General features: G+C 37.4%; 4 protein-coding genes, 1 long non-coding RNA gene and 1 other non-coding gene across 11 annotated transcripts; 3 read left to right on the top strand and 3 right to left on the bottom strand.

The window, feature by feature from the left end:
* The first annotated feature begins 39,997 nt into the window (after window positions 1-39,997).
* LOC137727674 (transcription factor bHLH63-like) lies at window positions 39,998-42,911 on the top strand. 2 transcript variants are annotated; one of them, XM_068466497.1, is made up of 7 exons: window positions 39,998-40,628; window positions 40,866-41,093; window positions 41,203-41,337; window positions 41,435-41,506; window positions 41,730-41,939; window positions 42,024-42,123; window positions 42,726-42,911. In XM_068466497.1, the coding sequence occupies exons 1-7, from the start codon at window positions 40,131-40,133 to the stop codon at window positions 42,761-42,763; spliced, it is 1,281 nt and encodes a 426-aa protein (XP_068322598.1). In that variant the 5' UTR covers window positions 39,998-40,130; the 3' UTR covers window positions 42,764-42,911. The 2 variants fall into 2 exon arrangements, with proteins under 2 accessions (XP_068322598.1, XP_068322597.1); XM_068466496.1 differs by having other exon boundaries at window positions 41,727-41,939.
* On the bottom strand, window positions 41,835-49,357 carry LOC137727675 (universal stress protein PHOS32-like). 3 transcript variants are annotated; one of them, XM_068466500.1, is made up of 6 exons: window positions 49,002-49,357; window positions 48,642-48,721; window positions 47,971-48,089; window positions 47,826-47,902; window positions 47,689-47,729; window positions 41,835-41,946 (listed from the first exon to the last, which is right to left on the bottom strand). In XM_068466500.1, exons 1-5 carry the CDS (start codon window positions 49,222-49,224, stop codon window positions 47,704-47,706), a joined length of 525 nt encoding a protein of 174 aa, XP_068322601.1. In that variant the 5' UTR covers window positions 49,225-49,357; the 3' UTR covers window positions 41,835-41,946; window positions 47,689-47,703. The 3 variants fall into 3 exon arrangements, with proteins under 3 accessions (XP_068322601.1, XP_068322600.1, XP_068322599.1); XM_068466499.1 differs by lacking the exon at window positions 41,835-41,946 and adding an exon at window positions 47,439-47,554; XM_068466498.1 differs by lacking the exon at window positions 41,835-41,946 and having other exon boundaries at window positions 47,533-47,729.
* Window positions 49,358-50,701: 1,344 nt separating this feature from the next.
* On the bottom strand, window positions 50,702-50,787 carry LOC137730398 (small nucleolar RNA U30). The gene has a single exon (XR_011068157.1). It is a non-coding gene; the product is annotated as a small nucleolar RNA U30 (small nucleolar RNA).
* Window positions 50,788-52,798: 2,011 nt separating this feature from the next.
* LOC137730081 (laccase-11-like) lies at window positions 52,799-55,080 on the bottom strand. Of its 2 annotated transcripts, none has more exons than XM_068469148.1 (6): window positions 54,937-55,080; window positions 54,700-54,844; window positions 54,363-54,607; window positions 54,105-54,233; window positions 53,091-54,014; window positions 52,799-52,969 (listed from the first exon to the last, which is right to left on the bottom strand). In XM_068469148.1, exons 1-6 carry the CDS (start codon window positions 55,046-55,048, stop codon window positions 52,839-52,841), a joined length of 1,686 nt encoding a protein of 561 aa, XP_068325249.1. In that variant the 5' UTR covers window positions 55,049-55,080; the 3' UTR covers window positions 52,799-52,838. The 2 variants fall into 2 exon arrangements, with proteins under 2 accessions (XP_068325249.1, XP_068325248.1); XM_068469147.1 differs by having other exon boundaries at window positions 54,700-54,851; window positions 54,941-55,080.
* Window positions 55,081-58,586: 3,506 nt separating this feature from the next.
* LOC137729718 (probable pinoresinol-lariciresinol reductase 3) lies at window positions 58,587-62,055 on the top strand. The gene is made up of 5 exons (XM_068468726.1): window positions 58,587-58,903; window positions 59,000-59,134; window positions 59,642-59,879; window positions 59,976-60,179; window positions 61,700-62,055. The coding sequence occupies exons 1-5, from the start codon at window positions 58,718-58,720 to the stop codon at window positions 61,864-61,866; spliced, it is 930 nt and encodes a 309-aa protein (XP_068324827.1). The 5' UTR covers window positions 58,587-58,717; the 3' UTR covers window positions 61,867-62,055.
* A 2,275-nt stretch (window positions 62,056-64,330) lies between these two features.
* Window positions 64,331-67,249, top strand: LOC137729149 (uncharacterized). 2 transcript variants are annotated; one of them, XR_011067971.1, is made up of 6 exons: window positions 64,331-64,575; window positions 65,079-65,145; window positions 65,484-65,536; window positions 66,282-66,342; window positions 66,448-66,522; window positions 67,083-67,249. It is a non-coding gene; the product is annotated as an uncharacterized lncRNA (long non-coding RNA). The 2 variants fall into 2 exon arrangements; XR_011067970.1 differs by having other exon boundaries at window positions 64,452-64,568.
* The last annotated feature ends 4,042 nt before the right edge of the window (window positions 67,250-71,291 follow it).

Genomic DNA, 71,291 nt, shown 5'->3' with positions numbered 1-71,291 from the left:
TTTAATTTGTCTATGATTTTATGTCATACACATACGTAACTGCTTGTAAACATACTTATATACTACTAATTAGAAGCATACACAAATACCTAGCAAAAATTCAGAAAAAAAAAAAATATTAAATGGTAGACGGATAAAAATTTTAAAATTCAAAATCTTGCAAAATGCTGGAAATCTCAATTATGTTCTGGAAAATTCAATAAGTTCTAATAATTTGGAACAAAAAATTGATTCCAAAACTTGGCATTGGAATGCTTGTTTCCGATCCGACCAAAAATCATCATTACATGTACTCCTATTGGTATTGGAATGCTTGTTTCTGTCATTTTACGTTTCATACACCATATTTTTTCGATCTAGCGATTCTAATAAGATGCTGAAAACTGATGTGCACTTTAATATATAATTGTTAATTTTGTATGTTCATTCACTTTCTTGTTTTTGTTTAATTGAGAATTTGCCCTTCGGCCAGTTCGAGATTTTTAGTTTTTTTTTTTTTTTTTTTTTTTTTTTTTCTGTCTCTCCAAGACGCAAAGAACCAAAAGAAAACGTATCTAAAAATAGTATTAGTGAGTCTGAAATATGGTTTCTAGTGAGTTATGGCAACCTGACGAGAACAATTTTATTTTTTCAAAATCCAGGTCTCGTTGATTCGCTGACATGCATACTATTAATATCAAAATCACTAATTTAGGGTAAGAACCAGAAAATTAATTAGAAATCTATTCTACTGGTGGATCATTAACTTTAGTGGTAGTTGGGTGGACATGATGGGGAAGCAAAATCCGACATGGAACTTGTCTGTACTGCTGTCTTATAGATGCCGCAGCAGCTGGCATAAATTTTGTCTTTGACCATGATTTTATGCTTTGACTCATCCCAACACTTAATGCATGCATCCATGCAAATACATATCATACGCCCTTTTACTAAAAGCAAAAGCCATTATGCTTCATCTGATCTTTGTCTTCTTATCGCCATGATCATTGTATAATACTGATTCTTTTCAACTCTACGTTCGTTTTATATGCCACTGTTCATTGTTTTTTTTCTCTATAAATTAAAGGTAAACGAGTTGAGCTTTACAACTGGATCGGCCCTCTCCCTCTCCCTTTAAATTGGACATGATCTGATGTGCAGCTTCCAGAAGGTCTTGCTAATTTTTTTCCAATGGTTGGAAGCCTTAAGAACTTCAAATGAAAACTTTGGAAGAAACTCTACCAACCTTATTGCACTTATTGTTGTAATAAAAGAAAACAACACTGTAACGGCTGGGGGCATTATATATTGTTCTTTCTGTACTCTTTGGGAATTTCTTGATATACATTATTCTCTCCGGGAGCTATTTTTAAGTAGATATGAAAATCGAATTCCAGTGTTGGGCACAAATGCTCCTTAAAGTGAGCTGTCAGAATTTCGTTAGGGTTTCTTTCTCTCAACTGAACCTCAATTTAATTTGAATATACTAAAATCTGTTACCTTAAGGTGTAGAAAACTGGCCATAAATTTAAACAACCCATTGGCGAAAGGGTCATCATCAACGTTTTCATACTCATCGTAAGGAGAGGAAAGAAAAGATAGAAGGTCGGCAACCATCACGAAGGGATCTGCCTGGGAAGGAGATAGTTATTATTATAAAGGGAAGGGGAGAGAAGAAAGAGGGTTTGAAATTATTATATAATTTAAGAAAAGATGAATCTCGAACTCGGAATATATGGATAAAATCCCAACATTTTATCTACTAAGATATTGGACCAACATATATAATAAGAACATGAAATCGGAAGGAGATAGTCGATAGTGCATTTGCTCTCTTTTCGAGTTTATTTATTCTTATTTTGAACAATAAAATAAGCTTTAAAATCTGACTGTATAAAAAATAAATCCTGTGACAAATTTTGGATAGCAGTATCACGGATAACGTGGTGATACCATACTATGCTATAATTGTAGAATTATCAGAGAGACGGGTCAAGGATCCACTTCCAACAACACCGATATTATCTCCAACTTCGTAATTACTACTTGCATAATTTGTCAAGTGTGGGGCTTTATCACAAAAGACCTTGGTATTAGTTGGAGTGGGGTTAGAATAGTTAAACTATTTTTTCTCAGAGATATGGTCGACGTGAGATATTTCAACACGCCTCTCATGAGGGACTCAATTAGCGGATCACACATAGGAAATCCACACATTGACAACCACGTGAAGCCAAGGAGACTCATCCTACACGCGGGGCCAAGGGGATCCACCCATCATGTGGCAGTATGGGCCCACTCCCTAGCTCTGATACCAAGTTGAAAATAAAGGGTTTAAGATAAATTAGAATTCTCTACAATCTCACAATTCTCAAAATACTACTTCAATACTTTGTTCTTCTCCATAAGGAGGTATTTATAAGATTACAAAGGAGCAATACTAGGAAATAAATCAAATAATCCTTTGTCTACAAGACAAGGAATCCTAGATCAAATCAAATAATATCAAAATCCTCATTAAATTATATAAAACCACTAATTAAATCATATCCCTAAAATACTTTCCATTTTATTTTCCAACACCCCCCTCCTCTCAAACTCATGATGTGAAATAATGAGTTTGCCAAGAAGGAAATCTGCATTGATATGTTGTAACTAACCCCAACCTTTTCGAAAGCTTAGCAAATCACAATCCGTTAGGACAAACACCTCTTTTTGAATGCCCAATTGGAACTAGTGCCAATCTTTTCTAAAGCCGAAGTAGAACAAACTTCTCTTTTCGAAAGCCTGACGAACAAATCATAATCCTCGGAATTAACGCTATTTTTTTTTTTTTGGAAAGTCTAGTTGGAACAAACGCTAGCCTTTTCGAAAGCCCAACTGAAACTAACACCTCTTTACGTAAGCCCCAACCACAAAATTTTTTTTTCTTTCAATTTTTTGTTTCCTTGTTTTTTTCTTGCTCGAACACATAATCAAACTAAATTAAAATAAAAAATAAAACACAACCCAAAAGACTTCATGATAGGAAACATATCCTACCTTGACAAAGCATTTTTTTTTTCTTCTTTTTCTCCAATGCAACCCTACTACAACTTTTTCTTTCTTTCTTTTTTTTCCTCTTCATGGTAGCAGAAGCCATTCTTCTTCATGGCAGCAAAAATTTATCTTCTTCTAACAATCATAGACAAAATCTTCACCCTCATTTCATGGCTTGTTGGTGCACGAAGAAAATTAGCTTTGTACACCCACAGGGAAGTGCTCGCAGCAAAGTTCAACCAAGAATCAAACTCTAGTCTGATACTATGTAGAATTATCAGAGGGACAAGCTAAGGGCCTACTTCTAACAACACCGATATTGTCCCCCACTTGCTAATTACCACCTACACTAGGGCTGGACATGGGCTAGGTCGAGCCCAAATTTTGAAGGACCCGACCAAACATGTTTTAAGAGAAAACAAGTTGGATCGGCCCGGGTATAACAAATCTGATTAATGGAACCAGACTTAACCCGACCTGTTTGAAACGGGCTAGTTTAGGTCTAGTCTATGGGTCCAATTACTTTTTTTTCTTCAAAAAACATATATATATATATATATATATATATTTTCAATCAAAATTCAAAATCAGCAACACAGAAGCTAAAACCCAGAACTCGTAAGTATTAATCTTCAATTCCTGTATTCTAGAACCTAGAACAAAATCTACGAGAAACTCACAGCAATCCTAATTTAAAACTCTAAATCCCTATATTAGAAATTCACATAAACCAAAAAAATAAATAAATAAATAAATAACCCTAATTAACAAAGTACATAACTTTTACCAGGGTGATGGCAGTATCCTCGATGATGGTGATGGGTGGTGGTGGTTACGACGGTGGTGATGGGTGACGATGGTGAATCGGTGAAGGTCTAGGACCTGAGTTCTTTGATGTCGTTGAGTAGGTGATTTAGGAGTGGGAAAGATTGAGAGAATTGTGGCATGGAGTTGGTCATGACAACGGTAGTGGGTGACAATAACAAACATCGTGCATAGACCGACGAAGAAGAAAAAATTATGACGATGACAAATGGTGGTGGTTAGAGTTTAAAGGAGAAGATGGTGGTGGTCGGAGTTGGAAGAAAGAGACCTGCTAAATTTGGGAATTTGAGAGAATGAAGAGTCTCGACTTGGGAATTCAAGAGTGGAGAGACAGAGAAAGTAGATATGTTTAGAAATGAACGGTGGAGATCTATATGATGGAGAATGGAAACGGTCCGGGTTGAAGGCCTTTTTTTTTCAAAGATAGAAGACCTGTCTCGCCCAGCCAATTATATGGATCTGACCCATCCCGCTCCGTTTTGAGTTTACAAACTTTGTACCCACCTTGAAGTGGCTGGACTCACCCTGCGGGTACAGACTCCTTTGCCCACCCCTGACCTACACAATCCGTTAGGTGTGGGGTTTTACCACAAAAGGTCTGGTTATTAGTTGAAGTGGGGTTAGGATATTTAAACTATTATTTTCTTAGTGATATGATCGATGTAGGATATTTCAACAAGAATTTTTCATATTTGTGTTGTGTCATGTGAAATCGTTCTAAAAGTACACCAACGTAGTATGGTACAACCTGTCCTTGATTTTATCTTATTTCAATCCCCTAGAGGCAAGAATGTTGAATTTGACCATTATGTTGTGGCATGTATAACTTATTCCCTTAGTATATCTCCTAGTACTTGTTGATACTAACATGTGACCACAAGAGGAATATAATTTGCAGTTCAAACGAAGTTTCTGGATGATTTTAAAGATCAAAGGTGTTTTAAGAATTTTATGATGTTCCAGATAGTTCTATGTTTTTCTTGTTGGGTTTTGGGTTCTGAACCTAAGGTGTAATATCATTCTTCTGTTAGTTCTAGGTTTCTTTTTAGAGTTATACCACCTCGACATCATAGAAGTGCAATAAAGGGCAACTTGCCCTATATTGAGCACTTTACTATTGCTACAATTCAATTAGGGTGCCAGTGGAGGAGGTTGTACTAAGATAGTGACAAACTGAAACTTAGGAGTTCATAATCTAGACGATACTTGTGACGATCGTTTTTTCCTTAAGGGCAATGCACGAGTTGTTTAAGACTTCAGAGAAGCAAATCATGCCTAAAAGCACATTGATTACTCGAATTGTTTTTAGGGAAAAGTTCCATACGAAGTAATTCACCTTTTAGTACAAGCCGGACAAAAAAAAGGACGAATCTTTACATCTTGAGTAGAGAAACATGAGTTTGGCATAATATAAAAGTATAACATTAGAGTTGCATAGTGAAAGTGTGGTAGGTGTCATTAACAAATATTTTGAGTTTTAAGAAGGAGACTCATAATGAGGTGCACATCTTAGCTTACGTTATTCACCTTGATAGCATGAAGATGTACCATAGGATTTGTCTTTCTACCACAGGCCAAGAATATAAAAAGGGAGATTGCCGAGTATGTGAGCGGATGCCTGATTTGTTAACAAGTCATGGCTAAGACATAAACTATTAGGGTTGTCTCAACCATTTCATATACCAGTCTGGAAGTGGAAGAACATCACCATGGATTTCTTGTACAAGTTACTTTACACTCTTGGAGACTACAATGACATTTAGGTGGTTGTTGGCCAACTCAATTATACTCTTAACTATTTGGCAGAACTCTTCATGAGATAATCGTTTGACTACATGGAGTGCCTACCACTATCATTTCCAATCGCTACTTAAGACTTACCTCAAACTTTGGAAGAACATTCCAAAAGCGCTGGATTCAACATTACTATGCAACATAGTTTATCATCCTAAAATGAACTGACAGTCTGATAGAACCATCTAGACGCTTGAGGATACACTAAAGTTTTCAATCCAGAGACAGACGACATGCATACCTTACATTAACGAAGTTCTCCCATAATAACAACTATGATTACAAGAACATCCAGCCTGTCATTTTTTAAGGTGTTGTGTGCAAATATTGAGAGTTACCAACGCTTGATAGATTGTGCAATTCCAGAAATCATGGGTGCAGCATGGCTGCACAGCACCTTCTGTTTTTCTAGACAAATTATGTGTAAATATTTTCTTAGTCTTGTAGTTGGTTTCCTCCAATTAAGGAGTATGGCTGATATCTAGTGTTTGGTGTAATCTCCTTTACTTAAGGACCATAACTGGTCTCTAGGGTTTAGTCTAAGGACCATTGGATGTAACCGGTCCTTCTTTTCTTTTATATATGTGTATCCTTGTACATTCATATCATTTTTAAGAAATACAAGTAAACTTAAAACAAAAATGCAATATGGTATCAGAGCAGTGTCATCTTCAAGCTCCAATTATGGCTAAAGAAAGCTCAGTAAACCTTGAGAGAGAAAACTCACAAAGTTCTCCATCTTTTGTTCTAGATACTGAGATAAATACGAATCAGTGTTTATGCTTAATTTTGTGGAATGAATTCAACTATCTCACATGGTCTAGAGCAATGTCTTTTGCTCTCGATGGAAGAGGAAAGCTAGGGTTCATCAATGGAGGAGTTGAAGCACATGAGCCTTCTACCCAAGCATATGAAGCATGGTTATGCAAGGACCAACTGGTCATGTCTCTGTTGCTTAACAACATAGAGAAGCATGTGGCTGAGATCTTTAGCTACTCTGAATCCTTACAAGATCTATGGAAGTCAGTGAAAGACATGTATGAGAACTAGAATAATTCTGCTCGTGCGTTCCAGTTGAAGAAAAATATTGCAGGTATTCAAGAAGAAAGAATGACCTTTGTTCAACACTTTGGTGTCCTTAAAACCATATGGAATGAGCTGGATGTATATGTTCCTCATACCACTGATCCATTTATTTTTCTCAAACGTGCTGAGGATGTAAATATATCAGTTGCTAGGAAGCTTAAGCTCTGAGTATGAAGATCTCAGAAGTCACATTTTAATGAGCATGGAGCTGTCATCTTTTCATAATGTTTATGCTACTATGCAATGTGAAGAAGCAAGAAGAAAGGTGATGAACCAAGAGTCAAGCCATAAACTGCTTGAGGCTCGAGGGTATGCTGCAAATTACAGGCAAACTGACAACAAGGTGTACAAGGGGAAGAATCCACACTTAAATTGCAAATACTGCAATGCTACAGGACATGTGGAAAAAAGGTGATGGGAACTACATCCAGAGTTGAAACCTAAGTTCAATAAGAATATTAGGTCAATCACTCCCAGAGCATCACAGATAACCTCTTACAAAGCACAACATGTTGTGAATCATGCCTTGAGCTCGCTCAACCATGGCTCAGTTAACTTCAATGCCAACCCTTTATCTCTTATCAACGAGTTTGTAGCATATCTTAAAAGCAAATAACATGGAAAGGTTGTACCAATTCCTAAGGTGGACAATGACAACCACACTGCACTTCTTGGCCAATTTGCTAGGTTCCTTGCTGACCATGGCCATGTTCATCTTGATAAAGCTTCAAGTATCTTCAATACTTTCTCCACTGCACTTCAAACTAGTGTTGAACTTGATTGTTGGATAATTGATTCAGGTGCCACTAATCACATGACAAATAAAGTTTCAAACTTGCATGACTTTCATCTTTTTTTTAAACCTTCTCAAGTGTCCATTGCAAATGGAAAAATTGTTTTGGTGATGGGTAGAGGAAAATTAAATTTGATGTCAAAAAACATCAAGTCTAATGCTCTATATGTTCCATCGTTTCCTTTTAAATTACTCTCCATAGGGCAACTCACTTCTACCTTAAAATACACTGCCACTTTCTCACCAACTAATGTGGTATTTCAGGATTGTATCACCAAGAAAATGATAGGTCAAAGTTTCTTTCTAAATGGCCTGTATTATTTTTGTAAGAAGTTTCATCTTCCTAAAGCTCTTCAAGCAAACTCAAGTAAACCCCAGGATCAACAACTTTGGCATCAAATACTAGCTCATCCATCCGAAGTTGTTTTGTCAAAACTATTTCCCATGTTTTGTCACCCATCTTTTAAGTGTGATACCTGTCATTTTTCCAAATTTGCTAGGCTTCCTTTTGGCTCTTTAATATCCAAGTCTAGTACACCATTTGAAATGGTACACACTGATGTATAGGGTCCTACTTTTGAATCAATAGAAGGTTTCAAGTATTTTTTTTCATATTTGTGGATGATTACACTCGAATCACTTTCCTTTATCTCATGAAATCTAAAAGTGAAGTTCCAACTATTTTTAAAGATTTTCATAAGTTGGTTGTAACATAATTTCACTCAACTATTAAAACCTTGAGATCAGACAATGGCACTGAGTTTTTATCCAATATCATGACTTAATACTTAAGTTCATAAGGAATTATTCACCAAACAAGTTGTGTGGGAACCCCACAATAAAATGGGATAGCTGAGAGGAAGAATAGAGATCTACTTGAGAAGACTCGAGCACTCATGTTGCATATGAATGTACCCAAAAGGTTTTGGTCATAGGCAATCCTTACAGCCACCTATTTGATCAATAGGCTTCCTAGTTGTGTTCTAGGTTTTAGATCACCATATGAAACCCTTAAAGATAGACCAATAAACCTATCACACTTAAAAGTTTTTGGTTGCACTTGTTTTTTACATGTGCAAACTCAACATCGTGACAAATTGGATGCTAGGGCAGTTAAATGCGTGTTCATGGGATACTCCTCCACTCAAAAGGGATATAAATGTTTTAATCCTAGCACTAACAAATATGTTGTATCCAGAGATGTTCGCTTTGAGGAAGAGACTCCATTCTTTAAAAAAGGTTCTACTTCATGTGAGGGGAAGCTCTTGTGTGACTTGTTTCCATTGCCTATATACACTGAGCTTTTGAGTCATGATGATTCCTTAAAGGGCAATGACAGTCAAGACCAAGAAGTCATCTTGGAAACCACAACTTCAATAGTTTCTCAACCTAACTCACAAGGAAATGGTGATCTTGAGGCTACACCTTAGCCCTTCACTCACCAACCTTCTCAAGATGTTAGAAGGAATCCACCTTGAGAAAGGAAGGCCCCTGCCAAGTTTCTAGACTACATTCCCATCTCTGAAGCAATAAGTGATCATAGTTTTTCAAATTCTCATGTGGCATTTCTTACTGCAGTCTCAAATCTTGTAAAGCCTAACATTTTTCAAGAAGCCAATGTCATTCCTCACTAGAAGAAATCCATGTCTGAAGAACTTCAAGCCTTGGAGGAAAATTGTACTTGGAGTATCGTTCAATTACCTCCACGAAAGAAGGCAGTTGGGATTCGTTGGGTTTACAAAACTAAACTCAAGACTGATGGCTCAATAGAAAGACACAAAGCTTGGCTTGTTGCTCGTGGTTTCACCCAAACCTTTGGGATTGATTACAAAGAAACTTTTGCTCCAGTGGCAAAAATGAACACAGTGCGTATGCTTCTTTCTATTGCTGTCAATTGTGGTTGGTCGTTATACCAGATGGATGTTAAAAATGCTTTCCTTCATGAAGAGCTTTAGGAGGAAGTTTACATGCAAATTCCCCCAGGTTACTCTCCAGCAAAGGATGGCATGGTGTTTAAACTGCACAAGGCTATCTATGGTTTAAAGCAATCACCAAGAGCTTGGTATGCCAAGCTTAGTTCAGTGTTGGAAAGGGAATGTTTTCTCAAAAGTAATGCCGATTCTTCCTTGTTTGTACGAAATGGAACCCATGGGAAGTTGGTGGTCCTTATTTATGTAGATGATCTTATTATCACAGGTTACAATGCATAAGAAATTGGAGCCTTGAAAGCATCCCTACATTAAACCTTTGCCATCAAGGATCTTGGGAAGTTGAAGTATTTTCTTGGCATTGAGATGGCAATCTCTCAATGGAGTTTATTTCTCAACCAACGCAAGTATGTCATAGATCTACTCGAGGAAGCTAAGTTCACTGATTGCAAGCCAGGTGTCACCCCAATTGACAGTAAACTTAAGCTTACCACTGATGGCAAGGCACTCAAGAATGTCACCTATTATCAAAGGTTGGTTGGAAAGCTTATCTATCTTACTATCACCCGTCTAGACATTACCTTTGTTGTGAGCTTAGTTAGTCAATTCATGCATGCACCCACAGTAGAACATCTCAATATTGTTAAAAGGATCCTACATTATCTCAAAGGGTCCATCAATAGGGGTATCCTCATGTGTAATAACCATTCCACTGAGATTCATGCATACACTGATGATGACTAGGCATGCATTGCAATCAACAGAAAATCCACCACTGGTTATTACACATTTGTTGGAGGCAACATTGTCACTCGGAAAAGTAAGAAACAACAAGTCATTGCCCGCTCTAGTGCTGAAGCTGAGTATCGAGCAATGGCTACCACTTCTTGTGAATTGATTTGGCTTAAAAGTCTCTTGTTTGATCTAGGGTTCTCGAGCACAACTCCTATATCTTTCATGTGTGATAATCAAGCAACCATGCATATTGCTGCAAACCCAGTTTTTCATGAAATGACCAAGTATATTGAAGTTGAATATCACTTCATCAGGGCTCAAGTTCAGTCTCAACTTATCCAAACGGTCTTCACTCGTAATTATGATCAATTGGCGGACGTGTTCGCTAAGGCTCTATCATCTGCACATTTTCAGCATCTTCTAGGCAAGCTTGGATCAACTATACTCCGTGATCCAGCTTAAAGGGGTGTATTGAGAGTTACCAACCCTAAATAGATTAATCCTAGAAAAATTATGCAATTCCAGAAATCATGGGTGCAGCATGGTTGCACGGCACCTTCTGTTTCTCCTGACAAATTATGTGTAAATTTCTTCTTAGTCTTATTATTGGTTTCCTCCAATTAAGGAGTATGGCTGATATCTAGTGTTTGCTGTAATCTCCTTTATTTAAGGAGCATAGCTGGTCTCTAGGGTTTAGTCTAAGGACCGTTGGATGTAACCAGTCCTTCTTTTCTTTTATATATGTGTATCCTTGTACATTCATATAATTTTTAAGAAATACAAGAAAACTTAAACCAAAAGTGCAACAGCAAACCATGACGAACACTGTTTTTTTACTCCATAGTTGACTAAAGAGCTCTAATAGATCCGAGTTAGTGGACGAAGTGACGCAAAATATACAGATGGTTAAGAGGAATCTAAAAGTGGCACAGGATCGACCCAAGAATATCGCAGACACACATTCAATGGATCATGTTTACGAAATGAGAGACTGAATTTTCCTGAAGTTGTCAACGTGGAGAGGCGTTGTATGATCCAGAATAAGGGGAAATTTAAACCCACTACATCAATCCACACCAATTTAAAGAGCAAGCAGGAGTGGTTTCTTATCAATTCAATCTACCTTCAAAGTATCAAAAGTCAAGATTTTTCCACGTGTCTGTACTACAGAGATACATATATAATCTTTTTTACGTGATTTTCCCACAGTATTTAGAGATCAGTGAAGATTTAACCTACGACGAGGTACCAGTGGCAATTCTCGACTCGAATGAAAAAATTCAGAGGCACACACTATTTGGACTCGTGAAAGTCTCGGGGAGGAATTTCACAGTTGAAGATTCTACTTTGGAAGCAGAAGATCGTACGCTAGCTCAGTATCAACTTTTGTCTTGGTGTACTTGCAAAGCAGAGAGAGAGAGAGTTATCTTATCTGTGTAGGAAATATTGGTGTTAAATTTCTATGTAAAATAAAACGAAAATATGAATAATAAATATAATTGTGATCAAGAATATGGGTTAGAAAAATCTGAAACTGGTTGAGGTAAATGTTCGACATCCTATCCTTAAGATAAGTTTACGTTCTACTACAGTGTTCATGGTTGATCGACATTTGTCCCCCAAGATACGCTAACCACACCCTTATAATAGTAGCACTCCAAATCACAAGGCTTCACTAAGCCTCAATCACATTGAAAAATTTCTCATATGAATTCAATGAGATACTTTCTAATATCTAGTGCACTATATGTATTATTATTTATATGATGAAAAGTTATTTATGAATACAAAAGGACTAGCCTATTTATAGAAGTTGAGACGCCTCTTTATAAAGTACGTGACCATTCATGAAAAGTCAAAAATTGTAACTCTTCATTTGAATTTCATGTTTGTAGAGACACATTTCCTACAAAATAAAAAACCACTTCTAATTTTCATTTAGTTAATAAATTTAGTGGTATTCCTCTTTGCTTGTAAGTGAGAGGTTTAGGTTCAATTCTCGCAAAAAATGAATTTGAACTATAGTATTACTAGCCCTTTGTGAGGCTAAGCCACCCCCCCCTCTTCCTTCGTGTAGATAATATTGTTTGTTCACAAAAAAAAATAATAATATTAATTTTTAAGTAAAGTTTAAAGTTAGTCATTTTTCTTAAAGTAATAAAAGACCCATTAACCCTTCTTCCCCATTGTCATACAAATTTTTGCTCCCGATCTTATACATATATGATCTTACTCTTTGTTTGACCTATAACAATATTGAACTAAATACACAATTAAAAGAGCACTAAAGAGCAATGATGTACATTAAGCACACAATGGTATGGGTTAGCCAAGTGCTCGATGGAATGTCTCCTCATAAACATTGGAAAAAAATTTCGGCACTACGCACATTATTGTTGCATGCAACAAAGATAATCCTGCATCCACCACTACTCAGCTGTGGTCCCAGTGGAGTTAACTTTCTTGCTTCGCCCATGCCTCCCTCTTCGTTTCTTTTCCAGCCACCTTCCTCACCCATCCTCATCAACATTCAGAAACTAAAACCAAAGGAGAGATATTTCCAAATACAATATGAACTCGATTTTTTGAAAGCTTTTATTAGATTAATCGAAGCGGAGCGGATGAGGCACATGGGAGTAGTTGTTGCAAAGGGGCCATTGAAGGCATGGGGATGGTGATGGTTGGTACACAAAAGGGGTCAGATCGAAGGGAAGGGGAAGAAATAGGTAGGGGTGGGGTTTGATGTGGGCTGAGTAATTGGGGATGGGGAGGGAGGGGGAATGGGGGAATGCCACATCGAGGATGGGGTGTGTGGTGCAGGCCACTAATGTCTAGTGTGGAGGAGAAGGAGAAGGCTGAGAGTGGAGAATTCTAGATTTGGTTATATCAACTTTTAATTTGTCATCTCACCCTAACTCTATTATGTTGTTTATCTAAAATAAGTCATGTGCGAGGCACAAGACTTTTATTCATGGTTATTTTGGACTTTTGACATTCTTTTCACAAGTTCTTCCTTTTCTTTAGTAAAAACCCTTAAATTTTGGCTAGTTAGAAAATGTGTCGTGTTTGTTTGAAAACATATGGTAAACTTTGAGAATTTAACATGTTCGATCATCTTTAATTCGAAACAAAAAAAATGAAGTCTAGATCGTTCATTTTTTTTAATAGAAAACCCTCATATCATCGTATTCCAAATCAACCCCGTTTTATGTTTTTTAAGAATTTTTTTTTGTCAAAAGAACCTTATTAAAAAAGGAGTGAGATGTTAAAATGTCGAAAATAACCTTCAAAACAAGTCATGTATGAGGCGCGTGATTTATTTTAGATGGAAACTTAATGAGTTTGGGTACAGTGACGTAGCTAGGATTTTTAAGTAATGGGGTCATAATATCAACAAAAAAAAGCTTCAATGGGCTATTTCATTGAGCACTTAGTAGGCACTTGCCAAATTCTGTCAACATATGACAAAAGTTTATGGCAACATATGTTTACTTTTACTATTATTTGTAGAGGCTTGTTGAGGGTAAATGGAGAATACTGTGGATAATGTTGAAGATTGCCAAGACTTTTCAACTAAAGTATTTCATCGAGCACATGATGCGCACAATAGAGTCACACACAAGAGAAAAGGAAGACAAATATGATAGAAGAAAATATAAGAAGTAAGAGGAGGAGGTTGTAATTTAGTTCATCTTAGCTGTTTGTACCTATGAAATACAATACACAAACCAATATACATGTGGTTTTTTAAGTTGTTGGATCAAGAATAACTGATGATCCCAAACTGGCTCCCCACTGTTTGGATGAAATGACAAATTAATAGTTTTATAAGGTTAAAAAGATAAGTTACCTAATATTCTTGTTTTATGATAAATTGAAAAAGTGTGTACATTCGATAAGTTACCTAATATTCTTGTTTTATGATAAGTTGCCAATTTCTTTTTAAATGAAAAAAAATAGTAACTCGTGATTCTTCGGCACGTTCGATGTGTGTATGCTAATTACGAGGAGTCATTATATACATATAAAGTGATGACGCATGGTATATCATACGATTCATACCACATTGACCCAAAACCTCAATACAGTCATACTTGTGAATAGGTGTATCTGGGGTAGAGATTGTGCTCAGTGAGTGAGGCATTAAGGAGGAGAAGGAAGCCCATGGTATCTCCGTCGGCTGTATGTATGATTAGATATAATAGCTACAAGGGGAGTGGAGCCATGCACAACAGTCTCTAGTGAACCCTAGCTAACTTCATCTCTCTCTCTCTCTCTCTCTCTCTCTCTCTCTCTCACACACACATAAAATAATAAAGGAGGGCAGGTTCTGCAAAAACTAAGGATACCCTAAACATCGGATCTAATGCTATCTTCAATTGCCTCCTCACCCATCTGTCTCCCGGCTCCCCTCTATTATTGTATGTATTCATTTGATCTATTAAAGATAAGATAAGAAATAGCAGTTTCAATAAAGTTTACAATATCAATGACTAGTTAGAGTTCTCTTAGTATAATATATAAATAAATTCGGAGGCAAATGGAAAGCGCTGCAGAAGGTGATGAGAATGAATAAAGAAAGATCTTGGCTCGATGATCGATCAACCAAAGGAGTTGCTTCTTGCTATGCTCATTGGCCAACCCTGACAGATTACTAGTAATATATGGTGAATTTAGGGCTGGTATGAGATTGTGGTGCTTTAAAATAAAAAAAAATAAAAAAAACTGATTACAAAATTTTTTGGAACATCAAATGTATTTGGTAAAACAAAAAAAAAAGTTATTTTAAAAAACTGATGTCAATGATAGTAGAAAAGCAAAAGTATGGTCTACCATACTTCTAAAAAATGTTTTTTAAATGCATAGTAATCAGTACATATTTCATGAAATTTTCAAATGGCAAGTATACCTCCACATATTTTACAAAATCATTGCCTCTACATTTTCTCTTTGACAATTATTCTATCACATTAAGTACCATATCAATTTTAGTCATTTAACATATTCACAGCAATTTATATAAAAGTTTACCAAACACTCAAAAACTAATTTTTTGTTAAAAGCAACTTTACAAAAAAAAAAAGTTATTAAATACTCAACAACTTTATTTTATAGTTGTTTATTCTTACAGTATAGCAGAAACAATATTTTTTTTTTTAAGTACAACAATATCAAACTAGCCTTTATTGTGTGTTTGTTTCGATCGATCAAGAAGCTATTGTGTGCGTTTGATAAATCATGGCATGAATGCCAAAGGGCCTCGTATTCACCAATATTGTAATAACTAATAGGGGAGTGTTAGCAAATTAGCAGTCCTCTAAGTTCTCACTTACCTTCTCATTTTAATTTCCTCACTTGTATTTCATTAGCACATAAAACTAAAGTTTAACTACTTTTTAGTTGACAATTAAATTTGTTATTATATTAACAAAGGAATAAAAATGAGTCATTTTAATATAGTTAAATTTTAGTTTTGAATGCTAGTGGAGTACACCTAACATGATTAGAAGTAAAAAAAAATTGAAATGAGACGGTAAGTGTAAAAGTGGCAAGCAATTCTATAACTAATAAGTTGACACCCATTAATACATAAACCTAAGTCAAACATATTGTTAATGATTGTATAATGTATGATTTAATACACCATGACTATATATTTTTTTTTTTAACAGAAGCCATAAAGTGTTTCTCTATTCAAAACCATTTTAATTACAAAAGACCAATTAAATACAAGAGGTGTCGGATAAGTATACTTACTCTAGTGACGAATTTTTTGATCTTGAAATAATTTGTACAAATCACATATAATTTTAAAGCTATATTCGTCTACCGCAATAGACCACACAACCAAGAATCCCGAAGCAGATCTGTCACAAAAAGACAAACCCGACATGACCAAGCAACATTGCCCTCACATAAAGCCATGCAAACAGTGAAAGCCACTACATTCGCCGAAGCGACACAAATAAATTGTTGAAGCAACAAAAACCTACTAAACTAACTCACTTCAAGCGCCACAAGCAATATATTAAAAAATTAAAAAATTAAAAAATTAAAAAAAATCATAATTGTGGAGCTAAAAATAATCAAGAAAATTATGAAGGCGACACGTGAACTTTTTGGTTAAAAGGACAAAATTAGCCTCGAGGCACATCGGGATTCTCATGCCCATGCAACAAACAATAACGGCTCAATCAAGAAAGAGTCAAAGATGGTATTTATTCAAATCGCTCTCATCAATCCTCATCAAATCCTCACTCAAAAGGTAACTCCCAATTTTCCTATTCAATTTAAGTTTAATTACCGAATTAATTGCAAGATATTATTTCACATAATATGTTGCAATTATATTCAAAATACCACCATAAGTGGCCGGTCTCTATTCTCCAAATAGGGTTGGCCATACCCCTATATATAGTCCCATTTCTCCACCAAAAAGCTAAATTCATTCTCTCCCTAAAAATCCCTAAACACTTTCTCTCTCAAATTCTAACTTTGGCATCGGAGATTTTTCGACCAAAGCCCGCCCCCCCCCCACCCAATTCATCGTGGGCTCATGAGGCTCTTAGCCTTAATCTTAGGTGTTATTATTTTGCAGGTGCATTTTCGTCAAAGGAGAAGACGGCAGAAATTTGTATCCATAAATTGGCGCTTTCATTAAGAGTCTTGATTCACACACTTGAAGAAGACTCCTGTATTCAAAGTTTCTCATTTCTTGTTCATTCGTAGATTTTTTGTACATTTTTATTCTTAGAATTTTTTACAAAAATTCTTTGAAAAAACGTAAAAGAAAAGTATAATAACTAGAAATTTGGAAACCACAACAAACGAAACTTCCTACGTTCAATGATTTGGACCACGGCGATCCACAAGGCTCAATGCGGTAACAAGTGAAGCAGCACCACCCACTCGGTACACCACGTGGCAGTCACCACGATAGCAACAATAGCAGCAACCCTCGTTGAGCCCACAACCCACGGTGAAGGCCTCTCCTTGCAACCACAAGCCCAGGCCCTCGCCACCTTGGAGCAATGAGCCCAAGCCCGTTCCACAAGGGAGCCGAACACGACCTAACGCGAACAGGCCCAAGGCGCAGCCGCAACTGCCAAGACAACGGCCCAAGACCTGTAAGCCCAAGCAGCGCCAAAGACAGCCCAATGCCCCGCGTCACTCTAGCCTACACTGGCCCAAGTTCAAGGCGAGCCGGCCAGAACCGAGTCTAGGCCCAGTAACCATGTGCACCGTATGCAGAGTAGCCCATTCCCGTGGCCCTCATAGTAGCCCAAACCAGTCCAAGACCGGTTCAACTATCCCGACTTCAGATTTCTATACCAACGATTAAACCGTGGGTATTTTCACCCCATTTCTCTGCATATTTGACATTTCCCAACTCAAATCTCACGCCCGGAATCCATTACACTTCTACTACTCAAGGAGACGCATATCGTCCAAGCTCTTCCAACCCAAATGGCAAACCACACTTGTCTCGACAAATCATAGAGTTGAGAAGTGCCCTCGCACATCAGACAACATTGGTGAATCAGCTCTTGCAACGCATCGAGATGCAACGTGCCCAGATGAGGTGTCTCGAAGTAAGACAAGCACGGACAACAAACCTCTCCAGCAGCGTCCCGGTAAGTAGCCACTCAACCAATCACGAACTGAGGAGTGTGCACTCTAGGCTAGGCCCACGGACGAGCATACACTCACGGTTGGGGCCACACCTTGATAATCAACATGAGCAACCTTCCAAGCGAAGTGTTCATTCATAGATAGGCCCGCAATAAGCATCCACCACCTTATATCGGAGTAGGCAACACGACAGATGGAGAGAAATGGTCACTCAATCCGACTCAAGTTCAACTAACAGCCTAGGACGAATTCGCTCGCCTGCTAAGAACATACCACATGCACCGTAGTCGCGACATAGATGAGCCGAACACATTAAAAAGCAGCCTAGGCCAATAGGTCAAGATCTAGGGCAGCAGAAAAATCCATTACCCCCAACAAAGGAAAATTCAAGAAGAAGTAAGGATGCTCTTAACTGAGCAATTACGTGATTTCCAACGCAACGAGGTCACCGATGAGGTGCTACGATGAGACATGACCAACATAAGCAAGTCACCCTTCACGAACGAGATCCAGCAGACAGAGCCTCCATGCAAGTTTAGCATGCCACATTTCATATCTTTCAAATGAGATGGAGACCAGGAGAAACACTTGAAGTACTACCGAAGCACAATGCTCATTTATCGGAACAACGATGTTCTTATATGCAAGATATTCGCCACCATTTTACAAGGCAAGGCACAAGATTGGTTCCACACCCTGCCGCCACAATCTATCCGGAGTTTCGATGAGCTTTCTTTGGTTTTCACCAAAGAATATTAATCCTACCACTCGATCAAGAAGAAGTCTGACCATTTGTTCAATGTGAAGAAGAACCCAAAGGAGTCGATTCACGACTATGTGAAGAGGTTCAAAGTAGAGAAGGTAAAGATAGTTGAATGCGATAACTCGATAGCTAGTGCAGCTTTCCAAAAATGACTCACAGTAGACCACCCGCTGTTTGGAGAATTAATCATGAAAGAAGCTCTAACTCTGGCAGACTCTTTCACTCTGGCAAAGAAGCATGCGTTCTGAGACGAGGCTCGACGAGGAAATAAGGTACCCGAGCAACCTCGAAAAGAATCGGCAGTAGCTCAAAAGAAGGAGGACGGAAAACAGTACAACAACAAAAACAAGCAGAAAGCCCAACATGAGGACTAATCCCAGACTAAAGGTGACCGACACCCAAGAACTACTCTAAGTTCTCGACCCTGATCCACCAAATCCTCCGCGACATCAAGAGCGAACTATGTTTCAAGCTGCTAAAACAATCGTATGGAGATACTTCCAAGTTGGACCACACCAAGTACTGTGCATTCCACTGAGGTCATGACCAAACAATTGATGACTACTACACTTAGAAAAACTACCTAAAGAAGCTCATGAAAAAGGGCAAGGTCGACAGATACTTGGACAAGCCAATTGCACATCCTAGAAGGAATGTAGACACTGACGAAGAACCGCTAACTAAAATGATTCAGATTAATGGCATCTTCATCGAATCTGAGCACACCTACAACTCCAAGAAAAGAAATAACCAGCCGACTTTTCTAGTCTCACATGTCCAAGCAGTCAAAACCCAACCTGGACCCATCGTTGGCTTCATCACGCAGGATGCCGAAAATGTCGACTTTCCACATGATGACGTGATAGTGGTATTTGTCTAAATAGCCCACACTATAGTCGACAGAATGATGGTTGACAACGAAAGTGGGGTCAACCTACTTTAGCTCTTAGTAATTCAAAAGATGGGCCTGGAAAACACAATCATACGTCGAGCGGAGGTACTCATCGGATTCAATGGACACACCTTGACTCTTATCAGCAATATCACACTTGACGTGAGAACATCGTGAGTTATCTCAAAGTAGATGTTCACGATAGTAAGCAACCCATCTACCTACAATGGGATTCTAGGGTGACCTTGGCTAATAAAGCTGGACGTCGTAACCTCCTTCAAGTATCAAAAAATCTAATTTCGCATCCCTGGAGGAGATGTGGGAGAAATCAAGTCTGACCAGGCCACATCTCGATGATGCACTGTGTAAGTGTAGACATCGAAATTTCAGTAAAATAAATGTTAACCAATGTATTAAAATTACAACATTTATTTACTTCACCAACCTCACACACTTACTTCACCTACAACATCCACTTACTTCACCTACAACCTCCACTCACTTCACCTACAACCTCCACTTACTTCACCTACAACCTCCACTCACTTCACCAAAAAAATGAATGGTGGTGATTCACTCTCAAAACCTATAAATAGGCTTCTCCATCAAGAGGAATAAAAAACCAATTCACAAATACATTTCTCTACTCCCAAAATGGAAGAGAATACTCCCCACAGGGGGGACCAAAACCTTGAAGCCTTAAAGTTCTGAAGCTCTCAAGAAAATCCCGAAGGATCAAGAAAGCACTCTTCGTTCTTCGTCAAATCCTCCTTCAAGATCAAGCCCCAACGGCCCTTGAAGAACTCCCACCAACTCAAGATCAAGCCCCGACGGCCCCTTGAAGAAAGTGTTCATCATTCATCATCCGTTCATCCTAAGATCAAGCCCCAACGGCCCTTTGGATCAACAACCTCAACAAATCCACACATCCAATCGTTCTTCAAGACTAAGCCCAAAAGCCCTTGAAGATCTGCTCATCCATCAACCTTCAAGATCAAGCCCAAAAGCCCTTGAAGAAATCCATACACCCATTCTTCAAGATCAAGCCCAACGCCCCTTGAAGATCCATTCATCAACTGTTCATCCTAAGATCAAGCCCCAACGGCCCTTTGGATCAACAACCTCAACAAACCCATACACCCATTCTTCAAGATCAAGCCCAACGCCCCTTGAAGATCCGTTCATCAACTGTTCATCCTTAGATCAAGCCCCGACGGCCCTTTGGATCAACAACTCATCCACAAACCTACACCCTACGAAGATAGAATCAGAGGACCAAATTTGAGAGAGATCGTAACCCCAAAATCATTAAACACAAAAATATTATTTTTGTACACGTATTCTTGTTTCTTGTTTCAAGAATTTTTCGTGTTCACAGTAAGTACTGAAGGAATAAATAAAATAAAAAAAAAAACCTTTACCCCTGTACAGGCTGCTGAGGTCTAAAGGGACGACGAAGCTACCAAATAGCAATTACCACAGATAAATCAAGTAGACGGTGTCCAAATCAACGCATCAACAGACGAGACAGGATGAAAACCCAAAGCGGATGCCGAGCACATTATTCTTAATCCCTAGCAGCTAAAGAAGACTGCTAGAATCGTTTCACGTTTAAGCTCGAAGGAAAATGAGGAACTCACTGCTTTCCTTAGGGAAAATCATGTTGCCTTTGCGTGGTCACCTTCTGACATGCCCGGCATCGACCCCAAGATAGCTTGCGACAAGCTACACATCAACCCCGCTGCCAAATCGGTAATCCAAAAAATAAGACATTTTGCACACGAACGGGTGGCAATCATCAAAGCAGAAATCGACAAGCTATTGGAAGCCGGATTCATAGAAAAGGTATTACACCCAGCATGGCTTTCCAACCTTGTGAGATGGGAGGGAAGAAAAAAGGGGTGGATGGCTAGGGAGGACAACAGAGGGTGGAGAGAGAGATGTTAAAAGGAAGGAGAAGGTGGCTACTGCCGACCCAAAGCTATAGCAAGGGGCCAACGGTTGTTGTTTCTTAACTTATAAAATAGTACATTGAGTTTTTTACAATTTTTTTTATCTCAACTATTCAAGTATCATATCTACGTCTCGCTTACTATATCTGTTGTAGTCTTGCAGAGATGAAACACAAGATTAATTTGAGATGGTGCAGATAGAATACTCTTATGCATTTGTCTTATAGAAGGTTGCTCACCATGGAAGTTTTATTGGACCACATAGATAACGACTATGCATATGAGCAACTATATGGTTATAGCAACAATATGGAAATTTTATTGTTACTTATAACTTTGTCTCATTCTACACGGAAGATGGTTGGGTTTTCCATTTCTAGCATTTTCAACCACCTATGTGATATTTTGGCTCAAAGTATCATAGGTGGAGGTTGGATAAATTCTAGTTCTAGCTAGCTATTGTTATGTACTTTGTCACATTCATCAGAGATTGTCATTCTCCCTCTCTCTCACTTCCTAGAGCATATGCCTTCATCTATATGCTATCTTGGAAGCATTACTTAAAAATTAAAAAATTCAATTAAAATAAAGAAATAAATGAAATAAGTAAAACCCCACTTGCATAAGTTGCTATCTTAGGGGTTCCCTTCGAAACTGGTCCTATCTATATATCCCATGTGAATTTGATATTGTGCAATCTTTGAAAGAAGGTTTTGATTCGAAGATTATTCACTATACTTAAGTACCTTAGGGTTTTTTTTTTTTCCAAACCAATCTAATGTAAAGCTGGAAGCATTTGAGCAAGCAAAAAGATAGAAGACACCAATTAAAAACGAAAAAAACACTAAGGCCCAAGATTAGTTTTCTGTTCCAGAAATGTAAAAAATTGAGGAAGAAATGGGAGATAGATAAGGCTAGGTCCCATTTGCGATAAAACCCCTTATTTTATGTAATCCATGTGTCATCATTCTATTGGATTTGTGGGTCTCACATACAAACTAACAGAATAGTTGACAAAATCTTGACGGAATGACCAAATTGAAGTGGGGTAGTGAATGTTAGGAACAACATTGGTTGATTTTGAAAATAAGGGATCAAAATGATGAGTTTGATCAATCTCAAAGACCATTTATGATAAAAATCCTTATAATAAAATTAGGGAGGTCAACAAAAAATTTAATATTTTAGACATCGTTTAGTCTAACTCTTATAAGCACATAAAGTTCATTCTTTATTTATTATATGAGATTCATACTCTCAACAAGATGTTACGTGTGGATGGGATCATGTTATAGAAAGATCGTTCTATCAAAAGGTACCAATACAACTCCAGAGTACAATAGACCTACCTGAGGAACAAAATGGAAAGTATTAGAAATTTGTGCGGGTGAATTTTTTTTTTTGACATATTTCTTAAAATAAAATATCGAAGGGCCACCTTGGCACGCCCCCCTTTCCCCTGATTGAACTAATATGACAGAGAATTATTAGATCCCATATTTTTATTTTATATTTTTTGCTGAATTGGACCCCCCATATCTAAAATAAATCTACTATTGGGGGACTTCCCTCCCTTACCATATAGGACCCTCCGAGGTGGTGGAGACCTGATGATGGGTTGTAAGTACTTACCCAAAGGAAGGTTTTTAAAGATTATGAATACACTTTACTTTCGGAGTGTTTGGTCAAACCAATGTAAAGATGGCAAGCACTTGAGACTTGAGTGAGCAAAATTGGAAGACACAAAAAGTATGGGGCCAAGAGTAGTTTTCTGTTCATCATCAATGCCACAGAGAAAGTGATGGAGGAAATGAGATAGAGAAAGCCAGGTCCCATTTCCCTTCAGCTTTATCATAAGTCCTTATTATAGTATATGTATATGTATGCATGCATACATACATATAAATATATATATATATATATATAGAGAGAGAGAGAGAGAGAGAGAGAGAGAGAGAGAGAGAGAGAGAGAGAGAGGGTTGAGATGAGAGAGATTGGGGGGAGGGCTGGTGGGGAGAGATGAATTTTGGGTCCACGAATTGATAATGGAAGTAGCCTTCATCCTCTCTGGACGAGATCCCACAAATGAAAATTGTTTTGTACCATCTAGCTACCTTCTGTTTCTTCAAGCTAGCAACAAGCTTCAAATAGCTGCATAAATTGCAAGTAAAGCGTAATTGACTCGAACCCAAAAGTTTCAATCCGAAGTGTTGCATCGTTAAGCTTATGCTAAGATACGCTTAATGTTAAGAATGTTGTTTTTTTTCTGCTAAAATATTTGAAATTTTTCTGTATTGTGTTTTTCTCAGCATGGAGGTTAATATATATATATACAGGCAGATAATGGGGAACTACAAGATTGTTGGAAACCCTAATTACAAAATGCAACTAAGCCCACATGGACAAGGCTCACGTTAATACTCCCCTCAAATTTGTGCATAGATTGTGAGCAATGTCAATTGCAGCTTTGTTATCACAATACAACTTCATAGGCTTTCATGATTTGAAGCTCAAATCTAAGAGTAAATAGTGAATCTACAACTCACAAATGTTTTTTTTTTCTTACTTCGCCATGTGACGAGATTGCATCCAACAAATTTGAAATAAAATGAAGTTAAACGTCTGTCAGAAAATGTATTGTGTAAGAATCCAAGGTTCCTTTTTTGTTATTTATTTACTTCACTGGAAAAAATGAATAAAAAATAAATATAAAAAATTAAGATAAGGAGTGACACTTTGATTCGATATCATATAAATCAAAAGAGTTTGCCTAATTTGCATATGTATATTCATATATATCCAAGTGATTATGCTTTAAAAACATGTCTCTTTCCCGGAGCAGCCTTCAGGTACCTCAAAATGCGATTAATAGCACTGTAGTGTTCAATGTTAGGAGCATATGCATGAACTTACTAACCACACTCACTCCATACGCAAGATCTGCCCTGGAGTGAGCCAAATGTATTAACATCGTAACAAGGCGTTAGTATTGCACCTTATTGGTTGGTCTTTGATCTTCATGTGCTCACACAACTTGTGATTCATCTCTATTAGTGTGTCAGCAAGTTTACAAGCAAGCATTCCAGATTCTATCAACAATTCTACTACATACTTGCACTTAGATAAGACCTTTTGATAATCTGTACACTTTCATCCCTAAGAAGTACATGAAAGTACCACGATCCTTCATCCCAAATTCTTTAGATAAATATGCCTGTAGTTCAACTCTTTCTTCCGGATCATCCTCTGTCACCAACATGTCATTTATATAATCAATCAAAGCAGTGTACCCTTTTTACGTTTTAAAAAAAGGGTGTGATTTGAAATTTCTGTCTATACCCAAGTGCTTTCATAGACTTGGTGAACTGCCAAACCATGCTCTAAGATACTGGTTTAGGTCATAGTGATAATTCTTCAGTTTGCATACTTGGTTCTTCGAAACCCTATTACATCCTGGAGGAGGATCCATAAAGACTTCTTATGTTAAGTGCCCATGTAAGAATCCATTTTTAAATCAAATTGATGTAGCGGCCAATCCAGATTTGCAGAAAGAGATAAGAACTCTGATGGTATTGATTTTGGCAACCAAAGCATGTTGGTATTTACAGTTTACTAACTCAATACCAAAATATGTGGGTGATAAGTTTACAAACTCTATCACACCTCTTGCACTTTGCACTCTCAAATAAAATTGGACAAAGAAAGAAATAGAGAAAGGAGGGAAGCAACAAGCTTTGGCAAAACACTTGGACTTTGATATATGAAAAAGGTTTACAAACTATTGGAATAAGAAAGCTTACAAGCTTCTTCACAATTGGAAGTGGGATTTGGATGGGATGATTTACAATGCTTGAGAACTTGGGTATTTATAGCAAACCAAATGATTAAACTAAGATTATTTATTACCACACAAAACACATTAATTGCACCTAATAATTTTTATTCAACCATACCTAACATTGCCTAACTTTCAATGCCTAACTTTGACATTGATTTTCAACAATAGCAACCTGTTTTGATTTGAATTTCCAACACACCTCCTCAAATCAAAACGCCTTCATTCCTAGCATTTCACGCAGTAGCCGGAATGTTTCAATTGGCAATGGCTTTGTGAAGATGTCTGCCACTTGTTCCTTGGTGTGACAGTAGACAAGTTCAATTGTCTTTTGCTTCACATGGTCCCTTAGAAAATGGAACCTGGTATCAATGTGCTTGCTCCTTCCATGTTGAACAGGATTCTTTGCAAGTTTGATTGCAGACACGTTATCTACATGAATCACAGTCGATTCCACTTGTGGATGACACACTGACTTCAACAGATTTCTTAACCAAATTGCCTCATACACGGTTGAGGCTACAGCAACATACTCGGCTTCACATGATGACAAAGCAACAATTGATTGCTTCTTTGAAGTCCATGAGAAAGCTGTTGATCCTAGAAAAAACACATAGCCAGTTGTGCTTTTCCTTTCATCTTGGTCACCTCCCCAATCACTATCTGAATAACCAAATAATTTTGCATCTTCACCAAAATTATAAAATAGACCATAGTTTAGAGTACCTCTTATGTACCTCAAAATTCTCTTGGTGGCCAGCCAATGAGACTCCCTTGGTGTTTCCATGTATCGACTCACGAGTCCAACGCCATAAACTATATCAGGTCTTGTGATTGTAAGGTACCTTAGGCTTCCAACGAGGCTTTTGTACACTGTTGAGTTTACAAACTCACCCTCTCCTCCTTTGGACAGCTTCAATCCAGTTGCGACTGGGGTATTGACAGTGTTGCACTTGTCCATATTGAACTTCTTCAATATGTCTCTCATGTACCTTTGTTGAGAGATGTAGATACCATCACTTTCTTGCTTCACTTCTATGCCAAGAAAGTATGACATTAATCCATTGTCAGTCATCTCAAATTCACTGAACATGGATTGCTTGAACTCATGGAACATTGCCTCATTGTTTCCTGTAAACAATAAATCATCTACATAGAGACAAATAATTAAGAACTCCCCTTTTTCACCATTCTTCATGTAAACTGAATGCTCGTATGGACATTTCTGAAATCCATTTTGGTGAAGGTAGTTGTCGATCCTTGAGTTCCAAGCTCGTGGTGCTTGCTTGAGGCCGTACAAAGCCTTCTTCAAACGATACACCTTATCTTCTTCTCCTTGTACTTGGAAGCCTTCCGGTTGTTCCACGTACACTTCTTCCTCAAGTACTCCATTAAGGAAGGCTGACTTGACATCTAGTTGATAAATTTTCCATTTATGATGTGCGGCAAGAGAGATTAGCAATCTTACCGTGTCAAGTCTCGCAACTGGAGCATAGACTTCATCATAGTCCACTCCATACTTCTGTTTGTAGCCCTTTGCTACAAGCCTTGATTTGTATCGATCCACACTCCCATCTGCAGTGCGTTTGATCTTGTAAACCCACTTGACACCAATAGCCTTCTGATTTGGTGGGAGCTTTGTCAGCTCCCAAGTGTCATTCTTCTCGATGGCATGGATCTCTTCTTCCATGGCTTTCTTCCAACAATCTTCTTCCACAGCTTCATTGAATGAGAAAGGCTCGTGGTCTGCATACAAACAGAAAAGGTTGGTTTCTTCTTCTTCTTCTTGTCCATAAATCTCTGTGAGACTCCTTAACCTCACTGGAGTTGAGGAGCTGCTTTCCTCACTAGATGTAGGACCACTCCTTGCAATTCTGTGCACTGGAGTTGTTGTGATTGTTTGAGCAGGCTGTTGCTCAATCGGTGGTACAACTTCTGGTTCTTCAAAATCAGTGGAGACGATCTTCTCTTTACTGACTTCTTTGTTGTTCCACGTCCATGTCTCTTCCTCACTGAAGATGACATCTCTACTAACCACTAGTTTGCCAGTTAGTGGGTTGTAGAGCTTGTATGCCTTGGACTCTTCACTATAGCCCACAAACACACACTTCTCACCTCTATCATCAAGTTTCCTCCTCTTGGCTTCTGGAACTTGAGCATATGCAACACACCCAAAAATTCTTAGGTGTGTAACATTCGGCTTGTATCCACTCCAAGCCTCTTGTGGTGTCATCCTCTTGACACTCTTTGTTGGACATCGATTCAAGAAATAAATCGAACAAGCTACAGCTTCTGCCCATAACTCTTTTGGCAAATTCTTCTCCTTAAGCATGGACCTTGTCATGTCAAGGATGGTTCGATTCTTTCTTTCGGCTATCCCATTTTGCTGTGGGGTATAGGCAGCAGTAAGTTGATGCCTAATTCCTTGCTCCTTGCAGTATGCTTGGAAAGCATTGGAGGTGTACTCTCCACCTCTATCTGATCTCACAGCCACAAGCTTGTGGTTACTTTCTGCCTCTGTGAGTGCCTTGAACTCCTTGAAAATTTTTAGGGCAGCTGACTTCTCCTTGAGAAAATAGACCCAAGTCTTTCTACTGAAATCATCAATGAAGGTAATAAAATACCTATTACCTCCATAAGACATGGGATCCAATGGACCACATATATCTGTGTGCACTGCAGTGGTGCCTTTGCTCTCCATGTATCACCAACAGGGAACGATAGTCGTGCTTGCTTGCCAAGCACACAACCTTCACATACTTGGCGTGTGGCTTCAATCTGGGGTAGACCACAAACCATTCCTCCATTTAACAGCAACTTTAGGCCATTGAAATTAAGATGGCCAAATCGAAGATGCCATTTCCATGACTCATCTTCCATTACACCAATGTTGCAGCTTCCAATCTTTGTGTTCAAATTCAACGGAAACATCCGGTTCTTTGACATTCGAACACGTGCAATAAGCTTTCTCCTTGCATTCCTGAGAGTGAGAAGCATGTTCTCCATATGTATAATGTACCCTTTCTGGAGCAGTTGACCAATGCTCAGAATGTTGCTCTTCATACCTGGTATGTAGTAGGTATCGGAGATGTATTCTTCTCTTCCATCCTTCTGGATGATCTTGATCTTCCCTTTGCCTTCAACTGGCAACTTTGAGGAGTCACCAAGACTTACAGATCCATAGGCCCCTTTTTTTAGTTCGGCAAAAAACTCCTTCTTTCCACACATGTGATTGCTTGCACCAGAGTCCAAATACCAAACATCTTGTTGGCTACTGGAATCATGGTGTGCTAGTAAGACTGTAAGTTCTTCATCAATATTTCCACTTGATTCTGCCATGTTGACATGCTCACCATTTTTATGTGAACATTCATTGGCATAATGTCCATATTGCTTACAGTTGTGACACTGGATATGCGCATTTCCTCGAGTAGATGTCCACTCCTGAGACTGACCTTGATTTTGTGCATAGCCTCGACCTCTTCCTCGGGCTCGTCCTCGGCTACGGTTGGATGAGCTCCCACGACGTGAGTTCCACTGCCCACGACCTTTATTTGGTTTGTCAATATTCAACTTTGACTCCAAAGCTTGCTCTAGCGTTGTGGGGCTTGCATTCTTCTGAATGCGTTGCTCGTGAACTAGGAGGGATCCTAGTAGCTCTTCTGTGCTCATCACCTCCAAATCCTTGGATTCCTCAATGGCAGTCACCACATGCTCAAACTTAGATGTGAGTGACCGGAGTATCTTCTCCACAACTCGTACTTCATCGAGTCTCTCGCCATTTCTCCTCATCTGATTTACTATCACAATGAGCCTTGAGTGATAGTCGGAGATGCTCTCCCCTTCATTCATATGAGCAGTTTCAAAATCTGCTCGAAGTGATTGTAACCTCACTTTCTTGACTCGATCTACTCCTTTGTAGATTGTACTGAGTGTATCCCATACTTGCTTGCTCGTTGTTGCTTCTGCAACCTTCTCGAACGTTGAATCTTCCAAACCCTGGTATAGAAGATACAGCGCCTTTTGGTCCTTCTTTCGTAAGTCCTTGAGAGTGTTCCTTTGATCCGCAGTATATACGGCTTCTTGCTCGGCAGTGGGTACAACATACCCACTACTGACAACTTCCCATAGCTCATGTGATCCAAACAATGCTTTGAATTGGATGCACCATCTTTCATAATTTTCTTTCTTCAATGTGGGAACTTGGAGTTGCACTAAGTTGGACGCCATAACTGCTGCACCTGCCAGAATGGTATTCTGGCTCTGATACCAATTGTTGGTATTTACAGTTTACTAACTCAATACCAAAATATGTGGGTGATAAGTTTACAAACTCTATCACACCTCTTGCACTTTGCACTCTCAAATAAAATTGGACAAAGAAAGAAATAGAGAAAGGAGGGAAGCAACAAGCTTTGGCAAAACACTTGGACTTTGATATATGAAAAAGGTTTACAAACTATTGGAATAAGAAAGCTTACAAGCTTCTTCACAATTGGAAGTGGGATTTGGATGGGATGATTTACAATGCTTGAGAACTTGGGTATTTATAGCAAACCAAATGATTAAACTAAGATTATTTATTACCACACAAAACACATTAATTGCACCTAATAATTTTTATTCAACCATACCTAACATTGCCTAACTTTCAATGCCTAACTTTGACATTGATTTTCAACAATAGCAACCTGTTTTGATTTGAATTTCCAACAAAGCAAACGTCTCCGACAGTCAACTTCGTATCTTTGTGTAACCTTTCGCCACTAACCTGCTTTGTATAGTTCAATCGATCCATCTAACTTCAGCTTAACTATATAAACCCATATGCATTCCGCTGTTTTTTTTCCTGGTGGAAAGGGAACCATTTCCAAGAAGCATTCTTTTGGAGAGCTGACGTTTCTTCGTTCATGGCATCCATCCACTTTGAATCTGCCAATGCTTCTTGTATATTGCGTGGGATCACATCTGAAGACAACATCTTCACAGAAGCCACATTTGATTCAGATAATGTGTGTGCTGAAACATGGCTTCCGATGAGGTATTTTACTGCTTTTGGATCTTGGACTTTCGGAACACCTTGGTTTCTTCGATGTGGGAATTGATACGTAAAAGTTATAATTTCTACTGAATTAGAAGAATCATCAATAAAATTAGGTACCTGAGTATTGTCTTCCTCTTCATGAGATCATAGATTTTGTGACTAAATTGATGATTGATTTTAATTGTTGTTTTAACTCTCCTCCTGACCGGGAGAATAATGTAAAATAGTAAGAGGTGACTGGTCGTCAATAGCAAGTTGACTGGTAATATCTGATGACTGAGAAAGATTCGAGGGAGAACAGTGGGCAACCAGTCGCTACCATCAGGTCGACCGTCGTGTTTAACATTTGAGAAGGGTCTGAGGGAGTTGCAGTAGCCGACCAGCCGGTGATGCTTGATGGTCCATAAAAGGTGCTTGGAAAACTATGTCAAGCTGTCGGTGATCGTCGACACTTTATAGTGGAGGAGACTCCCCTGAGTAATTCATTTCGGGATTCTCTGAAAACCATATCTATTATGACATGCATTTTTTGTGTAGTCGGATCATACAACCAGTATCCCTTTTGATCAAGACTCCCATGTATGCACTGTGGATGCAAATTTCTTCCTTCTTGATCTTGGACAAAATTGCACCTACAAAACAAATCACACCTTAGATCAAGGCCAAAAGCCTCACGCGCCCACGATGATTGGGGAGGGGGGGTGCTTTGGCTGAAGAACCTCCGATGCCAAAGTTAGCATTTTGAAAGAAAAGTGTTTGGAGAATTTTATAGAATTTTATAAGAGAATTCGAAGTCAACTTTGAGGAGAATGATGGGGTTTAAATAGGAGAGTGGCCGGCCTCCTTGGGTGAGAAAAGACCAACCACCTAGCTCCCTTTGTGGGGCTAGGTTCTTGATTTTTGTTAAATTGGGAGTTATGGAATAATTACCTAATCAATTAGCTAATTAATAGAATAATTACCTAATTGATTAGTTAATCAATATAATAAAAAAGGAAGATTTGGGAGTTACCTTGTGGAGAAGATTGGATGAGGATGGATGAAATAGATTTTGAATTGTTACCTATTTTGGGCATTTTTGATTTGGTTGAGTGATGATTGCCTGCTGCTAGCACGTAGGAATCTAAGTATGCCTCAAGAGTATTTTTGTCCTCTTTTACCCAAAACTCCACGTGTCACCTTGTAATTATTTTTGGCTCCACAAATGCCCCCACACCTACTGGGCTACTCACAGGAAATGGCAACAAGTGTAGAGATCTCCAACTTTGATGCAGAATCTCTCTTGGACTTGGAATTAGATTCTTCTAGGAAAGGGAAATAAATCGCCTCCAAAGCCTATTTAAGCCTACCTTAAGTAAGGGATTAAATCAACATCGGAAGGTGATTATTTATCCCTACAAGAAAAAGAGAAAGCTAGAGGATATTTGTTCGCGCTCCCCTAGCATTCTTCTTTGCTTGCCTGTGCAAAGAACCGTTTTCCATTGATTTCTTTGTCTTCTTCGCGCCGCACCGATGTAAGAAAAACTTAATTCTCCTTATCTTCTTCTTGGGAGTTGTTGCCATAGGGCAGCCATCGGGGTGGTGCGGCACGTTGGCTAGCAGGGGCCAGGAATCGACTTGGCATGGGCTGAGAAATTGGTGTGGCAAGGGCCACTGCTTATGCTGCTCGGCTTGACTGAAGCCAGGGCTAGCTTGGCATGGGTCAAGGAAGTGCGTAGCATGGGCCACGGTTTGGGCTACTAAGCGGGAGCAAGTTGGGCCGTGGAAGCAGGTTGGGCCACGAGAGTGGGCTGCTCGGTGGGAGTAGGCTGGGCCATGTGGGTGCGAGGCTAGGGCTCGGCTTGGCAATGTGTTGGGCTTGAAGTGACATGGCTTTGGTGACGTGGGCCTTGGATGGCATGGTTTAGGGTTGCTTAGATGGCACGGCTTGGGCTGTGGTGGTGACACCATGGACCTCGCCACCCGTGGTGGAAACTGGTGGTGGTGGTGCCACTCCATTTATTGTCACATTTAGCCTTGTGGATCGCCGTGGTTCCATCTCTTGAATATTTGAATTTTCTAAATTTCTTGGATGCAAGAGTCTTCTATGAGTGTGTGACTTAACTCTCAATGAAAGCACCAATTTGTGGATGCAAATTTCTTCCTCCTTGATCTTGGACAAAATTGCATCTACAAAACAAATGACACCTTAGGTCAAGGTCAAAAGCCTCACGCGCCCATGATGAATTTTAAGAGGGTGGGCTTTGGCCAAAGAACCTCCAATACCAAAGTTAGCATTTTGAGGGAAAAGTGTTTGGAGAATTTTATAGAATTTTGCAAGATAATTCGTAGTCAACTTTGAGGAGAATGATGGGGTTTAAATAGGAAAGTGGCCAGCCTCCTTGGGTGAGAGAGGACCGGCCACCTAGCTCTCTTTGTGGGCTAGGTTCTTGATTTGTGTTAAATTGGGAGTTATGGAATAATTACCTAATCAATTAGCTAATTAATAGAATACTTACCTAATTGATTAGCTAATCAATATAACACAAATCAAGATTGGATGAGGATGGATGAAATAGATTTTGAATTGTTACCTATTTTGGGCACTTTTGACTTGGTTGAGTGATGATTGCCCGCTGCTCACGTGTAGGAATCCTAGTATGCTTCAAGGGTATTTTTGTCCTCTTTTACCCAAAAATCCATGTGTCGCCTTGTGATTATTTTTGGCTCCATATGCACACTTCTACACATGGATCAAGTTTGCTTCTCCGGTGCTTGTGAATGTTTGTTGAAAACTAGACACCCAAATGCTTGCTGCTCAATATTTTGCTGAGGTGGAAGTGTTTATGAGGTGTTGGAATTTGTGTTTGAAAATTTAAGGGCATGTTTGGTATCATATTTGAAAATAAGAGCAGAGAGGAGGAAAGAAAGTAAGAGATGATTGAAGGAAAAAGAAAGAAGAGAGAGGATCGGACGAGATAGAGAGAAAGATGAGTGAGAAAAAGAACCTAAAGAATGAAGAGAGCGGATTGCAAGAGAGATGAAAAAGGTAAAGAAAAAAAAAGGGAGAGAGAAAGACGAAAAGAGAGAGATAGATTTGGAGTGAGAGGGGAGGAGGGAGAGAAAAGAAAGGAGTGAGTTTAAATTTAAAAACTCTAAAAACTCATTTTTTATGTTTTTAAAGAATAGACTAGATTTTTGAGTTAATCTTACATTCAATTTTTTAAAATAGTCCTACCAAACAAGTTTTTAAGGCCTAAAACTTGAAAATTGCTTTTTAGTTTAAAAAGTTGGATTCAAGTACACTACCAAACAGGCTCTAAGGCACTAGAAGGTATATGATTAATCTAGTAAGCTGTAGATGTCACAACTATTCCCCAAAAACATTGTGGCATATTGGCACGAAATTAATTAACCTAAACAATTTTCATTATATGATGATTTTGCTCTGCTACCTTATTTTGTTGAGGAGTGTACATGGTGGACTTTAGAATAACTATCCATGATCCCGTAAATACTGCAAGACTTCACAACTCACGAACACATCACCATTATCAGAATGAAGAACCTGAATCTCACTCTGAAATTAGGCATCCACCATCTTGTGAAACCTTTGAAACATAGAATTTACCTTTCTTTTTGTCTTCAGTAGACCAATCCATATCATGTGAATGCAATCACCAATAAAAGAGAGAAACTGTCGAGCTTTTCCATGGTAGAGATTTTTTATGGGTCTTATACATTTGAATGAACGAGCAAAAAAGGCTTTGTTGCTCGTGTAAAGCTTAAGAGAAACGAAATACAACGTCCTTTTGCTAACTCACATATGTCACATATCAATATCACAGATATATTGTGTATAATGAAGGAAATAACTTCTTAAGTTACCTGAATGATGCATGCCCTAACTTTCAGTGCCTCAACCAAATACTAGCTTTTCGTTTTTCAATTGTATCTCCACTAGCCTTGAAGAGAAATTTTCCATTGTGACAGGAACACAAATAGTACACCACGTGTTTTAATAGAAGTGGTGGGAAATTTTGTTTTTTAAGTTATTAACTTTTTAGCATACATATCTCACTATTTGTATAATGACACATGGTGTACTACCATGTGCACCGGTCACATTAAAAAATCTCACAGCCTTGAAAGCTTCACCAAGGCACTTATCACTATCATGCTCGAAATCCAAGTAATACAGTATGCCCTTGCGGATACTAGAACCAACCACCTTCCCTTTGGGAATGTCTAAAAAATAATAGAATGTTGGCAAAAAAATCACAGCACAAAACAAAGAGTCAGTAATTTGAGCCACAGATAAGGAGTTGTAATTTAAGACCATCTCCAACCTGTTTTAGCCCAGAAAATTTAGGTTTTAGCCCTGAAACAGCTTTTCTGCTCCAACCTTTCTAACCTAAAATTTTAGTCCTAGATTATTAAATAATGAATTTCGGCTAATTTTTTTTTCAATTAACTTTAAAAAAAATAATGTAGACTATCCTAAATTAATTTTACGAACATTTTAACCTAAAAATATTTAAATTCCGATAAATATTGAAAAATCACTAAATCGATACATGAATAAACCACATAAACTTAATACAATTGATAATTCATAAACTACATAAACTTAATAATGATATGCACCATCTTGACTTGGTGGTGAACTTGGGATATAGCCTTGAGATGAATCATCATCTTGAAATATACTCCTTGTGGCATGCCTTCGCAAAATTTTCTTTTGCTTATCACATAAGAACTTCTTCCTCTCAGGAGTGTATTTGTTGAGGTCCTCCATCATGAAATTACATTCAACCCATTCTTGCTCCCTATCCCTTTCTTGCGTCATGGCCAAACACATCCAGGCCGCTTCTTCCTCCCAAGAGCTATGGCTTTAGTCAATCTTGCAAATTTGGTAGCAATTTGTGCACTAATCGGATCTTGGGACTTCCCTTTTCTCTTTGCTTCCTTTTGTTTATCTCTTCCTGGGGGCCTTGCAAAAGAAGAAGTTGGGGTCAATTCATGGACACCTTCATTGTCACCTTCATTGACACCTTTTGAGTAGTTCATATGCAAAAAAAAGTGTATAGGAGAGATTGAGCATTCCCCAATTAAAGTTGTAGGAGTTTCATTAGTCGTGGACACAGATGACTGCTGGGAAGGATGAAAAGATTTGAGTAAACCTGGGTCACATGTCATATGATTCGTCGCTCCATAATCAATAATTCAAGTGTTGGTACGTCATGATACAAACGCACCACCTGATGCAGCCTAAGGTTTTGTACGAACATTCCTAAACTTTGGTGTGTTTTTTTTTTTTCTGAGAATTTTGATTTGAGGGTAGAATAAAAAAATTGGAGAATTTGATATGAAGTTGTGTTTGAGATTTCATTTGTGTTTGGAATTTGGAATTTGAGAAACTTGAAATTTGGGTATTAGGGTTATTGTAGAGAGAGTGATCCTAGAATCGTCCTGATTTGATACCATGCTAAAATAGATGGAAGTATTTTGTATTGTATTCTTCTCTGTATGGAGGCCAATATATAGGGGTGTGGTATCCATACACCTCTTTTTACTTCTCACACACTCCTTGTTAATTTATGTCCGTTGATCTTCCTCAATTCTGAAAACTAAAAAGGTGTGAGAAAAGTAAAAAGGGGTGTGTGGATATCACATCCCTATATATATTCACACATATGTTAATTACAAGAGATTAGAACACAACAAGATTATAGGAAACCCTAATCACAAAAGTTAACCAAGCTCACGTTAACATTATTAGGTGAGCATGTACATAATATGGTAACAAATAATTACTACTAAGGGCGGGCAAATGAGTCTTTGCACCAGTGGATCCGTTCTTACTTTTAATTTTCAAAAAGGCCTGAGTTAAACCCGACTGGTGTAAAATCGGGTTCATGATCTTATGTGCGAATATCCTGGCCTGAACTATTTAAGAGTTGTCTTAGTATTTGTCATTTTATTAGTGGTCCACAATGAAGCTCATAATCCATAATTCTATATCTATCTAACCCTAAGAAGACTAAAACAATGATTAAACTTCTTTAAATAAAGGGTCTTAAGAGTTTCGTGGTTGCAGTCGCACATTCAAACAATTGAAGATTGAGTTGTATGAGATCATTTTCATTATGGGCGTTTCTTTGATTTATTTCAGTTAGGCAATAAAGTGATTTTAGTAGCCTAAGTAGTTTCTTGGACTTACGGAGTTTTGATGTGTTGGTATTGGCTTTGCTAGATGTAATTCTTTTGTTCAGAAACACAAAGATGTTTATATTATTGTTTTGTTATATGACATATGATTGAAAACAGATCTATTCATCGTAGGAACCGGACTGTATCAAACGAATCCAGATGAGCTTGTTTCATTAATGAAAGTACATTAACTCGAACTGGCTTAAGCTTGTTTATAGAAATGGACTCACCAAAAATAGACTAAACTCGTCCCACACCCACCCCTAATTACTAGTAATGCATTATGTTTAAATAAATTTATGACTCGCTTAATGTATGTTTGTCGCTTGGAAATATATAATTTGTTTTCTTAATCCATCAATCACTTTCTAAGTGTAATCTTACACTTAGACCTTGAATAGGTTTAAAGAATAACTTTAGTGAGGTAGACTTGATGTCTATGTAGAGAAAACGGAGATGCAAACTTCCATTACTTTGAAATCGAATAGCAACAAGGGATTATGATTTTAGTGAAATCACTTCATAAACAAAATTGATTTTTTATAAGATATTGAAATTGATTGATGGGCATTTTTGTATGAGAAATTTCCTAAGGAATTATAAACAGAAATTATAAAACAACTTTATATTAACTTTCCTGTATCTTAGTGTATTAATTAAACATTTTCTCGCGTGATTTTCTTTTTTATAATTTTGTTAATTGTATCATACTTTATTAAATATAAAAAGTTTAGAAGTGAACCTTTTTCTCTTAATTCATAGCAATTTAGAGTTTTTTTTTTTTTTAATAAATTTTTGGTGAAAAGAGCATTTTAAATTTACATAGAAGGCTAAGGCGATGTTTGGGTGAAGGATGCAGAACTAAAAAGCAATGAATCCTAAATGTTAGAGACCAAACATTAGAAATGCATCAGATGAGTATTACAAAACATGCGAGATGAATTTATAAATAACTACTTGGAATATTTAATCAATTACAAATTGCTCTTACGTACCCTTTTGTAATGATCATGCAGTAGATTTTTTTATCTCTCGTATCTAATGTTTTGAAATATATTATATCCTCAGTTCGCCTAAATCTGTTAGGACTTCAAAGTACCTCACTCAAACATATAGCATCTTAGCATTCTAAAAAACATTAGTCATTTACAAATATTCCTCTCATATATCGTTGTAATGCTAGTGTGTGTAAGTGTGTGCCTTTTCTCCACATTCTACTAGTGCAAATGGTACGTGCCCGGTGTACAAATTTTGTAATCAAAATACTTATTCATTTTACATTGGCCATCTCGAGTCATAGAGGATTAAACGTAGTCCTTGGATATGTTTTAGCCCTTTAAAAAATAAAAACTACTTTATGGCTAAATCTTTCCATCTCCGATCATGTATGAGCTATACTTTATTTTTCTACATATTTAATTACTTTTTAGGGCCAAACTTAGCCTAATTCCTTCAGTCCAATTCTCTTCCCTTGGTTAGAATAATTTCGTCAGTTTAAGGCTAAGTGTGGTCTAGAGTCCTTGGCTGCAAATGACCTTAGGCCTCCCCACCTAGGCGCTAAGCTCTTGTCCGCTACCCGACTAATACTTAGCGCCTTTTGTGACCTTACCGCAGTGTTCATATCACATTTCTAATAGAGGTAGGACTTATATGTGTTGGTGGGCCCTACCTCTATTAGAGAGGTAGTATAAATATAATATAAAAAATATGATAAATGTAACATTACTCCAAAAGAATGGAAAGGAAAGGAGATAAGAAATTGATAAAATGGTGAAAGTATTAATTCTAATTGTTTGAAATGATCACTTGTGTCGTCAAATATTTGAAAATTAATATCGTCAATATTTGAACGGTCATTAGCCGTGGCAATTGGAGTTAGTGATATTGTATGTCATTGTGATTGTATTGGTGAGCATTTTTGCTCATCATCATAAACTATAGTATATGTTCACCATACACCTAATTATCTACCACGTGTCATTTCACTTATCATTTGATTAATTTTTTTCCAAAATCGAAAAAGTAACATTTAATAATGTGAAAGTTAACTAGAACTATGTGAAAGGACACGTGGCAGATGATTAAGCGTATGGTAAGCATACACCATAGTTATGATGTGAGCAAAAATGCTCCCGATATTTTTGACATTTGACAAAAATCATCAAAATTAATTTACACCTGAACACAATTGAACAACTGATTTTGCCAAACTTTTGTTAAAGAAATTGTGAACAAGTGAATTTAGGCAGTACATGATTTACTTTACTAGTTAGATCATCTGACTGTATTTTCCTTTGCTAGAAGAATCTGCCTATGTTTGTGCCATATATTTGAGGTCTTGTGTTTGATTGGTTCATTGTTTCAATATATTTTGAAATCTTAAAATTTAAAGTCATATTATGTTGGCCAAATACACACACACTGTATTATTAAGCTGTTAATCGAAATTAAGGGTGTATCATTGAGTTATATGTACTCGCCAACACTATCCAAGGCTCAATGATACCAATACCTACAATGCATGGATGCTATCAACTAGTAGTGCAGTTTAGTAGTATTCATCTTTAGTTATAAGTGAGAGGTTTCAACTTCAACTTATTGCGCTATGTTTGAAACATAATTAGTGATGACCCATTGTGACCCCCATCCCTCTCCTCTCAGGGTCGAAAATTCCCTTTTTAGAAAAATATATTTTTGTTATCTAAAACAATGCAAGGATACTTGTGTTAATTACTAAACGAGAAAGTTCATTAAAAATGAATAATTAAGCGAATACTTGGGACTAAATAGTATAACTAATGGATAATGTCAAGAAGACTAAAGTTACAAATCAACTGATGTAATTATTGATAATTAATTAGATTATATTACTTAAGTATTAATTAACGTGCTTATTTCTAATAGTCCACATCATTTGCTCAGCAAATTTGTTTTAAAATTTTGGTTAGTTGTCACGCAGTCGTCAAACGCGCCTCATCATGCTCAGCAGACAATTAGCCATATTTAGCATGCAGCACCACGGAATATACCCCGTTCCGTCGGAACCCTAAACCTGGCAACCATCCTAACACTCCGTTTTAATCCGGACAAGACCACGTGGCGGTCATGTCAACCATGGCCCACAACCCACGGCCTCTGGTTATGTGGATACATTCGATGGCTCTCTGCCCCAGTTGCTTCATCCTCCTCTCTCTCCTCTATCATCATCATCATCATCATCATCTTAAATCTCTCTCTCTCTCTCTCTCTAATAATTCCGGCTATTTCTTTGTCAGATTCCGGCCAACCCTTTCTTCCTCTTTATATATACCTAACCCCCTCCCTCTTCTCTTTAGCTTTCTCTCACATTTCCACCTCTCTCTCTCTCTCTCTCTCTCTCTCTCTCTCTCTCTCTCTCTAACTGCTCCAGTACCCACCCGCTCCCATTACACATTATTACTACTTTATGATCAAACCTGGTCCATAAAACTCCTCAATGAATTGGGCATGAGAATTTAATCCTAACCAATCTGACCACATTTTCCAAAACTAACCACAATTCTTCACACCCCAAATATATTATTACCCATCAATTGTTTCCCCTTCGATTTCTGATCACATTTCAGAAGTGCCCAAAAATCTGTTTGTGTTTTTTCTCTGTGATGAACCGAGCTTTACCCGAGATGTTGAACTGTATGAACGCGCCGGGGACATTTATAGCCGGAAACTGTACCGACATGACGGTGCTGGAGAGGCAGAGGGCCCGGATGAAGTGGCAGCAGAGTGACCATCATGATCAACAACAGCAGCAGATTCAGTATAATTTTGGCGGGGGCGAGCTTAGTGGGGTTTTCTCCCTTCCAATTCATGCTCAGGGGCTTCAGGGTTTTCTGAGTGGTAACCGGGTGGTGAAACCCGACCCGAGTTCCGAAAACGGGTGGGCTGAATTGGGTTTCGGGTCTTGTGGGTTGGTCATGAATAATAATGGCACAGCAGGGTTTGAAGGGATGGGTAACAACATCTCCAGGACTTTTAGCTGCCCGCCCACTGTAGCCACCGAGAAGACGTCCGGCGACACCGTTTTGTCTCAAAAGCTTAGCTTGCCGGCAGGGAAAGAAAGCTTTAAGAAGAGGAAGGCTGATAAGGTGCAGATCAATAAGGTGTGCCCTCTACGTTCAACTTTCTAATACACACACACACACACACACACACACACACACACTTATATGTTTTAGAAATTGTTTGAAAGGAAGAATTTTACAAATTCCAATTGTTTAAATGATCAAAATCACATAACGACCATATATTGATCATATTTAGTTATTTGCGACATATTTGATCGGTACTAAGTTTCGTTTTTTGTGTTGTAATTGTGTTTCTGTTTTTGGGATTTCTAGGCTGCTGCTGCTGCAGAAAGTGATAGCACAGAGAAAAGAATAAAAAGTTGTGCAGAAAAAGGGGACTCCAAGATCACAGAGCAAACCAGCACCAAGAACAACGACGGAGAATCTTCTGGTGATACTTCAAAGGACAATTCAAAAGCTTCTGAGGTTCAAAAGCCTGATTACATCCATGTCCGTGCGCGGCGAGGTCAGGCCACGGATAGCCACAGCTTGGCTGAGAGGGTGAGTAGGACATTTGGTGTTCAAATTTATATACAAATTTTACTGCGCATGGATCTTGTTCTTCGATTTCGTGTTATTTATGCCATGTGTTGGTCTCATGATCATGCAGGTGAGGAGGGAAAAGATCAGTGAAAGAATGAAATATCTGCAAGATTTAGTACCGGGGTGCAACAAGATCACTGGCAAGGCCGGCATGCTTGATGAAATCATCAATTATGTTCAGTCTCTTCAACGACAAGTAGAGGTGACATACATTTGATCCTTTCCAATCATCGGTTTAAGTACTTCGTTATCTTTTTATTGTTCTGTATTCTTAAACGAATCCTCTTCATACTTAACAGTTCCTGTCTATGAAACTAGCTGCTGTGAATCCGAGGCTTGACTTCAACATCGACGACTTGTTTGCAAAAGAGGTCAGGAATCTCTTTAATACTATAAGACCAATCAGTTTTTATAGATATCCCAATTACCATTCGTTTCGTTCTCGAAAATTGGATGTGTGAAATTGCTTAAAATGGCTTATGAGGAAAAAATGTTCTTAAGAAAATTATGCTCTTTACTCTTGTGGCGAACTAATGAAGACTTGTTTGTCCAAAGTTCCGTTACTTATAGTCCCATTTCGCTTCAAATCAGCAGATGTTTCCTACGTGCGCAGCCAATTTTCCGACGATGGGGATGTCATCAGAAATGATCAATTCTGTGTATCTTCAGTTGAATCCAATGCAACAATTGGTTTCATCTTCTGGGTTGGATATGGGGTTACATTCCACTGATTTGGCACTTCGAAGAACCATAAGCGCTCCGAGTTCGATCCCCGAACCATTTCTTGACACATCCTGTTTCACTGTAATGTCTATAAAAGCTTGTGTCAGTTATATAGACTAAAATTTTAGCAATATTTTGATTGAAAATCTTACATGCAACCTGCAGCAACCCCAACCTACGGCAATTTGGGATGCTGATTTACAGAACATTTTCGATGTGGAATTTCAACAAGGAAGATCATCCTTTCAATCGCAACCATTTACAGGTAGATAGAGCTAATCTCTCTCCTGCATTCTCATACCATTTCCCATGACTCCATTTTTGTAAGATAAGAATTTTTAGATTCAACCAACTGTGGTAGAGATTATGGACCACATAGACCCACAAATGTCTAATGATTTTGCTTAGGAATTTAGTAATTCCTTTCTAATGGACTAAGGAAAGCCTTCTAGATGTATATGCGGGTTAGGCCAATCGACCAGAACAATGTCTTTGCCTCTTTGCACTCAAGTTGAATCTCTCGTTCATATATTTAGCGTCGATTAAAGCATCTCTTTCTAATGGTTATCTGCTTTTACTCCTAAATCGATCAAAGGTAAAGATTTTCTTCTTTTTCTCTGAATGATTAAGATCTTGCCTAAACATTATGGATAGAAAAGGGGAGAAGTTAAAGGTGTGGTGCAATTAGAGTCTGTAAACCACATAATGGCTATCACTACTAAGAAAAAGTTTAGGCTCCAATTCACTCAATCAAATAATGATGGTGCTTTTGATTGTGCAATCATTTTTATTATTTTTTTTTTTTTCTGTTGTATTTGGAGAGGGAAAATTAGGTGAATAATTACTCTCATGATGTTATTTTTGCAGGTTCCATTGAAGATAGCAATTTAAAGATGGAGATGTGAATGAAACGTCACTCATTTGATTCTTGGAAGAGTTTACTTTGATGCATCTGATCCAGATTATTTTTTCTACTCTCTTAAGTATATAACATATTTATATATATGTTTGTATCTATACCTGCAACATAGTATGAATAAAATAAATTTCCCACAAAAATCATCCATTGTCTGGTAACCAAATTGTACTAAATAAGGTTGATGGATCAAGAAAATGGAACCATAGTAACAAGTTTAAGACGAAGAAGAGAACTTTCTTGCCACGGTGGCATGCACCGCTGTTTCTCTCTTCCTCTCCTACTCTAAATCCTAAACCCTAAACTCCGATCTTATCATAGATTCATATGTGCCAGGGCACATGAGAACAGAAATAACATAAGTGATATAACGTCGTGACAGGTAAGTTTTTATGGTTTCACAAACTAAATTATCCTCCAATTGAAGTGAAAGACAAGTGTTGATAGCCACCAGCTGTCATGGGATTGGAAAATTTGCCAAATCATATTTTGTAGATTGATGATGGAATGCAAGTTGTCCCTCTAACGGATGGAGTTGAGAGACAAGTTCAGGCAAGCACTAGATGTGGACCGACCCAGCTCCCTTTTGATAGCAATAATAATATTTGGTGATAGAGACCTAGATGATAATACACGGCACGTCCTGGATTCGATTTCTAACATTGGTGAATCGCATGATAGGTGGCTAGGGAGAGGCTAAAATGCTCATGTGAGTCTTTTCCCCGAAAGGATGGACAGCTGTGGTGAAGCCACCAACTAGTCCCTTTTTCTCCCTCTTTTTCCCTATGCATTCATCTCCATCTTTTCAACTGAAAATGAAAACCGAAAACCAAAACAAAAACGAAAAGTGCTACCAAAGGAAGATAAGTACATGGATAGGTCCGTGGACCTGGCCTCATCCATATGAATGATCTCCTTTGATTCTCTTTGTTCCTCTCGATGGTGAGAGATGATCTTGCCTTTCCCATTTCTTGGGTCCACTACAAATTTGGTGTGGAAACATTTTGCTATACTAAATCTTTGAGGTCTCTTTGGTCACCTTTCACTCACATGGTGCCGTTTCAAGGAGTGAAAGCTCAAAACCTATAAAGATTCTTTCTGCATAGTGCAAATATCAGTGCAACTCTAAAAGCTTGTTTGGAGCTGCTCAGAGCTCCCAAGTTTTGTCTTTTTCTTGACAACAGGAATCCAAAATGCTTACCATGACGTACGACTTCAGAAAATGGTTACTTGTGAGAGGTGGATAAAGATAACAAAATGTGAACACTCAATAAGCTGGTAAAGACATTTTTGTTCTGACTTTTGTCCGTAATTTGGATGAATCTAATGTAATTATCTTGAAAAAACAAGCTAGTGGAAGACATTTGACTTCATCTCTAACAAGAAGAATAAATGTTTTTGAGACTCCTCTTTTTATTTTTATTTTAGAACAAATTACCAATAGTCATAGATTTTTAGTTAAGGGACCATTGCTCCTATTAGGTTAAAGTTGAGGGACCATTGCTATATTTTTCTCCCTAGAGAATGAATCATTCATTTCCACGCCTACTTGGAAACTTAATATATAATAGAGGCATTCGTTGATTTGCCCCATAATTTTCCCTCTCAACTTTAATTTTGGCCAATTTCCCCCATCAACTCTCATAACTAGTCAATTTCCACCATGTTGTTAAGTTTTTGAATTTTTCATTTATTCTTCCGTTAAGTATGTCACCTACTATCCACGTGACTGCCTTTAAAGAGCAAAAAAGTCATTCCCTTGACACCTATCTTCTTCATTTTCTATGAACTTTCTCTTCTTCCTTTTCTCCAAGTCGAGCCTGTGTTAGTACCACCGGTGCTCCACCGACACGATTTTCTCAACGAAAACCAAAAGAAATAACGGTGCTCCACCTATACTTTACATCAAATTCACTTGTCTTTTCTTAGTTAGTTCCTTATATTTTTGAGCTATTTACTTTGTTTTTGTGTTTTGCGGGATTTGTCAAGCAAAGAAAAGAAAAAATAGCACAAGTGGAATTTTAAGTAACAAATTTGTCAAAATTGCCTGTACAGATCAGCTGACTTTGGAAGCAAGTTGCGAACAGCTTAGAATGAATTAGAGAATAAGTCTTATATACTTGGAAAGCTACAGATGTCTAGTTTCTGGAGCATTTCACGGATTGCTAATATCATGTTTCTAGAAGAAGTTACGACCGTTTTAACACTGAATGGTTCCCAAGAGGCTGAGCAGTTTGTAACTGACAAGAAAGCATTGAAAACAATAAATCCAATAAATCTAGCAGCCAAGAACAAGCCAGCTGACACCTATTCAAATATCGGACGAAATGGAAAATTAAGTGGAGTAATGGGCATAAAGGCTACCTAAAGAGTTACAATTGTTTTACCATTGCCTCTCACTTATTGTCATCACTAAATGGCTATTAGTGGGGTGAGTTATGGAGAAGAAACTGGGGCAGCAAGTAAGAACAAAAAGGTTGCAGGTTGCAGTGGCAAAGGTGGAAGAAAAAGAAAGAGAAAAGAAATAGAAAAGAAAGAAAAAAGAAGGTTGCAGGTTGCAACGGAAAGGAAGGAAAAAAGACAAGGTAACATCGTTGGGAAAGAAAGGAGAGGAAGGAGGAAATCTTGGCATTCTCTTCTTTTGGTTTTATCTTCTCAAACTCATGTCTTTCTTTTGGTTTTATTTAATGATTATGTGTAACTAATTTTTAGTAGTTAGGGGCTGTTTTGAAGCCCAGAATATGATTGCAAGTTTGTTATGACATTTCGTTTGAATTACTTTTATGAATGGATGAAAATTGGTTCACTACTTGTCTCATTGATGAATTCTTTATGTGTTTTCTACGGATGCATACTTACTAAGCATATCTAGGATTCTAATGCTATCAATATGTGTGTGTCTGCCTTTGTCGAATGAGGACCTACATATGTTCTAGAGTAGTACTTGTTAATTGCAATTAACATGTGAATCAATTTCTGGGATAAGTAAGACAACGCTAGTACTTACGATGTCTTGTGATGACTCAAATTCTTTTCATTCTTAATGATTTCTACTTGTTAAATCTATGAACACACCATTCTAGATTGCATGCTAGGGACTAAGTTAAGTTGGAAACGTCATTCTCATAACATACTACATAAGAAAGAGTAATAGGTTGAGTTCTAACATTGAGCCAACTTGAGCATCTTCATCTGGAAATAAAAGGAATTTGAATGAAACATAACATGTTTGTATGATTATTTGGTGGTGGATAGCAATTCCCCTAACTCGTTTTTCTTAATTTGTGAACTACTTAAAATATGTTTCTATTCTGTTTTTGTTCGATTTAATTTAAATAGCAAATCAACTCCAAAAATCCCAAAAATTTGTGTGAGTGTAGTTATGTGTGTCTAGTATCTGCATATAAAATTTCGTAGACTTTAGCTAAGTATAAGTCGGTCTAATAATTATCTTTCGGTGGCTGGTCAATAGGGATAGTAACTCAGTTTTTGTAACATTTTAAGTAGTTGGATAAAACAACCTTCTACGGAAAAAACCCTTATTTTCATATGCTACAATTGACAAATATTAGTGTTAATAAAGAAAATCAATAGGACATTTGTGTGCTACTTTGTGGTGTGCTTTTAATCCTATCACACCCTAAGAGTGCGTTTGTTGCATTGGACTATCTCAAACTGGACTAAATTCAAGGACTAAGCTAAACTGGCTTAGATTAGACTAAGCTAGACTGGCTTAGACTAGACTAAGCTAAATTAACTTAGAGAAGAGTTTGGCGCAGTATCAAACTGAATAAAAAATCCTTTTTTTTTTTTCTTGTTTTTTTTTCTAGATCACACGCTCTCTCTCGAACACTCTCTTTGAAAATTTGTTAGCTTTTCTAGAACACTCTCTTTATAGGATTTGCAATTTGCGATTCAAATCTGGATTTCGCTACTCGAATATGGGTTTTGCAATCCAATGAGACCTGGGTTTTGTGCTTCAAGTGACTTGCGCAGATGTGTAGAAGATGAAGATGAAGTTGTGGTTGCAGAGGCTCTATGGAAGGATTATCAGAAGAGCCCAAATGGAAATGGGTGTCTGCCAAGGTCATCCGCATGCCAGGTTCTATGTCTTTGTCTACCGGCGAGGGCCTAGGCAAGCTCAGAGGTGAATCGGATGACAACGAGAGCAGAGATAGGACGCGATGCTATTCTGGTATTCGAAACGAGGAGATGATGCAATTCTTGGTTAGCGAGTGTAGGCAATGGTGGCACGAGGACCAGCAAAAGTCTTAGGAGTCCCAAGCAAACGTACCCTAAAAGCCCTCAATCACCCTTAGTTTTCTGGCATTTTTCTCCAAATATTTTGGTTGCCCCAGTCAACATTCTCTACGTACCTATGTATTTTATTTAGGCGTTCATCAACAACTGAACGCCCAAAAATCAAAATAGAGATAGGGAGGAAAAGGAAAAAGTGTCTGAAGCTTCTACATTGTAAAAGCGGTGACCAAAATTGGGCTCTGGGTTGTAAATCAAGATTGCAGGCACACTTCACTTTCTGCACTCAGATACTAGTAAAAGGAGTGGAGAATTACATAACGGGAATATATCCGAAGTTGTAGGTAAGAATCTTTCATTCTTTTCCTAACACAGTGATAAAAGGAGTGGAGAATTACATACCAATATCTGCTAACAGGATTACTCTTCTATATTTTTACTAGCAGAATCTACTGAACTGATTCAGGTTGTTCCATGAAATGAGATCAAGACATCAAGCGATGAGGCAACACTCCGGGAAAATCTAAATAATCAAAGATCTTGATTCTTAGTCTTACAGCTACCAAGTTCCAATTACACACTACATACAGAGAAACCAGAAAGGCACTAAAATAAATTACACAGCATTAATCAAGGACCAAACTGTTCTATACATACCATGAGTTCCGCTAGCTAGATCATCGACTCATCTCCAGCTTCTGCCAATTCAAGATACAAACATATATGTTTCAAAAAAATTTATGTGCAATTGACTTTAAGCTGGTTCAATTCACATATAAGATGGAAAATAATACCTTTCCCTGGAACGATTACAACTGGAGCTGATTTACAGTTGCGCATGCAATACTCGCTCACACTTCCTTTTAGCACACTGAAGAAATCCCAGCAATAAAAGTGAGTAAACGAATTGTGTGTTTGAGATTGAAAGAGGAGGGGTACCTTTGAATGAAGCCTCTGCCTCTGGTACCTAGGATCACAGCTGCTGGTTTTATTCGTTCTGCTTCCTTGCAAATTACCTTACCCGGATCCCCTTCCACAATCCGGGCAGTACTCTTTACCTATTTCCATAAAATATTGGATGTAAAAAATTCCAAATGCAAGAAAATAACCTATAGTTGGTTTCATAATTGTCCACATTATTTACCTATAGAATAACAGAAATATGTTCTCCCCACAAATTTGTATCGTCGGATGTTTATATTACCAGAATATGAATATGAAATGGGGCATTAATCGATAACTCAGATTCATAGTATGCAGGAATCACACATGTTATGTTCTCAGACAGTTTGGCAAGTCAACATTTCACGATAAAAACAGTTCAAGCTGCGTTGGGGCATTCGTTATTACTGTTATCATGCTATATCGGCATTATCCAATTAATTCAACTAGATTACACTTATCCAACACAACAATACACACCACCAACAGTCAAAAACAGCAAATCTAACTTTGCTTGACAAATTGCAATGGCCAAACGTTGTTTAATCGCAATTTTACGTGCAACTTTGGATGCCCCAAATTAGATCACCAACAGTTGATATATAAAATTTGACATGGCTAATGTTCCACACATGATTGAAAGGGCCATAAGTTACGCTTATACCCACCATGGCAACTTGAAATGCCTCCATAGCAAGCTTCACCATAAGCTCCTCACTTGCATTGTAAACAATCTCGTTTTTCACATCTAAACATGAAGAAATAACAAGAGGTTAGCTCAAGATAATCTTCTGGGTGCTGCGTGAAGGGATCAAACGTACAACATGAGACTCGTATACACATCTACGGTTTGAATAAAAACAAATCTTGAATGTGACAGGTTCTATGAGCTCTCTGGACACCAACAACGGGGTGGGACCCACGCCTCCCACCCCATCGTGAATGCAGAATCTCATAGGACCTGTCACGCGAAACATATAAAAGACATACAAGAACATGAAGGCTTGTAAATGAAGAAACGAATTAACTGGAAACGGCATGAACGAGATGGAGGGTATCAGCGAGCCTGCAGAAGTGGATGAGGGCCCAATCGAAAGCGTACTTGCTGTTGGGGCCATGATCCACAGCTATGATAATGTCACGGCCTCGCTTTCTCTCCAGCTTCTCTCTCTCGAGCTCCGCGATATGAAGAAGCTGCACTTCTCTCCAACTGTAAACTTCCTCGTCCTCCTTCACCGTCTCCAACGCCATCACCGTATGATTCGCAGAACCGACAGAAGGATGATTTTAATGATGTGGGTTTCTGATGGATTCAGGAATTCTGTTGTCGATTTTGGTTGTGTTGGGGTGTTTTGTTCAGGCAATCATGGCCCGCGGTTTTGGTGCAAAACCGCCAGGTAGAAGACTGGTTTCGTTGGTTGTGCTGTGCGCGTGGATTCTATTTCTTTGCTTTGCGTATTTGGCTTGCCTACGACCACTGACTTTTCTTTTACGTTTGAAATGTCGTATGAAAAATCTATTTATTTCGACTTGTATAATTCGGGCAAACGATCATCATTTCCAAAAAAGAAGAAAATTAAGGATAGATTTTTTTCAAACGTTGTTTAATCGCAATGAGTAGGATTTTTTCATCATTTCAATTATTTTACTGGATAACAAGTTCAAATTCTTGAAGGAGGATCTTTTCTGGATTCTGTTTATGAGAATCTCAAAAATGTTTTAATCATGTTTATTTATCGTCTGATTAGAAATTATTTTAAATTTTAAATTTTATATTTAAAATTGAACATAAATAGTACTTAACTAAAACTAATTGCATAATTTACGACAAACAACATGATTAAAAAAATCTCCTGATCATCATCCCAAATTCTTCTCCATTTGTGAAATTTTGATTCTTTTAATAAATTTATGAGCATTTAATTAGAATTTTAAATAATTCTTTAAAATTCAACATCCATTTAATTAACATTTTAAAGTAATTTATTAAAATCATTAGAATTTTAAGTAATTGTGCACGTGGATTTTAAATAAGTTTCTAATATTCTAGATGCATGCAATTAGAAATTTATTTTAGAAAATTTTAAAAAGTTGAGAACTTCGAGAAATTTTATAGTATAATTTAACCATTTACAAATCTCACATCTTCTCCTGATATTTCGAAAGAATTGAATCAAAATCGCACACAAACTCTATAAATCAATTAACCTTCATCAAAATCCATAAATTTATAAAACCTCTCAAAATCTCAATTAAATACACACCCAACCAAAATCCAGCAGTATTACGGTCAAAGTTCAAAACCCCAGCATATGACTAGTCTAGTTCAAAATACTTATGATTAATTAAGATTATAAATAGTTCATTATCTTGGGCATTAAAAGTCATGTAATTAGGCATCATCGGCAGACCAAATGATATCAAGATTCAAAAGAATCGCATCAATCGACTAGTAAAATTTGTCACTCACAGCTTAGCAACTAAGTTTAATTTCTTGATTCATTGAATTTTAAAACAACCCATTTCCCATAATTTAAAATCCTCGATTTTGACCATTTTTCCACGAAAAGTCGAGGTATTGAGTACATTTACTAACATCAACTAGGAGTAAGAAAAACCCAAAAGATAAAAAAAACTAAAACAAATGAAAACAGAAGTACAGAAAGCAGGAAAAGTTCGAATTCAAATAAATAAATAAATAAATGAGAATAAAAAGAAGGAAGAAGGTGCTCAGAAAGATTATGAATGGATGAGATAGTTTCTCCTCATACAAGATCAGATTAACGAGATTATAAATTTCTCATCATCATCGCACCTCCTGCCTCCTCCTACAAACCATATTAATAAAACAAAAATATGACTATTTACCCAGACGCACAAACATTAATATGCAGATGAAAACAGAGAATCGGGGGTTTGGTTATGGAGGCTCAGAAAAGTGAGTGAATAAGCTGATTGGTGAATTAGGGTTTCCGTTTCTTCTCGTTAGTATTTATAGCGCAGAACAGTGCCTTGATTGCCTTCCCGTTGTGGGCCTGAATTGGAGATGGGCTCCAAATGATCATACTTGGCTGGGATTGTTTTACCCAAAAAGACCCATGTTCAGGCCCATTTCATATTCTTGGCAGTCCTTAATTCAAAGGGTGTCGCCAATGTGGAGGTTTCTTTTTGGGACTTACAATACAACTATGTACTTAGTATAGGAACTGGATCATCTTCTAAGTTCAGGATGAAGATTCTCATGAGCAGCTCATTCAGACCGTTCAAACTTGATCCAACAGTTGCAATTATTATAACTTTTAGAAGGGCCCATTGTTTGGTGTCGTTGGATCAAATTTCAACGGCCTGGATGGGTTGCTGAGAAGGATCCCCATCCTGAGCTCGAGAGAGGATCCAGTTCCCTTAGTATAATCACCGATTAGAGGTTATATATTATCTAATCAAAGTTTTAAATATCGATTTTCACAAAATGTCAACAACTTAATTTACAGATGTATCGACAAAAATTTCGACATCGGCAGATACTTTGTGGAGATATGTTGTATAGAAATTAAGTAGTATGTATATATCATATTTCACTATACAGCTTATTTATAAGTCTTGGTGAGTCATTTAAGTCTTTGCTTATGAATTGGCTATACAACACTTACATGTGTTTATTTCAATCACCATCTAGAAGGTTATTTATAAAGTTGATTTTGCTATAATACTCTACATGTATTTAATATAATTACAATCTCAATGGTCAAATATAAAGTTATGTTGTAATGACATCTAATGATTTATATTTAACCGTCGATGGATGATTATATATAATACTTCAATATACCATATCAAATTTCTTCTTTTTAAGGTACTAATACAATATTCAATAAAAAAAAAAAGGTAAGTGTTATTAGCACTCCAAAAATCTCATTCTACACTCCCCACAAGTGTATTTTTCTTTCTAAATATATAAAGTTTGAAGAGTAGAATAAGAATTTTAGAATGCCAATAACAATTCTCTAAAAAAAAAAGTATTAATACAATATTCAAACTGCCAAGTGTTCGGGGCTCGACTGGTTAATAATAATAACAATTGCGCTCAATTCTTCGTTCCCCGGATATCGCTTGTATACAAATATAAATTAATTAAGATCAACCCACTGCAGTAGTTAGTATAGTTTTTTGTTTGTACCTGACTGGAGGAGAATTTACTCAGTGTTGGTTAGATGATGGAGCCAGTCAATCAATTAGCATTAAGTGCAAGTGTTACTCATTGTACACGGACTTGGCACAAGAGACTAGGTCATCTGAACTTAAAAGTCTCAGGTTGCTTCAGGAGCCAGAAATGGTACATGGGTTACTGCACATGGAAGAATCCAATTGGTATATGCATGGTGTATACCTTGCTTGTGATCTAAATGCCCCTTTCGTTATTTGATTAAAGCTGATGTTTGAATGTTAGAAGGTGATACTTCGTCTTGGTCCAGGACTTGGAGAGCTTTAGGAGCTTTATGTTCATAAGGTTGGAACATAGGGTATTCGATGAGTTCATCAGGATAGCAAGGCTGCACGTTCGGGATTTTGAAATTACTTTTAGCAGATGTGGAGGCATACGAAGATTAAAATCTTTTAAACTACATGTTTTGATTGCTAAGATCATTGTAGAAATTTGTTGCAAGAAACCGGGTCTAAATTCACATTTAAAAGAATTCGATACACATTACATTTTTTTTATTCGTCTTAGAACAAGAGTTTCGCTTGTAGAACTCCTGCACTTTGCAGTAATGTTTACAAGAATCTGTCAACCAAAAGGCTCAAAATAAAAATAGTTTGTTGTCTCCTAGAATCTCCACTGTGAGTTCTCCGATACGTATTTGGAACTAACAAGGTGGAAGGTCTTTGGGTGGAGGCATGACAGAGTGATCAGTGTCTTTCCCATTTTCCACCACAAATGCAGTCTTCAGACCCCAGCTTGTATGCAGCTCCAAATGACAGTGCATGAACCACACCCCTGAATTGTTCAATTACCGTCATATGATCAGTAAAGTATCTTAAAACAAGCCAATAACTTGCTTAACTAGTAAATATAAATTTTAACATATAATGCTGTTTGGTTTTGTTGATGTGTTTACCTGGATTATCAGCCCGGAACCTTATGGCAGTCCAACCGCCGGTGGGAACTCCCACTGTGTTTCTCTCAGGAGGGTCGACCAAGTTAAAGGTAGCCGGGTCCTTTTTCGGGTCAAAGTTCCCAATTCCAGAGCCAACAATAAAGAAATTGTAACCATGAAGGTGGAAGGGATGGGACTCCACTGTGAGAAGATTGGTGTCTTGTAGCACCAACTCTACTGTTGAATTGAAGGCAATCTTGCTAAGCCGGGTGCCTTGTTTCGTTCCAAGGTTGGCTGTGAGTGGAGCACCTGTGAAATTGAAAGACGTTGGCGGGCGGTCGGGAAAATCTGTGGTAAATACTCCCTTGGTGTTGAAAAAATGAGCTTGAAGCAGCCCAATTTTCGGCATCACAAAAGTGATATTGTTTAAGGAAGCAGTGAGCTGTGTTCCATTCAGACAAGTAGGGCAAGGGTTGATTCCTAAACCAATCGTATAAAAGAGATGTCGATCAACTTTGAGAGGTACATTGGCTGGGAACTGTGCTGTGTTTAGACTTCTTAGCTTGTCATCGTAGTTTAATGCGAAGGCGGTGTTATTGAGTGCCGGAAGTTGAGGAAGGACTGGCTGTACAGAATTCGGGATGCCTTTATATTGTAGTATTGCAGTGGCAGTTTTGTTGTCAACTGAAACGGGTGCATCCATAAATGGCCTGGCAGCCATGAAATATCTGCCCGGTGCTTGGGTTGCTTGAACCAGAACATTCGTAGTCTGGCCTGGTGCTATTAGTATTGCTTGAGTTGTAAATGGTTTGGTGTAGACTGCGTCAATTTCTACCACCGTCAAATTGTGGCCAGCAATGGCGAAGAATAGCTCATCATTGAGTGCAGCATTGATGATTCGAAGAAGGTATGTCTTTCCTTGTTCAACCTCCAATGCATAGGTATCTGAGATAGCATATAAACCAAGAATTATATATACGCATCATCTCAAATATCTAGGGTCAAAGAATTCCTCTATCGAAGGCGCTGGCTTACGTTTTTCAGAACATGGAAACAGCGGCCCAGGTTTCCCATTGATGGTGTGTGCATCCGACATATTTGGTGGCAATCCCAGTTTGTTTCCTTGTTTAACAACATCTTCGACGTCGTTATTCCACCATTCTCCTGCACCATTTCCAAGAAACAATACCATTTATTTCGGCATAAACTCTGAATGTCTTTCAGCATGTATTTCAAATTCTTCTAGCTGCGCTAACTCATGTATTTCAAATTCTTCTAGCTGCGCTAACTCACCTAAAACAATGTTAGCTTCCCTGTAGGGCTGAGGAAATGGAAATCCGGCTCCTTCTTTCGGCATGATGACAATGGCTCCATAAACAGTAGCTCGTAGCCAAAAGATGTGAGCATGCCACCAAAGTGTTCCTCTTTGGGCTGTTATAGTAATATTATAGGTGTAGCTGTGCCCTGTCATGATAGGACATTGTGTAATGTAGACAGGCCCATCCGCCCACCCATTGCGATATTGCTTCAGTCCATGCCTGCAAAATTCCATCAAAAATTAATTTTACTTTCTGAAAACCCAAATTGTCATGTTAATTTCTTGCTGGGATAATAAGATAAATGTTCCTACCAATGAATTGACATGTTATATTTTGCATGGTTGGTGACATTAACGACAAGTGTATCTCCTTCTCTAGCATAAACTGTAGGTCCTGGGAACATCCCATTTACTGTAACAATTGGCTTCGAATGGCACAACCTGCTCACGTTGGTCACTTTAACCTGGAAATAAATGAACGTACAATTTAGCAAACAGATAAATAATCTAGACTATAGTATGCAATCTAAGGCTGCCAGTATGAATTGCTCACATCGAATTGGTACGTCTTTATAGCAGCTTCGCCAGAATTTAAAAAGAACCCGACAAAGTATATGAAAAGAAGTGCAGAACCCCAGCAGAAAGTGATGGTTCTTGCCATTTTCGAGACCGAATTGTTCGAATACAATTGCAAGTTTTTAGGGGATGAGACATGATAGAAGGTCTAAGTGTAATGGCTTTATAAGGCTGGCCAAAGCTTGGCATAAATTAAGCATTAGGTAGACTGTACATACAGGTTTCATATGAAAGCTTTGAAGCAAAATAGTGAAAGGGACTTCGAAGAGGGAAACGGAGTTGCTGAAGAACTTAATTAATCTTGTATTTTTATTGTTTGGAAAAGTACAGGTATTAAGCAAAGTGAGCTATGTGTATCCAAACAAGGCTCTCTTAGCTTTAACGTAAAGAAAAATTGTTGGTTTCAAGTGTGTATTTCTTGTTAATTGTTAATATATTTCTTGTTTGGAAAAGTATTACCATTTTATATTGATTTCCTAACATGATTTAGTGTTCCGTTTTTAGAGTTGATTAGAAAGATCCAACAAAATCCTATCCCGATTCTTTTGGTGAGGATCTGAGAATCTGTAAATCGCGTCTGTTCATCGTATATTGTGTCGTCAGTATTTATCAAGTATTGTTTGTATTTAATTTTAAATAAAAATATTTAAAATAATTTTTAACCGCACGATGTAAGATGAACGGATATAATTTATAGATTCCGGGAATTCTCACAAAGAGGATCTGGCGAGAATCTGGATTCTAGAAAGATAATCATATGAAGGTTTAATTCTACCTAAATAGAAATTTTTTTTCTCATTCTACCGCCTGACGTGTTATGTTGTTAAAATGTTAGTTAATTGCGTTTGTTATTTTAATATAAATCAAACCATAAAGTGTACGTAGGTGGTCAACATTTAAATCTTTTAGTTGGAAAGTGAACAAGCACAATAATTTTCCAATTTTTCACAAAGGATGTAAAATTTTATTTCTTTATTTAAGAATTTCAACTCCTTAACAAGGGAAACAAGGTTAAAATTATACATATTAATTTAAGAATTTAAACTTCTTAATGAGCGAGACAAGCTTGCTTCGAAGCTTTGGAATCAATTGTTTATACAATATTTGGTTGTTCTACGGCTTATTGAGGACAAAAGCTTGCAATACCATCTAAAAATGGTAACTGGTCACCATATAGTTAGGTGCCTAGTTGTTTGGTGGGAACATTTTGAACATTTGACCCTATTTTTCTTGGGTTGGGTCACCCCTAAGCTCAAAAAACTACAAAAAAAGAAAAGAAAATTGTAGTTCATTCTTATGAAAAGTACTGGATCCGCTCATGTTTTGACCATCTTGTCCTCACTTTATTTATTTTTTATAGCTTTCATAACCTGTAATCCAAATGATATTTTGGGAATTTCGAAATGTTTCACCAAATTAAGTGTTGGCCATCCCACATCGGTGGGGAAAAAGAAAAATATGGATTTAAATATGATTACTTCACTCTAATTAATATCGAGTTCTTTTGTGATAAAACATCATACGTGACGAATTGGGCAGGAGATAATGACCAAGTTGGGAACAGTATTAGCGTCATTGTGGAGCCTCCCGAACCTGTTGATCTAAAATTCCAACATAGTATCAGAGTCAGGTTACAGACCCGTGCAAGCCAAAGGCTTGTCATCAGGAAATGTGGGCTTGGAAACAAGCTTGGAGTCTTAACATAGCGTCGATCTTTGAGTTCTTAAGAAGTACTTCCTGAAAAGATTGAAAACAAGTCTTAAGATTACGCAAGCCAGTCACACACAACTACGTAATTGCCACCTTACGTCGCGTGATGCCTTGAGTTGAGCGTCGTGGTTCTTAGGCTGCAACGGTGAACTGTTCTGGTTCCCATGATAAGAAGCTTAAGTTCTTAAGAAACTACTTCTTTTACCGCCGAATCAGGAAAGAAGAAGTAGTTGTAGCTTTGAAAAAGATGAAGTATAGAAAAGCAGTGGGCCCAAATGATATACTGATCGAAGTGTGGAAAGTCTTGGGAGAGACAGGTACAGCATGGCTCACAGACCTTTTTAATAGGATTTTGAAAATGAAGAAGATTCCAAATGAGTGGCGAAATAGCACTTTGGTGCCTATCTACAAGAATAAGGGTGACATACAAAATTGCATGAACTATAGGGGTATTAAGCTAATGAGTCATACAATGAAGCTCTGGGGGAGAGTCATTGAGCATAAATTGAGGCAAGAGACACAGGCTTCGGACAACCAATTCGGGTTCATGCCAGGGCGCTCAACCATGGATGCAATCTATCTCTTACGAAAATTGATGGAAAGATATAAAGATGGGAAAAAGAATTTACAAATGGTCTTTATAGATTTGGAAAAAGCGTATGATAGGGTCATAAGAGACATTCTTTGGAGAATTTTAGAGAAGACAGGAGTATGAGTAGCATATATCCAAGCTATAAAGGATATGTATGATGGAGCAAAGACTGCCATAAGAACTCATGAAGGACAAACCGAAAGCTTCCCCATAACTGTATGGTTACATCAATGCTCATCCTTAAGTCTTTACCTTTTTGCATTGGTAATGTATGAGTTAACGAGACATATTCAAGATGATATTCTTTTGTGTATGCTTTTCGCAGACGATATAGTGTTGATAGATGAAACTTAGGAAGGGGTAAATGCGAAGCTTAACCTTTGGAGAGAAGTGTTGGAATCTAAAGGTCTTTGCCTAAGTCGATCAAAGACAGAATATATGGAGTGCAAGTTCAGTGCAAATGGAGGCCAAAATGAGTTAAAGGCGAGGATCGGAGATCAGGAAGTACCAAAGAGCGACCATTTTCGTTACCTAGGATCTATCTTGCAAAAGAACGGAGAATTAGATGGAGACCTCAACCATAGAATACAAGTTGGATGGATGAAGTGGAAGAGTGCATCCAGTGTGTTGTGTGACCGCCGCATGCCACTGAAAACTAAAGGGAAAATTTTATAGGATGGCAATAAGGTCGGCGATGCTGTATGGCACAGAATATTGGGCGGTGAAGCATCAACACGTACATAAAATGGGTGTAGCAGAGATGAGGATGCTTCGTTGAATGTGTGGGCACACGAGAAATGATAAGATTAGGAATGAGGATATCCGAGGTAAAGTAGGAGTAGCCGAAATTAAAGGAAATATGAGAGAAAATCGATTACGGTGGTTTGGACATGTGCAAAGAAGGCCTACTGACGCTCCGGTTAGAAGATGCGACTACGGGACAAAGGTCCAAGGCCAAAGGGGTAGAGGAAGACCTAGGAAAAGACTTAGAGTACTTGGATCTAACGGAGGACATGACACAGAACCGAGTGCAATAACGTTCTAGGATTGATATAACCGACCTCACTTAGTGAGAAAAGGCTTTATTGTTGTTGTATGACACATCACTTATTCTAACAGTTTAAAAATTTAGCAATTTAAACTACAAATTTAATCTAACCAGCATTATCTTTATCAATTCTATAATAGGAATGTATTTTTAATTGTAATTACCATTGGCAGTAACAAAAGCAATGTATTTTTAATTGTAAGCATTCTTTATCAATTCTATATATTTATCGTAACAAATGGAATCCATTCACAATAACAAAAGGGGTTACATTTGAACGCAGTTATTGTCGTTTGTTTCGAGGATCGTCGAAAAAGTTGCAAAAAGTGAAATTGAGAGTTCTTATTTTGTGACAAAGACGAAAGTTTTCAAGCTTTGGGATTTGAGTGTTTTGAGTTTGAGAAATGGAGGAGGGGAAGAGCCGGGTACTGATAATCGGAGTAACAGGGAATCTGGGTCACCATTTGGCCCAAGCCGCCCTCCAATTCTCTCACCCAACATTCGCTCTCGTCAGACCCTCCACCTTCTCCGATCCCCACAAGTCTCATAAGCTTCACTCTCTCTCCAGTGCCGGCGTCACCCTCCTCCAAGTCTCTCTCTCTCTCTCTCTCTCTCTCTCTCTCAACTTTTCTCTTAAAAATGCTGGAACAATATTTAAGAAAAATGTTTATTTTTATGTGTTTCAGGGTTGGCTGGAAGACGAAGAGAGCCTAATGGCAGCGGTGAAGCAAGTGGATGTGGTAATTTGTGCTGTTTCGGCCAAACAGGTCCTCCATCAGAAGCTCCTTATCCAAGTTATCAAACAAGCTGGCTGCATCAAGGTTTGGCACCCTTCCGTTTTTTAGTGATTGCCTCCTTGGGATTGCTTTTGGAACGCTTTCTGATAACCGAAAATGCTTTTGAGTTATGCAAGTATTAAGTAATTTCTAGAGAAGCACTCGAATTTTTAATTAAATTTAAATGTGCCTGTAATAAACTATTGAAGTGTTTATGAACATAAAGTAATTCCTACAGAATTACTAGTTTGGGATTACTTCTAAGATGATTAAAAGCGCTTTCAATAACCAAAAGTGTTTTTAGCCATGTATGGTTGGAAAAATTTGAAGGGTTTTGAGTTAGGTAAGCATTGGTACAGCTTTTTGGAAGAAGAACCTATCAATTGCTTCCTCGCAAAATGAATCCAAAAGCATTTTCAGGGAGCACATAAATTTTTCTAAAAATTTTGTTGTGCTTAGCAAAAGCGCTTATGAATAGAAATTTTTTATACAAAAAATTGGCTGGCTGAAGTTCATTTGCTTTTCTTTTCTTTTTTTGAACTCCCTACTCAGAGGTTTATTCCCTCAGAATTTGGATTGGACCCAGATAAAACTAGAATATCAGGCATGGACCACAACTTCTATGAGCAGAAAGCTGAGATTAGGCGTTTTGTGGAAACCAGTGGCATTCCATATACTTACATTTCCTGCAATTTCTACATGAGCTATTTGCTTCCTCAGCTTGTTCAGCCAGGCCTCAAGGTCCCTCCAAGGGACAAAGTCACAATTTTCGGAGACGGGAATACTAAAGGTTAGTCTAGGGGTTCTGGGTTAGCAAGAATGTGTTTTGATCATCTGCCGCTGCTGCTGTTGCTAATGATGATGAGCATTGTGGTTTGGTTTGCAGGTGTTTTTGTTAAGGAAAGTGATGTTGCTGCATTCACTATCAGAGCATTGGATGATCCACGAACCTTGAATAAGGTGGTGTACTTAAGGCCGCAAGGGAATGTTTACTCAATGAATGAACTTGTTGAGATATGGGAGAGTAAGATTGGGAAGAAGCTTGACAAGGTGTTTGTATCAGAAGAAGAGCTTCTTGAGAGAATTAAAGGTAACTTTTCTAGTTTATATTATTTGGTATTCAAACTGATTGCTAGGTGGACTTAATGAGGCATATATGACATTTCTTTTGAGGTTAGGGATAAAAAAATCCAAAATAGGGGAAAAGAAATGGCCGAGACTAAAGTGCAATTCATTGCCAAACATACAGAAATCAGATGATCTGGTCACCAATTAATCTCATAAGTTTTTAGATTGTGGTTGGAGTTTGTCCAATATCTCAGTGTCATTTTTCTACACGTCAAGCTTGGGAATGTGGACAAGATTGAATTGTTTCAAGCACCTATAAAATCAAAAGAGCCATTTGTTTCAAAGATTGAATTGTTTGTGACTTTGAAACAAGGATGCTATAAGCCTAGCAACAAGGATGCTAACATGGTTGTGACTTTGTTCTTTGTCATTATTAGTTTGTTTTGGGTTTTATTAGTTTCAAATGAATTTAAGAATTACTCTCTTTCTCATATACTGTGGGATATGTTAGCAGTCGTAAAATGATTTTGGTTGAGGTTGTCCTACTTGTAATCTGATCCTCTGGACAGATTTTCTTGTTCTGTTCTTGGTGGATTTCTTATCCACTTCTGTGTATTACACTTTTCTTTTTTAATAAACTGTTATAGTTTCTTCTCAAAAAAAAAAATAAGTGAGAAGTAAAATCAAAAGAACAATTACACCAAGCAACTTTTAACATGGCAAAAAGAGATGGACATGAAATGAAGAATGTAAGCACAAGATTGATGTGGTCCAACAAATTCTTTTGTATGTCCAGGAGATATTTTCTTTACTTCTTGAAATATAACACGTACAAGACACAGGGAGCTATTTGTAAGATCGGTGGATCATGAGATTCGCTATTATTTTTTCATAGAGAACAGAGAGATTTGTGTTAAAGATCATGTGGTCTCTGAACTTTTTGCCAATTCATGATCAGCCATGAGTAATCTTTGTTGAATGTTTACAATCAAAATCATTGTTCATCTTTAGCTTGGATTTGGGTCACAAATACACTGTTTGGTTGAAGCTTTGTTACCACGAATATAGAAGAGTGTACAGGAAAATCCAAGAGACTGATGTTTCAAAAAGTGCAAGAAAAAGATAAATGCTTCAAAGTAAATTCCCAAGTTGAAAAGTTTTTGAGAAGAATTTTTTTTTGGTTGCCTTGTAGGGACAACTAAATAAACAATTTAAGCTTTAGGTTGCAGGCTGAAGCTGGTTTGAATAATTATTTTGCTCCAGTGTTATTCAACCATAATCTGCTTGACAGTTTGATGTACCGCTGGATGGCCAGCTGACATGGCTGCCACCTAGTCTCCTAATGTGGCAGCCATTTTTGTTCTCTTTGATTATTAGTCCATCTCTCTTGTTGTGACAGCAAGCTCAATCATGAGCTCTGCTCTTTTATCGTTCTCAGTAGAGCTTTGTTTGAATCATGTATAAATCGTTTAAACTTCTTTGTTTGTTCCTCATTTTGTTATCTAGTTCTGTACTAACAAAATGTAGCTTGTTGCATCGCAGAGACACCATATCCTCACAACATGGAGATGGTGTTCATATATTCTGCTTTCATAAAGGGAGATCAAACTTACTTTGATATTGAGTCATCTGGTGGTGTAGATGGGACAAAACTGTATCCGCAGCAGAATTTCACGACAATCAGTCAATATTTAGACACCCTTTTGTAAGAGCTTTTTGTTTTTCCTTCAGTTTTGCAGGCTGAACTGCTTTTTAAATGTTTGATGAAGTAGATTTCAATTCAACAACTTCGGCAATGTACTTGTTTGGATGCAAATATTTAGATACAGGAAAATGTAGGAATGATACCAAAATTGTTCATGTTTTTACACATGTATGGGAGTAGCACCGTTGATTCTCATGGCTTCCAAAGTTAAATGAAACTAGGTTTTCTTCCCCATTTTCTTGGTCGTTTCTTTTTATTTTCATTTCAGACATGTAAATGGGTAAGGAATTCGTAGTTGGGAACTATGTTTTGTTGGTTGGTCATACGATTTTGCAACTTATGAAATTATATGTTGATTAATTCAAATTTGGGTGCACAGCGGAGTGTGCAAACTTCTCGTTAGAGTTTGTTGGGTGACTCGACTCATAGTTGGGCAGGTTTGCCACAGCATGTGCCTTATCTAAAGGCTTATCTTCACCTGAACATTATTCATCTAAAATTTGCAATCCTATCACTTGGAAGTCAGGTATGTCACAGCAGGTCCAACTGTTATTTTCACTCGTGCTGGTGTTACCTAGTCTTTCCTAGTCAATGTTAGTTAAAAATCTAACGGTTAAAATGTTCGGAGTTTTTCATTCGCTGGAGCACCATAAAATATGTGGGTTCGGTGTACGACACTATAAAGCTCGTCAATTTCAGAAAAACAAATGTGTTCTTTTGCCACCCCATACTTTATGCACAATGTTGTTTTTAGAGGGATTTGGCCAAACCAAGGAACAAGTTCAGATTCCTTTTTATGAGGTTGAAAACACTGGAGCAACCACCCCTTCTAGGAATCCTCCGCAACCAAGAACCTTCCTGGTCAGATGTTGATTCTCACATCTTTGTTATAACTAAATTCGAACCTGATAAGGAATTTATTGAGCTGAACTATCTTAACAAAGAAAATACTGCCAAAAGAAAATGTTTGAAAAGACACCGTCAAGAAATGCAAGCTTTCTTAAAAAAGGATCATCTTCAATTCATGAAAGAAAAAATAAAAATTAATGTAAGATTCTTTACCTTGTATAAGTGGTGTGCCAAAAAATGGAAGTTCCCTATATATGCTAAGTATATAAGTTTCATTGAAAATCAGTTTAGAACTTATACCACTAGAGAAGGGAAAGAAGAAAGGGCAATTCACCCACCAAGAAGGGCAATTCAAGAAAATAAAAAGAGAACCACCTATCCCATTGCCTCTTCGTATAAAAAGAAGATGCAGTCAATATTCTGATCTACACCATTACTCTCCATTTTGCTAGAACTACTGATCTCTAACAAGATCCGTCTAGAGAACTTCTGATGAATCTTCAATTTCTAGTTTTGTCTCATTTTAGATGGTACAAAGATATTTTTTATGCCCAAGTTTTCATCAGACCTGATTGTTATGTAAATTTCTGGAAAGAGTTTCTTTTTGAATTACCTCCTCTCTTTGCCGAAAAGGTACGCAAATAGAGTAATGAACAAATTTGGTGGTGTCATACTTTTTTATAGATACACTTATGGTGAATTAACCAGTGGAATCTGTGATGAAGGATTTAACATTTGTAGCGACATTAAGCTTAAGAAACAACTGGAAGAGCAAAGGGCTTTAGGAAAGAAATAAGTAGTTGATTTTTGTGAACAATTTGGTTTCAAACCCATTAAAAAATCCTCTGCAAAAAAAAAAAAAAAAAAAAAAAAAAGGTTATAAAAAATCCTATAAAAGAGAAGAAGTTGATTATCGTCCAAGAAAGCTTTATAGGACTTTTAGAAAGAAAAAAAATATTATCTATTCTAAATTTAGAGGGGAATTGGCACTGTTCATTGCTACAGTCAATTGTTTGCCCTTTGATTTCATCTTATTTACAAGAAACCCATGAGATTTAGGCTGGGTTTGAAGGGTAATTATTACAACTTAGAAGGATAATTTTGTCAACAGGGTTTAGGATGGATTACCCCTTCATTTCACCTTATTTACAAGAACCCCATCAGGTTTAGGTTGTGTTGGTAGGGTAATTATTAGAACTAAGAAGGGTAATTTTGTCCATAGGCCCATCACTTCGTTCTGTCTTTGGCACAGACAAAGCCATGCCGATCCTGGCATGGGCAAGTGAGAGGGCGACATTGAGAGAAAGTGAGAGTGGCAGTGAGAGAAAGAGAGATTTCAGGGATTGGTAGTTTGCCTCTCATCTCTGTCACACTTAACCTCTCTCTAACCCTTTCTCTTTCACTCTCTTTCAGACTCTCCCTTTCTCCCAACTCTCCATCTCTCTCAACTTTAGTCCTAACCCTAATTTGTTCTTTCATTCCTCAATTTTCTCCATCTAAGCAACGAAAAATCGAACTGGGTTTTCAAATTATTGATGCACAGGGATTCACGGACAGAGAAAGGAGAGAGAGAGAGAGAGAGAGAAAGAGAGTTGATTGAGGGAGTTGGTGAGTATGGGCTTGCACAGAAGGAAGAACGCAGAAAGAGAGAGAGAGAGGGAGAGATACAAAGAGAGATCGTGGAAAGATGAGGATGACGAAAATTGAGGAGGAACCCATGTCTGCAAAGAGTGAGTAAGTACTGAACCAAAGCTTATTTTCTTTAATGTATCTGTGATTTCTTTGCAGGACGCTACTGCAAAACTCAAGTCCGTTTAGAAAACAGAGAGCGCACGACTTAAGGATCTCGGACCCAAGGTAAAATGTAATAATCTCTGACTCCCTTTACTGATGTACGCTTGCATGCACTAAATTTGTGAATTTTACTTATGCATGTGCATTCTTTGTCCCAAAAGTTTTTGGATCCAAAGCGGTCAGGATGCTAAGTTAGGAAGGTTAATTTTGTCCTATGGGTTTGGGATGGATTGGGATGGGTCTAAGTGGCTGTCATTCGATGAGGGTTTGGTGAATGAAAGCCATGCCGCCTTTGAATAAAGAGAGAGGGAGGGAGTAGTAGGTCGTGTTTTATCGTCTTCGCTGCACCATTAGTTTGATTGCCTATCCCTGAGTATTTGAGTCGTGTTTTATACTTTTTCTTTTGTCTGGAAGATGACTTCTGATTCCTATATTAATGAGATGCTTAATCTTCAATCCTGCTTAGTAGCAGCGATCACCGCCTGTTTAATGAAAGGTACAAGTGAAACGGTTGTTAATATTTAGGAACCAACAGAGCTCCTTATTTTGGGGGTTTGTTTCTATTTTTGGCAGGAGAACGATTTAGAGCAAGTGACTCACAAAGTTAAACTTCGATATCGAAATTAATGGAAACCCATTGGTATGATTTCTTCATCTGAAATTTTTGATTGCCCAATTGGTTGTTTCATCAATTAATTGTGTGCAAACGTATATATGTAATTTTTTTATTTCTTCCAATTAAATGGTAAGATCAAATTAAGCTAAGAACTTTGGGTTTTGTAAATGTTGTGTAATTAAATTATTCATATTATCAATTAATTTTGAGCAAACATTTTTGGGTAGTTAATTTCCTTCAATATTTGATAATAATTCAATTAAAGCTGAGAACTTTGTATTTTGTTCATCACCTGCCGTAGATTGTACTTGGCTGAGAAAGTGTAGTTTCCTTGATATTATTCATGTTTTGTTTTCTTTCAGAATGCATTGTAATGGGTCTCTTTGGAAAAACAGTTCTTAACACCAATTGTGAGGTTTGTTCTTATATGGTACATGACTGTTTTTATATTTCTTTTGCACGGTTGTTAGTATTTGTAGTTGTGATTGGTGTTGTCCTACATGTTTGAATTTGGAGAGTCTAGGGTTTTTGATGAGTTTTCTTTTTGTGGTTAAGCCTGGATTTCCCGAGAAAGTGAGGGATTGGATGGAAAACAAACAATGCCTGGATTTCCTCTTTGTACTACCTGTTTGGTTGTTTCTTAAAATTAAATTGTAGCAAGTATAAATCAACTCTCTCTGTTTGTGAGTTTGGATGGAATCTGTATTTCCTTATTGCATTTTAATTCTTATCATGTGTTTGGTTTATAAGAAAATGTGATAATCAGGAGGGTAAAGCGAGGGATTGGATGGAAAACAAACAATGCCTGGATTTCCTCTTTGTACTACATGTTTGGCTGTTTCTTAAAATTAAATTGTAGCGAGTATAAATCAACTCTCTGTCTTTGTGGGTTTGGATGGAATCTGCATTTCCTTCTTGCATCTTAATTCTTATCATGTGTTTAGTTTATGAGAAAATGTGATGATCAGGAGGGTGTGATATTTCTTATTAGAGAAATCTTTACTTAGCAATCAAACAGGATATTATTGTTTCCGAAATATTCTCTGAATTTTCGTGGGTTATTAGGTGAATATGTGACCGTAGTGATTTGAAAGAACTTGAATGTGTGACTAACTTTGATGAATTCTAAACTTGCCGACATTCTTTCCGGCAATGACAAGGATCGTGGGAACGCTTGGTCCAACATCATGATCGGTTGAAACAATCTCCGGTTGCTTGAAGGTAGGAATGTCTGGTATTGCTCACCTGCTATGTTTAATTTTCATTGTTCATAAGTCTGATTATGCTTTTTATTTTTGCCATCTCCCTTCATCTATAATACTTCAGTAAAAGGATAATAAACATCGTCTGAGACTTATGTACCTCCGTTTTGGCGGTACAATTCGTTGGAATAAGTTAAAGGTAAGGGTCACCAAATCATACTATTTTTTTGCTATTTATTTCTTGGCTGAACATGATGAAGCAAATTCTCTTCATTTACATTCTTGCATTTAAATTTGCAAGTCAGTTTATCGTAAATAATATTCAATTTTTGTTGTTTTCGATTCTACTGAGTTGCAGTTTTATCATCTATTTGTAAAATCCATTTAGACTCACAATTTTTTTGTGTGGTAAAACTTAAATTGAAGAATTATGTATAACCAAGATTGAAGGAGAAATTTAAGTTAAATTAGATGGACACCCAATACTAGGGGTGATGTTGGCAGGGTTGTAACCATATCAGTAGTCGATTTTATAAATTAAGTGAAATACAAGACTAACCTAACATGTATCATAAAATAATGTGGAATTACTTTTTTCTCTCTCAGTACTCAATATATCATTCCTCACTTGGCCAAAAACGATAGATTGTCCCTCATCATGTGCTTTCCATGTTTGAATATTTTGTTCATTCAGTTTCAAGTGTTTTCTTTTTGTGTATGAGAACATCTCAGTAACTCATTGTTTTTTCTTTCCTCTAGGTGGTACAACACTTCTATCGATGATGGTCATTATTTTTCAAAGAATGCTGTCGAATTTCAAGATTGAAAATCGCTAGCTTTCAATCTTTTTGAACAAGTTACCTTTGTAAGGTATTAAAACTATAATTTTTCTATAGCAAATAAAATTCTTTCCTTCACTATGGTAATTTTGTTTAGTTAGCTTCTGTAACTTAGGAATAATGAATGTCACAATTGATGATAAGTTGATACTTTGTTAGGAGCTTGAATTGTAGATATGTGCAAGATATCCATATATGGATCAATGCTATGGACTCTTCTCAACCTATGGACCTCAAATTTAGTGCGTCTTCCATCATTTATCATACCTCACTATGTATGCAGCTATTACATTTGCAATCATATTAATTCCTTGAAAACAATATTTATATTTCTCAGTAAACTGCTAAATTTGGAATATACTATCGTTTCCTTGCTGGTACATTAAAATGAAAATATGAAAAGTAGTCTCAATCCCGCCCGAGGGTGTTGCAGGCCGATTCGATGGTACGAGGCACTTCGTTTAGGTCTATCTGAAGGAGAGAGGTGTTGGGTGTCTGAGACAAGGGGTTTCAGGGATTACGTTTGGGTGGGATTTCAAGGATTAGGTTTTGGTGGGATTTGATGGATTAGGTTTGGGTTTTTGTTTGTGCGATTGGCAGAGAGATGAGGGGGGTCCAAAATAGGATTAGGAGATTTGGTTTAGCGTTTGTAGAGTCAGAGATAAGGGGTGTCCAAGAGAGATGTGGGAGGATTTAGGCAAGGGATTTCAGGGATTTAGTTTAGAATTTGTTTTCTGCGATTTGCACAGACAAAGAGATAGGACAAGGGTGAGAGAGATGGGAGGATTTTCTGCAAGGGTTGAAGGGAACAGGTAAAGGAGGTATGGGTATGGGTTTGTTGTGATGGGGTTTAGTAATTTCCAATATTCTTCGACTCTTTTTAATCTGCAAAATCAAATTACCTATAGAATTTATAACATGCAATCAGTTTCTTTTTAGTTGAGTTCAAATAATGTTGATTGCGCTGTTATAAAGCTCTTTTTTATAGTTAGGTTGAAAATCATATTGATATATTCTTTATTTAGTTGGTCCAATCTGTAACAGATGAGATTGTTTTGTTTGATGTTTCAATCAAAATTTGATCTTTATTTTTTTGTGTGAAATTATAATGGAATTGCAAAGTATATCTTAGATTCTTGGTTGCATACTCACCTTCCCACAACTATTATATTGTCTCTTGACTGGATTGATTTTTATAATTTCCTGGATCTACGTTTACAATGCTTTTTGTAATTTTCTAGATCTATCTTTTTTGTTCGTTCATGATTATGTTGAATGTTTTTCAGGTAAAATGTGTCTTATTCATGTAGTTAAAGTTGGTGCATTCAAGTCCCGCAGCATCGCGCGGGCATATTACTAGTTATTCCTAAAAAGAAATGAAATAGTAATAAGGAAAAACCTCTTGTGTGCTACAAGTGCGGAAAAGTTGGACACATGCAGAATGAGTGCAAACTGAAGGATATGATTAATAATCTTAATCCGGACGAAGGTTTAAAGCGATAATCTTAATCTAGACGAAGTTTTGAAGCGATAATTGTGTCAGTTAATGCTTAGCTCTTCTGATTCAGAGGAAAGCGATAATGAAATAGTACTCTTAAAAATGCAAAATTATTTGAGTCAATTTATTCCGACTCAGATGAAGATTGCCATTGCAATTCAAAGCTTTGCATACTAACAAAAGGAGAAAGTCTCATTCTAGACTTAATAGATAAAATAGAAGATCCTCTCACAAAAAGAGAAACTCTAGAAAAATACTTAGAGATATGGCTAGTGAAAAACCATAAGAAAACTTTCGAGAAACAACCACTCAATGTTTATAGGTTCAAGACCATAGCTAATAGGATAACTGAAAGCAATAATAAAAGAGAACCTAATCTTAGTGGTTTGCATTCTGAAATAAAATGCTAACAAAAAGGAATTAAAAGAACTAAAGACGAGTTCAAATCTGGTGATACTTCGAGCAAAAAAGAAACTGAAACTGAGATTCAAAAAAATGATGGGAGACTTTACCAAAAGAAAGAAAGAACTAGTCCTCAAGATGTGTTTGGGCGGCCGGGGGGGGGGGGGGGGGGGTTTGTTTCTACTTTAAAATTTGTTAATGAAATTGATCGGGTAATAGCTCATAAAATGGTCTCCTATTACTTTTGTTATTAACAAACCTTTCAAGTTTCAACCGAAACACTAATAGATTCTGAAGCAGACCTTAATTGTGTTAATAAAGTAGTTATCCCCATTAAGTATTTCTCGAACACCTCTCAGGTCTTAAAACTACAACTGACCAACCAATGAAGATTCAGTATAAAGTCTCAGATACAACGATGATCCAAGATGAACTGTGTTTCGAAACCCCTTTTATCAGGGTATGAGGTTTAAGACATCAAGTAATATTAAGAGCCCCTTTTATTAACATGTTTTACCCATTTATGGTTTCTGAAAAAACAATAGAATTTGAAATTGACGGTGTTAAGGTTGTTTTTAGATTCTCAAGGGAACCTCAAATTTAGTATGTTAATTCCATAGAGGAATAAATTAACAATAAAGAAAATTTTCTTTGTTCTCAACCAAAAGGAATTTAGAAAACAAGTTTGTACAGAAATTCCTAGTGCTTTTTCGTATTGCAAAAGGCACATTGTTGAGTAATCTTATGAGCCTGATTTTGATGAAAAGAAGATTTCAACAAAAGCTCGACCTATTCAGATGAGTAGTAGGCTAATCAAAATCTGTAAGAAGTACATAACCAAACTTCTTTAAAAGAATTGGATTCGCAAGAGCTATTCACCGTGGAGTTGATTAACCTTCTACACGGAAATGTGGCTGAACTATAAAAAGAAGCTCCTAGGTTAGTTATTAATCACAAAACTTTAAATAAAGCTCTTCGATGGATAAAGGTATCCCATCCCAAATAAGAAGAATTTGTTAGATAGGCTAGCTGTTATCTTTTCAAAATTAGATATGAAATTTGGTTATTGGCAGATTCAATTGCAGAGAAGGATATGTATAAAACAGCTTTTAATGTACCATTCGAACATTACGAGTAGAACGTCATGCATTTTGGATTAAAGAATCATCCTTCTGAAATTCAAAATATTATGAATGATATCTTTAATCCCTATACTACTTACTTTCACAATTGTGTATATTGATGATGTTGTGATTTATTCTAACTTGTTAAAACGACACTTTAAACATCTTAACATTTTCTTGAAAGTCGCAAAGTCTGCACGATTGGAGACTTCTGCCCGTAAAATGGAACTCTTCCAAATAAGTGTCCGATTTTTGGGTCATAACATTCACAAAGGAATAATTTACCCATTGATCAAGCCATCAAGTTTGCTGATAAATTTCCAGATAAAATCCTAGATAAAAAACAACTACAAAGATTCTTGGGAAGTCTTAGAAACATTAGCAACTTTTATAAGAATCTCGCAAAAGATAGTAAACCGGTGTATCCAAGGTTGAAGAAAACTCATGTTCCATGGACAAAAGAACATGCACAGGCTGTGAGACTTTTGAAGAGACAAGTCAAAGAATTACCATGCCTAACACTAGCCAACCCATAAACCATTAAGATAGTTGAAACTGATGGGTATGGTGGAGTCTTGAAACAAAGGATTCAAGAAGGAAAAGAACTATTAGTTTGTTTTACTTCAAGCGTAGGGAAATCGGCCCAGAAAAATAAATCCATTTGGAAAAAAAGGAACTTTTATCAATAGTTCATATGGTCAGCAAATTTGAAAGTGACCTTCTTTATAAACGTTTTTCTTATTAGGGTGGATTGTAAGGCTGCCAAGGATATTTTATTTAAGAATGTTAAAAATCTGGCCTGTAAGCAAATTTTTGTAGATGGCAAGGCATTTTATCTGTTTTTGATTTTAATATTGAATATATAAAGGGTGAAACTAACTCTTTGCCTAATTTCTTAACTCATGATTTTTTTGTAGGGAAAGCATGAAAAAGAAGAACCAAACACTCGTCTCTGTTAAGAAAGGAACCACTTCTATTAGCACTACTAGTTCTTCTTCCCAGAACAATTCAAATCTCTTGTCATCTGATTTCCCTTCTGACAAAGGAAGAGAAAAGGCATTGATAGAAAATCCATTCCTATGGACGATTGTTGTTCCTTTAATGT

The sequence above is a fragment of the Pyrus communis genome, chromosome 3 (assembly GCF_963583255.1).
Source record: "Pyrus communis chromosome 3, drPyrComm1.1, whole genome shotgun sequence".
Taxonomy (NCBI): domain Eukaryota; kingdom Viridiplantae; phylum Streptophyta; class Magnoliopsida; order Rosales; family Rosaceae; genus Pyrus; species Pyrus communis.
This window is presented reverse-complemented; position numbering and strand designations above follow the sequence as displayed.

Bases quoted from the DNA above. Each gene is read 5' to 3' on its own strand.
- LOC137727674 (XM_068466496.1), top strand. From the start codon at position 40,131: ATGAACCGAGCTTTACCCGAGATGTTGAACTGTATGAACGCGCCGGGG. The intron at 41,507-41,726 runs GTCAGGAATCTC...GCTTCAAATCAG, and splicing joins ACGACTTGTTTGCAAAAGAG to CAGATGTTTCCTACGTGCGC. The intron at 41,940-42,023 runs GTAATGTCTATA...TGCAACCTGCAG, and splicing joins TTGACACATCCTGTTTCACT to CAACCCCAACCTACGGCAAT.
- LOC137727675 (XM_068466500.1), bottom strand. From the start codon at position 49,224: ATGGCGTTGGAGACGGTGAAGGAGGACGAGGAAGTTTACAGTTGGAGA. The intron at 48,090-48,641 runs GTGGGTATAAGC...TTATGGAAATAG, and splicing joins AGGCATTTCAAGTTGCCATG to GTAAAGAGTACTGCCCGGAT. The intron at 47,903-47,970 runs GTACCCCTCCTC...GGATTTCTTCAG, and splicing joins GGCAGAGGCTTCATTCAAAG to TGTGCTAAAAGGAAGTGTGA.
- LOC137730081 (XM_068469147.1), bottom strand. From the start codon at position 55,048: ATGGCAAGAACCATCACTTTCTGCTGGGGTTCTGCACTTCTTTTCATA. The intron at 54,608-54,699 runs GTAGGAACATTT...GGAATTTTGCAG, and splicing joins TATAACATGTCAATTCATTG to GCATGGACTGAAGCAATATC. The intron at 52,970-53,090 runs GTAAACACATCA...TGAACAATTCAG, and splicing joins GTTCCGGGCTGATAATCCAG to GGGTGTGGTTCATGCACTGT.
- LOC137729718 (XM_068468726.1), top strand. From the start codon at position 58,718: ATGGAGGAGGGGAAGAGCCGGGTACTGATAATCGGAGTAACAGGGAAT. The intron at 58,904-58,999 runs GTCTCTCTCTCT...TATGTGTTTCAG, and splicing joins CCGGCGTCACCCTCCTCCAA to GGTTGGCTGGAAGACGAAGA. The intron at 60,180-61,699 runs GTAACTTTTCTA...GTTGCATCGCAG, and splicing joins GCTTCTTGAGAGAATTAAAG to AGACACCATATCCTCACAAC.